This window comes from Corylus avellana, chromosome 2 (assembly GCF_965113065.1).
Source record: "Corylus avellana chromosome 2, dhCorAvel1.hap1.2, whole genome shotgun sequence".
NCBI lineage: Eukaryota > Viridiplantae > Streptophyta > Magnoliopsida > Fagales > Betulaceae > Corylus > Corylus avellana.
The window spans coordinates 33,944,801-34,014,458 of NC_142491.1; the positions used below are offsets into that span (position 1 = coordinate 33,944,801).

At 36.5% G+C, this 69,658-nt stretch overlaps 7 protein-coding genes across 14 annotated transcripts; 4 read left to right on the plus strand and 3 right to left on the minus strand.

The window, feature by feature from the left end:
* Positions 1-5,721: 5,721 nt before the first annotated feature.
* On the plus strand, positions 5,722-11,088 carry IQD13 (IQ-domain 13). Of its 2 annotated transcripts, XM_059596445.2 has the most exons (7): positions 5,722-6,028; positions 6,115-6,189; positions 7,295-7,392; positions 7,710-8,111; positions 8,764-8,997; positions 9,419-9,550; positions 10,142-11,088. In XM_059596445.2, the coding sequence occupies exons 3-7, from the start codon at positions 7,318-7,320 to the stop codon at positions 10,898-10,900; spliced, it is 1,602 nt and encodes a 533-aa protein (XP_059452428.2). In that variant the 5' UTR covers positions 5,722-6,028; positions 6,115-6,189; positions 7,295-7,317; the 3' UTR covers positions 10,901-11,088. The 2 variants fall into 2 exon arrangements, with proteins under 2 accessions (XP_059452428.2, XP_059452436.2); XM_059596453.2 differs by lacking the exon at positions 6,115-6,189.
* Positions 11,089-11,483: 395 nt separating this feature from the next.
* On the minus strand, positions 11,484-18,717 carry LOC132166965 (Haloacid dehalogenase-like hydrolase (HAD) superfamily protein). Of its 5 annotated transcripts, XM_059577834.2 has the most exons (9): positions 18,581-18,717; positions 17,991-18,060; positions 17,826-17,867; positions 17,708-17,750; positions 16,284-16,365; positions 15,165-15,381; positions 13,733-13,797; positions 12,501-12,751; positions 11,484-11,978 (listed from the first exon to the last, which is right to left on the minus strand). In XM_059577834.2, the coding sequence occupies exons 1-9, from the start codon at positions 18,671-18,673 to the stop codon at positions 11,876-11,878; spliced, it is 966 nt and encodes a 321-aa protein (XP_059433817.2). In that variant the 5' UTR covers positions 18,674-18,717; the 3' UTR covers positions 11,484-11,875. The 5 variants fall into 5 exon arrangements, with proteins under 5 accessions (XP_059433817.2, XP_059433816.2, XP_059433820.2 ...); XM_059577833.2 differs by having other exon boundaries at positions 17,708-17,867; XM_059577837.2 differs by lacking the exon at positions 18,581-18,717 and having other exon boundaries at positions 17,826-17,864; positions 17,991-18,027.
* A 1,657-nt stretch (positions 18,718-20,374) lies between these two features.
* On the minus strand, positions 20,375-21,312 carry LOC132167237 (uncharacterized). Its single transcript, XM_059578146.2, has 2 exons — positions 20,964-21,312; positions 20,375-20,781 (listed from the first exon to the last, which is right to left on the minus strand). The coding sequence occupies exons 1-2, from the start codon at positions 21,122-21,124 to the stop codon at positions 20,550-20,552; spliced, it is 393 nt and encodes a 130-aa protein (XP_059434129.1). The 5' UTR covers positions 21,125-21,312; the 3' UTR covers positions 20,375-20,549.
* A 3,221-nt stretch (positions 21,313-24,533) lies between these two features.
* Positions 24,534-28,007, minus strand: LOC132167007 (large ribosomal subunit protein uL18). The gene is made up of 9 exons (XM_059577895.2): positions 27,916-28,007; positions 26,648-26,717; positions 26,468-26,559; positions 25,951-26,077; positions 25,757-25,836; positions 25,523-25,639; positions 25,289-25,423; positions 25,020-25,189; positions 24,534-24,806 (listed from the first exon to the last, which is right to left on the minus strand). Exons 1-9 carry the CDS (start codon positions 27,916-27,918, stop codon positions 24,698-24,700), a joined length of 903 nt encoding a protein of 300 aa, XP_059433878.1. The 5' UTR covers positions 27,919-28,007; the 3' UTR covers positions 24,534-24,697.
* A 4,493-nt stretch (positions 28,008-32,500) lies between these two features.
* LOC132168122 (Chaperone DnaJ-domain superfamily protein) lies at positions 32,501-42,857 on the plus strand. The gene is made up of 10 exons (XM_088513285.1): positions 32,501-32,880; positions 34,148-35,067; positions 36,665-36,794; positions 36,881-37,335; positions 37,599-37,679; positions 37,779-37,877; positions 40,855-41,013; positions 41,203-41,289; positions 41,500-41,571; positions 42,312-42,857. Exons 2-10 carry the CDS (start codon positions 34,249-34,251, stop codon positions 42,633-42,635), a joined length of 2,226 nt encoding a protein of 741 aa, XP_088369411.1. The 5' UTR covers positions 32,501-32,880; positions 34,148-34,248; the 3' UTR covers positions 42,636-42,857.
* A 1,781-nt stretch (positions 42,858-44,638) lies between these two features.
* Positions 44,639-48,381, plus strand: LOC132187063 (Translation elongation factor EF1B/ribosomal protein S6 family protein). Of its 3 annotated transcripts, none has more exons than XM_059601219.2 (5): positions 44,639-44,979; positions 46,098-46,149; positions 46,256-46,312; positions 46,682-46,759; positions 47,764-48,381. In XM_059601219.2, the coding sequence occupies exons 1-5, from the start codon at positions 44,677-44,679 to the stop codon at positions 48,252-48,254; spliced, it is 981 nt and encodes a 326-aa protein (XP_059457202.2). In that variant the 5' UTR covers positions 44,639-44,676; the 3' UTR covers positions 48,255-48,381. The 3 variants fall into 3 exon arrangements, with proteins under 3 accessions (XP_059457202.2, XP_059457210.2, XP_059457220.2); XM_059601227.2 differs by having other exon boundaries at positions 46,101-46,149; XM_059601237.2 differs by lacking the exon at positions 46,682-46,759.
* Positions 48,382-49,420: 1,039 nt separating this feature from the next.
* Positions 49,421-51,161, plus strand: LOC132191478 (desiccation-related protein PCC13-62). The gene is made up of 3 exons (XM_059606550.2): positions 49,421-49,758; positions 49,863-50,088; positions 50,714-51,161. The coding sequence occupies exons 1-3, from the start codon at positions 49,421-49,423 to the stop codon at positions 51,089-51,091; spliced, it is 942 nt and encodes a 313-aa protein (XP_059462533.2). The 3' UTR covers positions 51,092-51,161.
* Positions 51,162-69,658: the final 18,497 nt, after the last annotated feature.

The following is a 69,658-nucleotide window of genomic DNA, read 5'->3' on the forward strand; positions in this document are numbered from 1 at the left end:
AGTCTCTAAAACCAACCAAGAGTCCAAGACGGTGACTCTGATAGTTTTATCAATGAGTATTTTATGTATGAAGTATTTTGTCAAGAAAATGAAAATTATTTAGTGTTAAATGTTATATATATTATCTTTTGGTGTTTCAAGTTAAGGTGTTGCTTCTTATTAGAGTGTACAAAATACCAAGTTTACATTACGACCTAATGGAAGTTATTCTGATTTTTTTTGTTTTTTTTTTTTTTTTTTTTGTCCTAGAAAAATGTTGAAAAATTTAGGAAATGGCCGGGCTGGGGCCAAAATGACCTCAGGAACACATAATGGTTGCAAAGAAAAAAGATTTTTATTATTTTTGGTTGAACCTCCGAAAAAAAAAAAACATAGGTTAACAGCCCCAGCTAACCTACTAGTATTTTTGCTTGTAAGCCACTCAAAAACAAATATAAAGAACTTGAAAAGCAAGGATGGTGGTGGTTATCTTATCTGCATCACCCCCGCAATGTTAGGTTGTTTTCTGACTCTTAAGATCGATCACCTCCATAGGAATAAACTTTCCTTCTCTTTTGATTTTATTCAACTACCATCTTTTCTGCTTCATTATTTTTATTTCTTCTTTAATTAATTAATCATTTCTATTCATGTTCTATAAATAAGAAGTATTACCTTGTATTGTATTTATATATTTAATTGGTCTAGCTTCTTTGTTTATTTTCCCTGGAACAAATAGTTAAATACAAAGATTATTGTTTATTTAAACAAAAAGACAAAAAAGAAAGAAAGAAATCTTGAATTATAGCCACCTGTGAGAGGTCATGAACAATATATTTGGTTGACCTACTAAAAACTTCCAAAGAGATCGAGGGGACAGTTTGTCAAAAATGTCAAGATGGATTAACTACTACATATTGAGCCATGCATGCCACTCGATGGAAATAAAATGAAATTCTCCTTTTGTTGGAAAATATTTTTCAAAAATCATAAAATTCTTTTCGTTTCGGCATTTGGTTCTTACGAAAAATGAGCAACAACGAAAAAGGCAGGCGACTTCCAGCGAAGGTCGATGGAGGTCCGGTAATTGTCTGATGGCTTGAAAATAAAAAACTCAAACTCAAAAAATAGTCTACAAAATTTAAAAATAAAAACTATTTTTCGTAACTAAAAAATGTTTGTTTTGGTCATTTCGATTTGACGAAACAAACAAAACCTTAGCATTTAAACCACATACAATTTTTTATGCTTTTTTATTTTTGAGTTTGAAGTAGAGCCTCATTTTAGGTAGGTGAAGTAGAGAGCATCGTGATAAGTGTTCTTGTATTCTGCCACAACAATTAAAAAGACAGCTTTTTAATGATGTAATGGGAATCTTTTGTCATCAACAACAACAAATAGTAGAGATTACCATCTTCATACAAATGATGAAATGGACACTTTACCCTATTTGTGTTCATTTTATTTTTAATGCTAGAAGGTCCACTAATGTGGCTGAGATCAAAGGGCATGACTCATGGTGTGTTTAAATACAATTCTATATGGATGAGAGGCTGCTACCCACATGTGATTTATTACTATATCTTCTGAAAGGGACTGTTTAAGCTCATGTGTCTACAAGACATGCCACTTTAAACTCAATAAAACCTCTTCATAATTAAACATTAATTAATATATTTGTTAGAGATATGTAAGTCGATGTTTAATTAAGGTGACTTCAGCTGAATAAATACAACAAAATCCACACTTTTTTTTTTTTGTTAATTTGGTGTAGGCCAACGGCTGTCGTTGCTGCATACCATTTGATGATGCAACATTAAAAATTAGTCTTTTTGATTTTTTTTTTCTTACTAATACTGATCTTATAAAGGCTAATTTTCACTATCACCTGATACTGAATTTAGATGGAAAAACCTCATCTCCTTTCCATATTTCGATCTTTTTGGTACCCATATAGAAATTCATATATCGAATTACTTGTTGATTTTTCTTTTTCTTCTCAATATATATTTAAGGAGTAAAGCTAAAAGCCTATCTTGTGTCACTTCAAGAATAATGTAGCTATTAAAATTACCTTTAGACTTGTGATTGATTACTATTGAATTTTGATCAAATTGTGATTTTAAAAGTCACATCATTTTTTTATGAACATAAGAGTAATACAAAAAATACTTCTACAATTACTCAGTATACCTCGTTAATTTGCTAAGGATTTGAAAACACTTTTTTTAAAAAAAAAAATACAAATAATTTTTAAAACATGAATCCATAAAAGAACACTTCATGCCTTTTCTATGGCATTAAAATATTTTAAAAAAAAAAGACTTTAAAACTGTTTTTTTTTTTTTTTTTTGTTAAATACCAAATACCCCATGGGGTTTGGTAACTTTATTTTTACCCTCTTGGAGTTTCATTTTTATCACAGAACCCCCATAGGGTTTTGATAAAGGACCAAGTTAGTCCATCCGTTAATTAACCGTTAGGACTGACACATGGACCAATCAAATGTCGACACGTGGCACCTATTTAATTTTTTTTAAATTGGCCACCCCCATTCGGCCAGATGGCCACCCCCATGGCCAAAGGGGGTGGCCGAGCCACCCCCAAATGGCCAAGGGGTGGCTCGGGCCCTCGGCCACCCCCAATTTTTTTTCTTTTCTTTTTTTTTAAATATTTTTTTTTAATTTAAAAAAAAAATTAAAAAAATTACATATGTGCCACGTGTCAACATCTGACTGGTCCACGTGTCAGTCCTAACGGTCAACTAACGGATGGACTAAGTTGGTCCTTTATCAAAACCCCAAGGGAGTCCTATGATAAAAATAAAACTTCAGGGAATAAAAATAAAGTTACTAAACTCTAAGTAGGTATTTGGTATTTAACCTTTTTTTTTTTTTTTTTTTCATTTGATGTCTTAAAATTAAAGTCTAAAACCTGGGCAGGGGCAGACAAAGAAGACAACATTGTCTGTGTCCAACCCTATTTACTTGACGTATATTCCATCACGCCTCACGTGCGTGGACAGCGAGTGTAATTATTGTACACAAACACCATCACGATTCACGTATAGCGACGTTTCCAAACACCATCATACGGCTCCAGAGTTTCTTCAACTTTTCAGATTTATTCTGATCCAACGCTTCCTATCACATGCCTAGCTTTTGATTGTCTAGAGCCCACATCCCTCATCTGTGTGGTCCTGCACCACTATCTCTCTTCGTCATACCATGATACTCACCAGTCACGGGTTTTAGCCCCCGCCTCAATCTGAGCTTCACGCTCCAATTACCCGAAGCGCGTTTTCGGCCATGAACGAGAAGATATTTTAGAATTTTTATAGTATTTTTTTTTTTTGTCAAATACAATTTTTTTATTGTTAATTACTGTTTATTAGATTAAATATGATAGAACCAGATCTTGCAAAACAAAAAGAAAATTATCGAAATTGCCAAAAAACCTATAACGATCAAGTTAATATTTTTTATTAGGTTACGTGAAATTTGATATGTATAGTTTGTATCCGACCTGATTTGACATTGGAATCGCTACAATTTAAATTACTTTTTTTGTTTACCCATTTTGGTGTTCTGACCTAGTTGGAGGTCGTATTTAGGCCTAGGCAAATTCACCGCCTACCAACTTTTAACCGCTTACCAATCAATAGCCGACTGACTTCTATTGACATTGATTAACTAATGGGCAGTCGGCGAAACACTTTTCTTTTTTTTTTCTTTTTTTTTTTTCTTTCGACAAATTCAGTTTGGTAAGCGAAATAAAATTTGTTAACCAAACCGATTTTACTGACCGACTTTGCCAATAATTTTCAATTTTTTTCACATATCGTTGGTAAGACCGATAGCCGACCGACTTCTACCGACATCAATTAACCAATGGGTGGTAAGCGAAACTTTTTTTTTTTTTTCTTTCGATAAATTCGGTTTGGTAAGCAAAATAAAATTTGTTAACCGAACTGACTTTACCAATCAACTTCACCGATAATTTTCAATTTTTTCACAGAGGACTTTACCAAATCGACTTTACCAACATCCTATCTATGTCAAGACAAAAATTTAGCGAAATAAGTAGATAAAATTTTTGACTTTACCGACATTTTGATTAAACAAAAATTTTTCTACCAACACCAACCAATGCTCAATCCTAGTCATATTAAATATTATCTTCTGACTTTAAGGTTTTGTATATATGTAATTGACGTCTTTTGTATTATTTTTCAAGAAATAGTGAAATTTTGTTGAAATTCCGTAAACATAGCTCTTAGTGGTAAACACATAAATCTATTTGTTTATGATTTTTTTTTTTTTTTTTAAAAAAAAAAAAATCACATTTTAATGATTCTGAAAATAAGATAAATTTTCTAACATTTCTAACACGAGGAGAAAAAATACAATGGAAAAGTGCGTACCAGCTTAGGCTTATTTTCTGTACCCATCAAAATAAATAAATAAATTTATTATATTAATATTTATTTTTAATTAGTAAAAAAACTATAAAACCCTAAAGAAAAATAGAAGATTAAAGACAGTTTTTATTTAAATAAAAATCAGAAAAGATCGAGAATGAGGGGAAAGAAAAAGAGCACGTGCCAAATTAATAAATGTGTGAACAAAGAATCCACAGTGTCTGATCATCAAGTTGTGGGGCCCATCATCCATGGAAGTATGAGGAAAGGAGAGAAAACAGTAAAAAATAGACCCGACTTAATCGGGACCCCGTGGGACTTGACCCGACTTCAATTTTGGGTTAACGTAATATTTTGTCTGCACCCGGAGCCTTGTCTGGAAATCAGAACACGTTTGGGAACATATGGGGACATATATATATTCATTCAATCATTTTAATTTATAAATATCAATATTTATTTACGACATAAAGTAATTAATATAAAACAACTAAAAAATTTATTTGATCTATAATCCGTCGTTTGGCTCATATGTAAAATTGCCAAATTTTTTTATTTTTTATTTTTTATTTTCATTTAATTCAAAGAGCTGCGAGACAATTATATGCCCAAATTACAAGGCAGACAACAAGGCAGACAATTGTGAGAAGACCATTGTAAAGCCCACTTAAACATATGTTCGAACATCTTGAAATTTGTCAAGCAAGCAGGTAGGCGGAGACAGAAGCCCTCTTACAATTGCCTACTGAAAAGTGTGGATAACGGCATAAAATAGTTTACACAGATAAGAAACGTAAATCATTTTACGCTTTGTGAACGTTATTTATTTTGGTTAACGACAGCCAATATTTAACCCCGGAACAAATTTTCAAGATTTGTGTAAACCAATCTGCCTAAAACTTTGCCACGCCATACTTCATTTAGCAAAAAAACATTATTCTTTTCCTTTTAAAGATAATTTCCATGGACAACGAATTACTCAAATAAACAAATGCTGGAGTGCTCTACTCAAATGATGGCACATACGCGCCTACACCCACTTCGAGAGGCGCGTAGGGTAGAGAGTAGAGAGAGAATGTGGTCGGAATTTATACATAAACAAAATATGATGACACTAAGCTACTCTAAGGTAAAAAAATAATGATGATAATGACGATGATAATTATTATTATTAGAAAATAAAAAATAAAAATAGGAAAGAAAAAGAAAAAACAGTGCACCAAACCTAACCGTTAATCAAGTGGGGGATAGTTGATGTCCAGATAGTCTTCCCATTGAAGTAAAGTTAGTTGAAGTTGGGGGCACATTGAGTGAGAAAGTGGCCAACTCTTCTCTCTTTCTCTTTCCTTCTAATCATCATCATCATGAACCCAAAACAAAATATATTATAAATCCCACAAAAGGTTAAAGGTGGCAAAAGGAGGAAAAGTAATTTCATACAACCAAAGAACCCGATTCAAAGTTCTACCGAGAGAAACTGCTCAACAAACACCGAAAGCTTTCTGGGAAAGAAGCATGTGGTGTAGCAAGGGAGAGGGAGGCTAGAAAGAGAGAGAGACACATAGGATCTCTTCTCTGCTTCTTCTGCTTGCTCTTCTTCCTTTTGCTTCAAAAACTGCTTTTTTTAAGGTACGTGTGCTCTCAGTTTTCTTAATTGACCATGTTTAGTTCTGTAGGCTTTTGGGTTGTGTTTAATTGTTTATGATCTGGTGCAGAAATTAACTGTTGTTGAATTTTGGGAGTTGGGTAGTTTCTGTTGCAGAGTTTGGAAGCCATATGTTAGTTTTAAGGTATTTTTCTTGTTCAACTCCTTGTTTCTTTGGATCCCTTTTGCCCTCTGTCTGTCAGATGTTGTTTTCTTCGAGAATTGTTGTCTGAAAATTGTTAAAAATCAGTCTTCTTTACAAGAATTGCTGCTTTTACACCTTAAGATATGCTCTCTCTCTCTCTCGAAGTACTCATGTTTTTAATAATACTTAAATTGTTCAGAGAAATTTTCCTTATACAGAGAAAGTGAATCAACCCTGTCGAAGATTTCTTCTTTTAATTAAGAGAATAGAAAAAAGTTTCTTCTTTGTCTCAGAGGATAATTGTGCTTGGCAGTTTGTGTTTGTTTGTATATTCATATTGCTAATATTTATATTATTTTTGTCATATCTCAAAAAAAAAATAAGTATGGAGGTTGTCTCTGTTACATCGTACGAGGCTTTGAACCTAATCTGCCATTTCCCCTGTTTCCTTCCTGTCTCCATCTGTATAAGAACTTTTTTCTTTCATCATTTTTTTGGGGGTTACCGGATGTTTAATCAAAGGTTTCTGTTTTGTTTCTTCTATACCCCTTTGATAGTTAAAACCTGAGCTGTAACTGCAGTAGGTGACCTCCTTCTTCCTGATCCGTTTAACATTTTCAGCCTATATTTTATATCCGTTAAATCACTATTTATCATAAAAGTTTAAGCCGATAGGAAGGGATGAATTTAATAATTTAATTTTTTTCTTTTCATGTTGATTAGACTAAACTGATCCTAAGCACCTCAGAATAATAGCTTTAAGCCATTAAGAGAGAAAGATGAGAAGGAACCAATCATTTATGGATTGTATAAATATTGGATAGTTCTTGAATAGCTTTACTCTGAATTTCCAATTTGATTGTGTCAATCTGCAATCATTAGATTGACAAAAGGTACAAATTTCATGTGTTCTAGATGTTATCCTAAAGCTAATTTTCTTTTGCTCGATTCAGCCACACAAAGATTTTATTTCTACATACTGTATTGTGTAATTTTAAGAAGATGCATGCATACATAAACAAGTACGTACAAAAATCATATAGATGCATGCAAATGTCTTTGCACTTGCATATACTGAATTTTTTGGTTTTATCTTGCTTTACAGGGAGAAACAGTAATGCTAGGAGCATGGGAAAGAAAGGCAGTTGGTTTTCTGCAATCAAGAGGGTGTTTAGTCCCCATTCTAAGGAGAAGGTAGCCAATGTAAGTTGACATCTCAACTACGGTGGATACCCAGAAGCAACTGAAAATGCTTCATTTTTATTGTAATAAACAACAGCGTTATAAAAGATCATTATAAAAAAGAAGAAAGAAAGCTGCTGGTGATGCACAGTTGTCAAGCCACAATTCAGAAAAAGTGGTCCAAATTGTTGAATTACTATTTGTGCTTCATTTTGAGTTGCTTCCATTGTATATTCAGCCACTGAGTTCTACATATCTCTTTTATCTGAAAATAAATAGCAAATACTTCTGAATTGCAAACTGAATGGTACCTTAACTTCTTACTTTATAAATTGCAGGACTCAGAGAAGAAAAGCACAAAAGAAAAGAAGAAGAAGGGGTTAGGAAAACTAAGGCATGCGGAGAGCAATTCATTCATTCCCCTATTCAGAGAGCCGAGCAGCATTGAGAAAATATTTGGGGATTTTGAAAGGGAGCAACAAATAGTAACTTTTAGGCCTCCCACGCCTCCTGAGCAACCAAGAACACCCCCGTTTGTGCCTCCTAGAGTTTCTTCTCCAAGGGCTCCTTCTCCCAGGGTTGCCTCTCCTAGGGTTGCTTCTCCAAGGGTTGCTTCCCCTAGAGCTGTGTCTCCTCGGATTGTTCATCACCAGAAGGAGATTAGCCGCAGACCAGAACCAACTCTAAGAAACCACCATGCTTCAGCTACTAAGATCCAAGCAGCCTATAGAGGTTATATGGTAAGTGTCCATCTTCTCTTGTTAAATTGGATAATTTTAGAGACAGTTTTCAAGGGCTTGTGGTGTCACAGCACATCTAATAAGTAAATATGGCAATATGAAGGTAAGGTTCAATACAGATAGGTGTTTTTTATTTGTCAAGTAAGCTCGTTCTTTGGTCACATGTGACCATTCAGATGAATTTCCTATTATTTAATTGCGTATTTTCAGGTTATGAAGGGCATTTGATGTTAAAGGTAATTGTTTGCAATATGTCTGAAAGCAAAGCTGTCATTAAGTCTCTCTAGAATCATGAACTTCATGTTCGGACTGTATTTCGGCCAGAATTGTTGGTCCAGTTTTCTCACAAAGAATCTAGTTTAATGCACACAATATTTTCAGATGGCAAAACTGAAACTTTGAGGCCCAAGTTCACTTTCATAGTGACCTTGATTTGAGCATAGGATTCTCAAACATCCCCTGATACTCTGTTGAGGTTATCTTGAGGAATCAATTGATAGAAGTTCATCTGAGTCAACTCTAGAGCTCCTACCAGGAGGGAAAAAATAAATTAAAAAATAAGAAAGGATTCCCCTAAACCACTTTGGCTGAGCATGTTCTACATCAGCATCAGACCAAAACCCAACTCACGTTACTGTTACTTGTCATACAGGCAAGGAGAAGCTTTAGAGCATTAAAGGGTCTGGTGAGGCTACAAGGAGTGGTGAGAGGACAGAATGTGAAGCGCCAGACGGCAAATGCGATGAAGTACATGCAACTCTTGGTGCGTGTGCAATCGCAGATTCAGTCACGGAGGATCCAGATGTTAGAAAACCAAGCTCGGCGCCAAGCTCAATTGAGGAATGATAAAGAAGTGGAGAGTACCTTTGGCAAATGGAGCCAGGCAGTAAGTTTTCCTATGCTTAATATGATATTGAGTCTGAGCTAAGTAGCTATAACTTTTGTCAACCACTAATGCTCCCCATTTTGGCCCATCGTTGGCGCATTTGAGATTTGACCAATTTGTTCAACAGTGCTAATCTGGGTTACAAAAATTAATTCATTCTGCCGTGTCCATTTTAAAAAGCATGGCTTTGGGTCTGTGCAATTACCTGGGATTGACTCTGTGATGCATCTTATCCTTATCTCTTGATCTTCATTTTGGTATTTTAATGAAGAACTAGTCTTTTGGAATCTCACCAATAGACCCAATGATCATTTGATTGTATAAAGTGAATAAGAACATACACTTGGTGCTGTGTCTGTTGTTTAAATTTCTATTATTTCTTTTACAAGAAGTAACATTCACAATTGAAGCACTGGTGTAGTCTGAGGCAGGTAACAATGATGACTGGGATGATAGCTTGCTAACAAAGGAGGAAAGAGAGACAAGATTGCAGAAAAAGGTTGAAGCAGTCATCAAGAGAGAAAGAGCGATGGCCTATGCCTATTCACACCAGGTACTCTCTATTTACACAATTGACCATTCAATCAAATCATGAATGGCCACCGAGAAGTGCACTTTTTTTGTCATAGTTTTCATGTGTTCTCATATATGGTCTAGATCCCAGCGCATGTATCGTTTCAGTAATTAATAGTCAAGAGCTTTTAGTTAGGAATTGGGGCCTGTAGATCCATATTGTGTTAAGAAAAGTGCTTCTACTTTCTGAAGGGCCATCATAGTAGAGTTAACCCAAAGTACAGTGGCAGAATAATGTAGACTCGTTACAAGTTTCTGCGTCTCCGGGAGTTGGGCGTTTGTAAATGCGAACATTAATTCTTGTTCAGAATCATTGAGTTCTAGAAACATTACTACATGTGTGTTCGTTTCTGAATAAACCTAAGTTCTTAATACTGATGTTAAGACTTAGAGCTGAAGTGGATAAGAACATACACTTTGGTGTTGGGCATGAATTTCTTATTTTACTACACCTAATCCATGAACAATTTTTAGAGGGATTTGCTTCCTTCTAAAAACTTGCTCAAGAGAGCCATGTTACAATAAAATGCGTATTATTTTATCTTGATGTTTGTTCTCTCCATGTCAACAGTTGTGGAAAGGCACTCCTAAATCTGGTCAAACACCTCTGATGGATATCCGATCTGGGGGATTTCCATGGTGGTGGAACTGGTTGGAACGTCAGGCGACTCCAGCAAATCCACCAGAAAGCCATGCTGTGAAGAATTTTCAACTTACGCCTCCGCGACCGCAATCCGAGCTGAAGCCGAGCCCGCGGCCAAGCCCGCGGCCGAGCCCGCCGGCCCAGTCAAGCAACTACATGCAGCGTCATTTTGGGTATGATGGTATGGACATCTCCACACCAAAATCCACAAGATCGACTATTCTCCCGGCCTCAAAACCGGCTCGAACCCCTCCTCCAAACAGAACCTCACTTGGCAACAGCGTTGGCTTGTCAAGGTATTCAAGAGCCAGAGGTAGCGGAGCTGATTCCCCTTTTGATCTGCCATTAAAGGATGATGACAGCCTCACAAGCTGCCCACCATTTTCGGCTCCGAGCTATATGGCTCCAACAGTTTCAGCCAAAGCCAAAGCAAGAGCTTATAGTAACCCCAGGGAGAGGTTTCCGGGGACTCCAAGCAGTGAGTCAAAGAGGCGACTTTCATTCCCCTTGACACAAGGCATTGGGTCTTTCAAGTGGAACAAGGGCTCTTTTTTCAGCAAGGATTCAAGCTCTCAAAGGATGTTAGACAAGAACCAGTCACTTCAATCCGTAAGCAATATGAGTGTGGATTCAACCGTTTCTTTACCTGCTGGGGTTGGAAGGAAGCCATTTAACCGATTTGTGTGATTTCTTTTGGTATATTTTTGACATTTTGTGCCCCCCATTGTGGTGTTTATTTTCATCGAGTGTATGTTGATAGTTTGATTTATATAATACTCTGATGTAATATAATAAAGAAAACAATAGGAAATTATGGTTTGAGTGTAACAGGATTGGGTTTCTAAAAGGTTCTATGACATTTATTTTTTAGGATTGCTCAAGAAATTTTACTCCTAATCCCAAAAGCAAGTGCTCATGATATGTTCAAGGGCTCACCAAAAACTACAGGTGGAATTGGTCTGCAAGGGCTCACCAAAAACTACAGGTGGAATTGGTCTGCATTCTATATCTCCTTCACTTTCTCAGCATCCAAACAAATTGTTACAACTAAAAATGTTGCGGCCATGCAGAAAGTGCTAAGGGATAGATGTTGCTATATATATATATGGAATGAATAGCATAGGGCTTAGAAAATCAGCTCATTCTTTTAACACATTTTCTACTTCCATCATGATTAACAGAAAAAATAGGATGTGAATTTGATTTTTATTTTTATTTCCCTAAAAAATGATAAGATGCTGATGTTTGCTTTAAAAAGTATAAGATGCTCCAAATAAACTCACAATTCATATGGCATCTTCAGCCCATTCTAGTAAACCCCAAAGGAAAAACTACATACAAAAAGCTCACCCATCCATAATTTCAACAGTAATAACCACGTTCTTTCCATGCTCATGTGGCCTTGTGATTTGATACACAAAACTTTCAAGCATGAATAAATCCAGAAATTCAACAGTAATAGAGAGTGGCTTCAAACCATTGTACATCAGTGGCGGTTTTGAAGCACAATATAATATGAACCCTAACTTAAATACCCCGTAAAAAAAAAAAGAAAGATATCTTCGAACTCAGGAATCAATCAAGGCAACTGAAACCTGAAATTTAAATCAGGATATCGCCATCACAAGCAAAAAAATCATGACCGGTCAAAGGTGCTACACATCATGCAGTCATTAGTCCAGTCATGCTCTTGAGTGTGTAGTAAGTTGAATTTGATTCCACATAATTTCTTATGACTGAGAAAGAAACTTCTTTATTGGAAACCCTGTAAACCAAGCAACAAGGAAAAGGGTAAAACATTTAAATAATGACTTGGTCCATTCTGGACTGGCATGAACATACAATCAAAGATACAATTATTGATGAAAACATTTTCTTTGATCACTTGTGGGAGTAAAGAATAACTTCTTCAGAATAACATCAATAATGCAACAGAACTAAAAAGGGAAATTGAAGCGAGAAAATAGTGTGACTTTCAACCCCACCAAAATGGTCCTGCCACAAAAAGTAAAAATGACCTGCCCCCTTCAAAAACTAATTTGAGAAGATAATTGATTGATCTTTATAAACTAAAGCAAGAGCAAGAGAAAAAGTAAATGTCCTAAAATGAAACATGCAAGTTAGAATTTGCTATCAATATCAGGAAACTTGTCACTTAAGATGCTTCTGGCACATTGTAATTTTTCTGCATCAAAGAATTTGCACTTCAATGGACAATTCCTCAATATCTTAATCTGCCTATAAATGTTAGCAGAAATTCAGAGTGCTTACCTAGATGAAATTTTACCATATAAAAGCAGGTAACACATATGAGGGATAAGCATCATATTTAGATGCAAGAACTTGCACAGAAGATAAATCTGCAGCTTCTCCAAAATTAGCAACTCCAAGTTCTGTTGCATGAATTCCACCAGTGGTAAAAGCTGATTGGATTCCAGCCTCATTTGCACCCTTGATGTCATGGTGGAGAGAATCACCCACAGCAATAGAATCAGAAGAATCCACACCAGCCATTGCCATAGCTGCTTTGTAGATTATCTGATACAATTGTCAAAATGTATGATATTAGAGTCAGGGGAGCATACAAAAAGGATGTGTGTGTAACAGAAGAAAATACAATGCCGAACACTACGATAATAAGGAAAAACACTTTAATCAAGAGAAAAACACAGAACAGAAATCATATCCCTCCTTTCAGAATTTACAACTCCTACATCAAAGTTTAAATATCACAAAAGCATGCAATCACAAAAACCAACTAATAACATCATGTGGGACTATTAGAACGAAATAGAACAGATAGTTCGATCAAGTTAAACCCTGATTAAATATCACCTCTCTAAAAACTGATTGGCCATTGCCATCCATGTGTGTCCAAAAGCGAATTGTAGCGATAAATTAAGGGCAAAAGAAGTTTAAGGGAATTATTTGACATGTGCTAGGTAAGAATCTGTGAAATAACATGGAAACCACTTCAACCAAAGTTCGGGTGAGAAGTTTAAAGAAACAATTAGCACTGACTGAAAATACAATGTGAGGAGAATTCAGATCAGGTTTAATGCTATTTATAATCTCAACTGTTGTATTGGCTTCGAGGTTATAAGACAAAAAATAGCTGATTGTTTGTAATAAGCAGTGCAATTTATTAATTCATCTATACAAGTCAAAATTGCATTACAAATTTTTTCTATAACAACATCTAAGAACAATTTTCTCTAACTCGAAACTCGAAATTTCTAGAGTTAAGAAATTTTCTTGTTTAATTATTTGAAAGGGTATTCTGGCTTACATAATTATTATAAGCTAAGGGAGAGACACTACGAAATGGCCCTGCCTTGGAAGGGTTCCCTGTCATCCAAAAAAAACAGCTAGGGGAGAGATACTGAGCACCTGTGTCTATTTGCACTGCAATCTAAAACAAGGATGTGAATGCCTGGAGAGCAAATGAAAATGCAATGTGTATTGTGAATGATGATGACAATGATGAAGATCAAAACAAGAACAGTGTGACTCCATCACCTTATCAGGCTTGCCCATCCATTTCACTTCACCCCCAAGCTTCTCATATTTGGCTGCTAGAGTACCTATGACATTAAAGTATTTACATCACCAAAAGGTAAAGCCAAAAAAAAAAATTCAAAACTAGAAGAAATTACAGATATGCCATATTATGTGCAACTGACTAGCATTTTTAAAGAAGTTAATAACAAAACCATGCAATCCAAGATGACTTCTGTTTAGATACAATTCACAAAGAGTAATTTCTTACGGGGATTCTAAGGGGCACTAACAGCATCAAGGATGTCTCCAGGAGCATAATAAATTATGAAAGGCATGATACGCATCACTTGTAATAGTCTACAAATATCGAGGCCGATTTGAGATATTTACAATTCAGATATCTCAAAGATGAGATGACTTTGTGATTTTGATGCATCACAAACTAACGACATTACGATTGATAAAACTAATAAAGAGCTTCATGCAACATTAAAATTTTAAAAATGATTTATGAACTTGGAACTCTGAAGTTCTTACTTTTGAAACCAACAAGAAAATTTATATGCCCTTTCTGCCTCCTGAATGCAGTTAAAGAGAGACCAGGGAATATGTGGATAGAGTAACAGTGTAGTTCCAAATACTAATATGACTGGCACATAAAACATAATGACAAAAAAGGAATAAACAAATTCTGTTGTGCATATTATCAGGCAACCAAACAAGAAATTACAAATTCAGAAGCTTGAGCACAACAGAGTGAGAAAATTTATTTCATTGAACAAAATAAAGAGTACTCTAGAAACCAAGGAATTATCTATGTGGACATTAAAAAAGAAAGCTTACAATCAAGATTGGCATATTTATATCTGTAAAAGAAACTAAATTAACTTATTTGAAAACAAGCTTAGAAAGCAACAAAGAACATAAAGTCATATAGCAATATGAACACATGCTAAGACTATAGACTCGGCATTTCACATGCCAAAATAGAGAACTACTACTACTCTACTCCTATGGAGCTCTCTCTCTCTCCTGTTTCTTTTCATTTAGGTGATTAGATCCTCTCCATATAGTGAGACTTCCTCCACGTAGCCATAACATTTAGTAGGTTTCAAGTATATTGTTGACTACGTTGTACTGATGCTTCAACCTGCCACCTCTATTAACTTTGAAAAAAATGAGAGACCATCCACCAAAAAGAATTTTTGTGCTCTAAATGAGACATCAACCCACAATAAATTCAGAGGGCATCATCTTAAGTCTAACACGTTGATTTTATATATATATATATATGATTTTAACCTAAGACTTGCTCCAACCCTAGCCCAGCCTTTACTGCCCCAAGGCTAAGAACTTGAATTATATATCCCAATCTTAATGATGTATTTTATCATAATTTTGTAGATGCTGTGCTTAAAAGGAATTAAAAGACTAAATTAAACATTTTTACCAGGCATTACACTCAAAGCCCTTGCCTCAACAGTCACGTAATCAGGATTTGCTACCACCATGGGAATTCTTTTGGTAGCACAGTGCTCTAATATTTTCTCAAGGTCCTCAAGTTTCGTGGGAACTGCAGCACCAGAAGGATGACCCAAGGCTTCAGTTCCATGGGCCAAAATAAACTCAGCTTCTTCAACATTCTCTACAACTTGTAAGCCTAGACCCTACAACAAAGAATTTGTAAACCAGATCATTTTACAAAATATTCCACAGCTATCATGAACAATTTACATTCCTCCCTCCATCCCATCTTGTTAGTCCCATATTCCTAGTCGAATGTCCCAAAATGTTTGTCAAGTAGCTAAAAACAGTACAATATTTTCTGGTTTTCCAATATTTCCCTCACTTGAGATAAAAACCATATAGAAATGAAAAACAGTGGGTAATTTGGGAAATGCTTTGTCAAAAAAATTCAGAATTACGGAGATGAACCAAGAAATTGGGACACGGATTATTATTTATTTAGCTCAATGATTCTTCAGACAAATCAATTTCCCAGGTTTTGTTTGTCACCCAAATGAAACCCATCACAACATTTTATTTTTGTGTAGTTATAAAATAAGAAGACAATATCGTAGGATCTTATGAAGATGAGCGTTATTTAATTCCATAAATTCCACTGAATGCCTACATTTAGTGACACACTGTCGGTGGATCAGACGAGATTATTCATCATAACCAGGCTGCTACATTCAGCTTTCACCAACAGGAATCTAGTAATACTTTAGTTTCTCAAAGTGCATAGCACTGTAAAAGCAGGTTTTCCCTTTAAAATCAGTGAATTGGGACTAGTGAGTTTCATCAGCCTCGATAAAAGAAGGTTGCTTTACATTACCATAAAGTGGAGGGTTTAGCAAAAATGAGTGGATGGTTAGAAAAAGCCAAACTACGCAAAGGTGATCATTTGCCTTTTGGGGTGACGTATGCCGGGAATCTTCGTTATGTTTATAAAAGAAATTAAAAGGGAGAGAGAGAGTACCAAAATACTCCAAAAATGGTAGGGCTTCAATAAAGGAAAAGGATAGAAGAAAAATGATCACCACTAATACTTGCACCTTTACCATACCTCGAGAGATATAGCACCCCGGTCACTCCAAGTCATATGGATGCAAGATCTTCCAAGTGCTGCAAACCACGCATCATCTTTCCTATTTAAAGCAAATCCGCAAAGAGATGAGCAGAACCACTCTAGTATAATAGAGTTTTTAGAAAAAGCAAAATTTGCAACACAGTTAGCCACTATATAATGTGGATAAGTATGCCAAATGTGCCCAGACAATCAAAATCATAGATCACATCGCCTTCATACATTATTAAATAAGTTATGGGAAAGACTAGTACAAAAAATATAAAGGAAGAAGTTAATGCATTAGCAGCTACAGATACAATCTATTACAGATAAATTGAGAACAAGTTGCCTAAGATGATTCACCGTGGGCAAAAAAGACCTTAAAAATGCACGAATAAGGAGTGGCTTGATTCAAGTTGAAGATATTACAAGAAAATAGGAAGAGAGAGAAAAAAAAAATAGAAGATTTAGGAATGAGAAAAAATAAAATAAAAAAACATAATGGCTTCTGATTTAACAAAGGACATGGCCCTGGATGTAGCTGACAATCAAAGGATTCATGCATCAATCCCCAAGAACTAGGGTTTTATGATTATATTGAGTTAAATTGTCTTTCACTTCCATAAACAGAGATATCAGAATCAGAATTTATATATGAAGCAATATTTGCTAATCATGCTACTGCAGTAACTCCAGTTAGAGCAGCATATTATATAATGCAAACAAATCTGACTCAAGGAAAAAATATTAAAAGAAATTTCTGTCTTATATAGATCTAAGAAAGCATATTCTGGCCAGCATCAATATTTTCATCTCCAGTAGTCAACATCTTCATTTTAAAAAGAAAAAAAAAATGTGATTGCTCCAACAGAAGTTGCATGGAATGTCAAGCATGTTCGAGGCACTACCAGGGCCCTTCATCAACCAAGCACCTAGGCAAGTGCTAGGATTGCCTTGATGGCTGAAATAGGCACTACAAGAACTTTGACACAAAATGATGTTTAGCCTTGTTAAAGAAAGAATCATGTCCTCGTATTAACTGGTCAGGCCAACAGTTAATATACATTAGCATAACATGCCAAAGAAATTAAGAAACAACAGTTTCTTCCCAATACAATTGAATACAAAAAATAGATCAGAATCTAAGGAGAAGTTCTAAATCCATAAATAAAATGAACTTCAAACAAAGCATAAAGTAAATAAGTCAATCCACATGGTAAGGCTGCATAACAATCCATTGTGTATTGTGATATTATAAGTTTCTGTGTTCCGAATGACTACGAGTACCATATCGGATCAGAAACAAATAGAAATTAATGTAGCATATCTATATTACTAGAGAAAAGGGAACATGTGAGAGGTACTAACGTGTCCATTGTGAAAAAGGGCAAGTATATTGAATGCCAATCTTAAATGTAAACCTTTGCAAGTATTGATGTGTCAATTCTCCGCTAGTGATGGCTCCTACAAAAAGAGAGGTATCAAATCCAAGGCTCTTCAACTTGTCAATGGTGGTTGACGCACGTCTTGAGGAATTACTTATAATCACCATCTTGCTACCAGTCCTTGCTAGCTTTTCTACTATTATAAAACAATGAAATTATTGCCTGCTCTCTTGCGATTAAACAAGAAGGAAATTATACACCCATTAACATTATCAAATGCCCAAACCGAGAATACAAATGGTAACAGATGAAAACATACATGTCAAAATTGCTCCCGGATAAGGTTGTTTTCCATCATGAAGGACTCCAAATTGATCTAAAAACCATGCCTGCAAAAACGTCACAAAACTGCTAGTAACTGATATTTCTTCATAGAACATGAACATGAACATATGTACATACGTACAAGCATACATAAAGATACATGAATTAACCAATGCATATGTGTACACACACACAGACACATATTTTTGCATGCATATATTGCAACATGAATGAATATTGCTAGTCTGGATAGCTTCAACTGGCCTTGATTTCAACGGTTAGTCACCAAGTAAGAATCACAACAAATGGTAAAGATGATCATGATAATATAGCATATTCAACAAATGAATATCTCAAAATTCACAAATATATCATAAACTAATCAAATGGGGTACCTCCTACAACTTGACTTTTAACTGTTTCAACAAAAAGATCATCCTTCAGCAGAATAACCCAATAAAGTAACAAAATTCACACCCAAAGGCTCTGTTTTGCTGGAAAACAATTCCATTGGAACTTTTCACCCATGAAAAAAAAAAAAAAAAAAAAAATTAATGAGGGGCCTAAAAATAATCAAATGGGTACCTTGAAACGACGCGTTTCGGCGAGTTGTTGAAGTCCATTCAAACTCTGAAAGACCTGAACCTCTTTGGATGGAACAGAGCATCTGGGCATCATTATTCTTCTTCTTCTTCTTCTTCTTCTTCTTTGGCTGAGTTTTTTTTTTTTTAAATCTCCTTTTTGAGTCTTATTTAATTTTAACCTGTCACTACATCTAACTTTCTATGCAGAAACGGCAAGTGGGTCGATTCAAATGGGCTAACCCGCTTTAGCAAAATATCCATTTTACGTTTATTTTTCGGAGCAGTGAGCAATACCCATCTAAAGTAAGGTTTTCCTTTTATTGCATTTTTGAATTTTAACATTTTTTCATTTTTTAAAAAAAAAAAATTAACAAAAGTATTTGTTTATGCGTATATTTTTATAGAAGTTAAGTTAATTTATTGAAAATAAAGTTTGGTTTTACCCCACACCTGTCGTTTTGCTGAATTTGTGAAAATACAATTTTTTTTTTTTTTTTTTTGAATTGAGTTGGCCAAATTTCAGCCATTGAATAAAGCAGAGTTTTACAAAATAGAATATATTTGGCTCCTCTTTTCAAAATTCACATTTTCTTTCAAGTTATTCAACCAGGTTGACAAATTTTGGCACTCCTTATTGTTGTCCGACCATTTTTAGGCCATCTTAGCGGGTTAGAAAATGGCTTAATTGGTCTTGAGAGAACGTCTGAGATTTTTACCGTCTATGTCACTCATGAACAGTTCTCAAGAAGTAGGTACTACCATAATCAGGCTTCGAGTGAAATAGCTATAGTTGGTCGCCCTCTCTTGCCTTTTTATCAATTAGGAGGGAGAAACATTGTGATTGAGATAGGTATTTTATGCTCAAACGATTTCTAATTGACCAATTAATTATTCTCCTGAAAATACTTCACTAGTTTAAGTATCGAAGTTATCCCCGCTGACACACCCAATAAAGTTCTAATTTAATCTCACGTGTTTTGTAAGTGCTTATTCCAAAATCGTGCTTGATTGACTAACACATATCAACACACATGATAGTTCCAATTTTTCTAAAAGTAATTGAGTAATTCTTGCTTTTCAAATATAACATTATGAGCCTCATATAATCTTTTAGGAAAGACGATCTTATTATTAGTTAATAATAATAATAATAATAATAATAATATTATTATTGATTTCATACTTTTTGCATATCTTCAAGATCTAAAATAAATGTATTAAAGGTTTGAAAATTTTTATTCATACATTTATATGTTACTAGATAGCGTTACTAAAGACAAATTATTTAATTGCTTTTGATTAGTGTAATAAAAGTTATTAAGTTTTCCCTTGTAATTATCATTTTTCTCAACAATGTAATTATCACCCCCACCCAATCATGTTTGGCCCTTATAAGTAGGATCGGCGATTTTTGATATGATCCGTGAACTTGATACAAATTCAACATGAAATTAACGAGTTAATATTGAAAGGCTTGACTTATTTAATTAAATGTATCGAGTTATAATTAACCTATATAATACATGTCTCAATACGACCTAAACCTGACATTCGATATTTAGCGTTGAAAATATTTGACACAATTCGCGAACCTGACACGAACTCAACTTGAAGTTAATAGGTTAGAGTTAAAGGTTATGACCTGTTTAATTAAATGGGTCGAGTGATTAACCTATATAGTTTTATACTCATACTTCTACACAATTAAAACCCAACATGCGAATACAAATTGATACCTTACTTCAATAAATACACACGAGTGAAAACAGAAGATGAAGGAAGGAAAGAAAAGCAATGAGTTGGATGACCAAATTGGCTGATCTCAAGAATTACCAAACATTTGCTTTTACCTACATACAAAAATCTTTGTTGAAAATGAACGAAAATTGTGTCTCATACTTGTTCTTAAATACATATCTTCTGAGGAAAGACACCAACAACGTCAAAGGTGGTCTGCGGTTATTGAGAAATCATTCAGTTGGTCCGTTAACGGGCTTCCCTCTCTCTTTTAGTTTGGCCATCGATTGTTTCATGGCCTCCTTCCTTTTTTTGCTGGCCAGAACTTTTGCCTGAACACCACTCACATTGGGGTCCTTCTTCTCCCCCGGTGCAGGTGGCGGAGGCCTTCTCGCCGCCGCACTTGCACTCCTATCACCGACATTCAAGCCCAGCATTGCACCCGCTAGGCCCCACGTCACCGCCCTGGAACATGAACCCACGACACAATTTGTAAGCATATGCCTTTGTCCATACACCCAAGAAACACAAATATTTGATTGAAATAGACTTAAGACTTCTACTTTGATGCAATAAACAGACCACACAGCAGGTGTTTGATAGAAAGCCTCAACAAAGACAAACACCTAAACAGAACGTATACAAACCTGCGATGGACGAGTTTATTGTCTAGTTCTTCTCCATCACCACCTTGATGGGAAGCCCAAACTCTTTGAAACCCCAGAGATGGAAAATGGGTAGTCTTCTTTGTTAACCTTGTGGAAAAGGGTGTTGCTGGAGCTGGTGCTGGGGTTAGTGAATGTGCCATGAATCTATGTCGATTGAGATTGTCTCTTTTTTATTTTTTTTGAATTCAAAAGAAGGGGACTTGTATTTTCAGTAGTCAATAATTATGACAATGTGGGAAAAACATATGAAGTAGATAGATAGTGTTCGTTGGTAGCTCAGGGTGTAAATGAGAAGAGAAATCCATTGGCTGGTACCAGATAAGGTTCCATATTTGTGGACCCTTTTGTGGTTGATTTACTAGCTTTCATATCTTTCTTATCACCATCTTCTTTTCTTTTCTTTTCTTTATACTTAAAGAATAACCAACAAATTGACTGTACCATATTTGTGTTCAATTATTAATGTATCAAAACAATTTATAATTTAAATGTTTTACTCTTCAGAGTAACAATTAAAGGGAATGGGCTTCCTCTTTCTTTTGGCCTCAAATAAGAAATGAAAACCCAAAAAAAAAAAGATAGAATCTATTTCGAGACAAAGAGCATATCCCATTTCTCACAATTCTTGATGCCATACTGAAGAAGTTGAAGAACTGTCTGGACATCACAATTGACCATACAAAATATTGGATATTTGTTTGCATACAAAATGCTTAACAGAGGGTAAAAAATCTTACAACCCAAAAGATTTTTTTACCAATACCCAAAAGCCCAAGACGTGGCGGGGGATCGAGGCTATAAGGCAATTCGAGCCTCACCTACTCAGATAGGGGCTCAAACAATTTGAGATCTACCGAGCAAGTAGGTATAGCTTAGACAGCCCCTCACATGAAATTGCCCTAATTACATGAGATCCACAATATCAATATTGGGGTTGCATTGTGATGATAAAAAAATCTACTTTCTTACATTTGACAATTTTTTTACTGTCTTCAAATATTGATTTTTTTTTGTAGAAGTCGTTATTTCGAGCCTCTCATTTTCCTCTTCTTATATATATATATTCCTCTCATTTTCATCTTATGGCTTTGATACCAAAGGGGATGAAAATAAAGATTAATTGAAATTAATTGAAAATAAAGATGAAAATAAAGCAGTAGAACCATCCATGTAGGTGGTAATTGTAAGAAAAAATAAGCATGATGCAAAAGTTTTCAGAGTAAGCGCGAAATTGGAGCGTATAAAAGAGAAATGGAAAATATTGATAATGAAAAGGTATCAAAAGATCTGATTAACAAGAGTACTTACAGATTCAAACATAGTTTAAAAGCAGCGAAAGTACACAAGAGCAGAATATATTACAAATAGTAGGCAGGGTAGTTGCAGAATAAATTCAAAGTTTAGGTTGAAAGCTTCTGCTTTACAATGAGAGTGATTCATCCTTTTTATAGACAAAATTCAATGGGTAAATAAAAATTACATTGAGAAAGTTAACAGTAAAAGTAAAGAACTGTAGTGTCGGCAGAAACTGTAGCAGAATTGTAGTGTCGGTATAAACTGTAGCAGAAACTATAATATCGGTAGACGCTGTAGCAGAAGCTAGTGGGCAAATGTAACGGTGCCTTTGTAAAAGGCAAGCGATTGGTGCTACTGCAAGTGAAAGGTGCCACTATGAAGGGCAAATGAACGGTGAAGGGAAAATGATTATAAAACTTCAATTCCGGAGTAATAATTATTGGGGCTATCACCAGGGAATATATATATATACACACTAATCTTTAACTAACCAATTATGAGTAATCAACAAAATGTTGAATAAATAGTTGAATGATTGGGTGTTGCTTTTCTCCTACATTGATAGAATTTGTACCACTGTTGATACATGCAACATCATTTCCACTCTGTGCTTGCAGCATTATTTCCATCAAAGTGTTTTTGTATTGAACCCTGCACGACACTTTGCAACAACAAACAAGAAAACATAAATAGACCTCATTAAAATCATCCTGCTTGATCCACTAAGCCCGTGAAACCATAAACACAACAAAACTAATATATAACTACCAACTACCTGCAACCACCTTTGTTTCATTTGTTTTTTCTTCAACTGTCCCAGAGATAAAGCTCAACTTCGATCAGTAGTTGTTTACTATCAGAATCTTAAAGCATTTGGATCAGTAACATTTGGAAGTATTAGAATCCTTAAGGAGGAAGGAGGAAGACGAAGAGAACTAGAAATGTGAGAAGAAGAAATAAAAATGACTCTATGTACGACTTAAAAGGTGTCAGCCCAACGGCATCTTATTTCAAAAGTAACCTCCACCCATATTCTTCCACGTGTTCTAGTATGAAGGGATGTGCAATGTGTGGGTCCTTGTGTCGATTGAATGTCCCTTGCATTTAAGATTATGTCTCCAAATCCTAATACAGAGCTGCTATAACTAAAATGTTCAATACCTTATAGTCGGTCGAGGACTTTGGTCGAACGTAGGAATGGAGGGCAATTGATATACCGAGATTTTACCTCCCTAGGTTTGGGCCATACAGGCCCCTGGGAGGGCTTACTAGCCTAGACCTAAATTGGTCAAATTGTATTATTTATGGGGTTGCGGGAAAACCGAACTAGACTGCAAAACACCCAATTATTCTTTTCACTTAAACTAGATCATAATCTTGATATTGTTAGCAATTTCTCTGGAAGACCGATACTGAAAGCAATAAGCGAGCACCACGCTCTTTTCACGGTAATTGCTCCGCAATAGAGGAAGAATTATCAACGACACGTGGCAAATTCGTACAAGAGATAAATGTCTTTCGACGGAAGGTATGACCAGAGTGAAAGGCAAGTCATCCATCTCATTCATTTTGATGAATTCACTCTAATGCTAAAAACTCCTCCTTAGAGGACTTTGATCTTATGCATCGGAGGTATCAACCCCCGCCCTCGACTGGTCTTTCAATTTAGTGATTTTTAAGATTTCAAACACCATCAACCCTAAAACCCGATACCATTCAGCAACATCACATGTACACACCCACGAGATTTCCCCCACAATTTGGCCCCTAAAAATAGAACAAGAGAGCACCGTGAGAAAGAGAAGATGGGGGGGGGGGGCAAAGCCGCTGATCAAAATTCCAGAGGGCGAAATAGAGCAAAACAGCACCGAGAGCAATAGAACAAAACATCGTCGCTTAAAGCATCGATGCAATAAAATTCCTATGCGACCAAGCTTCTCCCAAGTCCCATGGGCAGATCTGGTCTTCTGCTTCTCCATATGTTGTTAAATGGCAAACGACAGCATTCTATGTCTTTTTTAATTGACATGTACCTTTTCTAATTGGTTACGTTATTTAGTCACCCAAGAATTTCACTGTTTTGAATAGTGTTTGGACGGCAGGAACCAGTTTGATCAATTTGAGAAGTCCAAATTTAAAATCTCTTTGTAGCACTAGCAGGCATCGCTGCAAATTACGAACTCAACGGCACAGAAAATAGTTGTTGGGAAATAAGAGTTTCTTTTCAGGGGGAATTGGAGAAAACTTTTTAAATAACATGAAAGTCAAAACTTTGATATAATTCATGCCAAATAAAATATCCATATAATCTAATTACCATCTAGAAGATGCAAAAAAACAATCCAAGCTTCAAAAATTGTCAAAAATAAAGAAGAAAGCATAAGTTCTTCAACAGTTAAACTTGGGAAAATAAACTTCTACTCCTCGTCATCTTCATCATCAGCTTCGGCAGCTGAGTTGAAGGTATTCAATCTCTCGATCAACTTCGCCTTCCTTTCCTCATAGGTGAGCTTCTTCAAATTAAACCTGTTAAGAACCACAAATAGGAACTATCAAAACCATTTCTGCTTAAAACGAGTAAAAGAAACCACGAGAAAAAACAAAAAATTCCAGGGAATTTTAGAACTTGAGCACAACCAAATAGTGAAATAATAAATGGCACTCATTTGATGACAACAATAACAGTAATATATACAAACACACCCAAAAGCAACAAAATAAATCAATAAATTAACGTGCCTCTTATGTTCCTTGGGAGGCTGCTTCTCAGATTTCTTCACAGTAGGATCAGCACGGATAGCTGCATGAACCTTTTTGTACATCTCCTCAATGCTCTCAGCCTCAATTCCTTTTTTGATGTATTCACTGAAGTGAGACTGATACTTCTCAGGTTCCTCGTCCATTAAGACCTGGTACCAGTGAACAATTATAAGTTAAATCAGATTACACGCCACTTTACAAAAAGCAATGATAGGCTAACAGTCATGAAATAGAATCTGAATCCATACCTTCATGTAATCAGCAACATGGACACCATAAATATATTTGCGGTGAACATCTGCATCAAACTGCTTATTTTCTTTGTTGTAACCAGCGAACCTTTTCTCACTGTGTGGGATATCAAGACCACCATCCAATGCTCCCTATGATTATTTAACAAAACAATTCATGCAACTACTAAAGAACCAAATAAAGAACCAAGAAGGTTATGAAAGACACAGCTTTCATTGAGCAACAATTACCTTGAGGGCACCAAAAACACGGTTTCCGGTTGTTGTCCTTAAAAGACCAACATCAAGGAGGGCACGGAATGGTCTCCTGCTGTCTGCAGGTTCAACTGAGTAATCCTCACCAGTTGCCTAACAATACACATACTCATTTTCAAAATAAACTTACATAAAACCCCAGCAAATGGGATGTCATTCAAGGTGGAAGAGGGGCAGGGGAGAGATAATAGTACGCATATGCCAATATACCTCAACATTGCCTTCATACTCTTTGTCCATTTCAAGCAAGTTCAAGACACGACGGGCCAAAAGAAGGCCAGTACAGTAAGCTGAATGCATTATCAACAAGTATTACACAAGATTGGAACACAGGCATCAGAAAGAGGTAAATAGAAAGGAGGAAGAAGAGGGAAAGAGCTATGGAAAAGCTACAAGTTAAATACCCGCTGCATAGTTAGTAAGGCCAACTTCCAGACCATAACGTGGCAGCTCATGGGAATAAGCAGCAGCAAGAACCAAATCACCAGCAATACTAGCAGAGATCACTTGTGCAGTGATATCCTTGTTGGTCTAAAACACGGTTAAGGTTTGAAACACAGAAGATGCAACAGATACCATAATCTCAAAAGACATCCTTACAACTTGAACAGACGAACTAACTGATTTTTTAATAAGTTACTGAAGACCAAACGTATCCATCACGATCAACAAAACACAATACTAAGATATCATGAGAAAAGGAAATACTATTACATCTAAAGACTTCATTCAGTTCACCTAGTCACAGTTCAAAAAAATTTTAATAATTAATTTAATAAAAAATCAGTAATTATTCAAATGAAAGCAGAAAACTGAACAATAACAAGGTTCTACAAGAAAGATGATCACCTAGACAATAACTAAAAAAGTAAATTAAAGATAATGGCACAAGAAAATCAATATATACCCATTTTAGGATACAAATCGCACAACAAAACGATACTTGGGAGTATTGTACTTGTTCTTATCCTGATTAATTAAACGGATCCTGGCACGGTAGTCCGTCTTCCCCTCTGCAAACAATCAGGAAATCATAACCAGATGGAAAAATAACATCAACCCAAAGAGAATAACAGTGACCAATTAAAATCAATACAATACCTCGCCTTCTCTTAAACTTGACCTGAAACCGCTTGAAATAGGCCTTGGATTTCTGAGCTTTGACAAAGGCCTATAATAAACAACAGAATTATTAGACGCCCATTTGAAAACATAATAAAGACACTATGAACATTAGTTGCAACAAGAAGCGGCTAAACCGTAGCAGAAGGTAAATTATAGGGTCCACATTGTCAATGAAACAAGTGGTGTCAAAATCAAATCCATATCACTACATCCTTGCTTGCATGATACAAAAGCATATGACATGCAAAACAATGAAGAGGCATGCCCATAACAACCATAAATAACATTGAGATAATCACTACAAACAACCTATGATCTACAGTAACAATGCATAGAAATGTAGAAATATAGCTGGAGAGTAGGTTAAGAGCCAACAGTACTGGTTATTCAACGCAGAAAATGTACACACATTCAGAATTGACACTTGCAACATCACAATATAAAAATCCATAATACAGATTTGTAACACAATATTGAGATCCGATTTGCTGCTTCTACCATATAAGAAATTCCATGTTTAAAAAAAATCTAAATATCCTCTCTTTGGCCAAACCAATTCTTCAGCAAACAGTAAGGCCTAAAAACCCAAAATGTCCTTTCGATTTTTCAAGAGAAGTCAGCAAATTAATGATACTGAAACCTCCGAGAACTATAGAATTTGGATCTCAAAGGTCACCCATACTATATAATTTCCCTACAAGGCTTGCTAACTATCAGATTCAAAATCGTACTTTTCTTTCTTTTCAGATACTTTCTCTCACCACCAACAGAAAAACCGGACACACAGTCTATTTAAAAGGACAACCCAACATCGATGTAGAAGAGACTCTACCTATCTCATACACCAAATAACAGATTAAAACGTAGAGCATGAGATTCAATAAAACCCAGAACACAATCTCTACACCAAATTATATTTTCAAACGTAGATCACAATATTCCAAATAATTCTCATTTCTTCTACACTATCAACCCAGGAACCAAACAGAACCCGAAACACTATCCATACTAACCCAACAACCCCAGATTCCGAGACAAGCAAAAACTTTTCAAGCAAACAAAACCCAACACATAATAACTGTCCACTTCTCTTTCTTACACTTTCCCAGCAACCAAACAACGCAACAACAAAAAAAACGGCAACGGAACCGAATACTCAATCAATCACTAAGTATTCACATAGCTGAAACCAAATATTCAGGAACGACAACAAGAAAATGCAGAGCGTAGATTGAGACTCTCACCATTGCTGAAGCTCGATCTGACTCTACGAAGGAGAGGGGGCGAGAGAGACGGCTAAAGCTTTGTGAGAGGGGGTGTAAATAAAGGATGAGAGTGTTATAAACCCTAGAGAGCTAATGGGGCAGAAATATAAACGGTCGCGATTGATTAGGCAGGAACCAACGACTGAGATTGATTTGGAGGATATCGCTAGGGTTTTGTGGTTTTAGTATTAGTGGCTTACTGGTCATTTCACGGCCAATAGGTGGGTTTGTGATTTCGTGTGGTCGAGCACATTGATGTGTTAAAAAGAGGGAATCAGATTCTGCCACGTTTCATTCTCAATGGAGTTGGGTTCTAATTCTCAAATTATTAATTAAGAGAACTTTAAAAGGAAAAAACATATATTTCATTTGAAATCCCTGGCAATTCTTTTGGTATTTATCCATTATAATTATTTAACCTTATTTCCACAAGAGACTACCTGTCCTAGAATTTAATTGGGTACATAAAAGCAAAAAATAAATAAATAAATAAATAGAAAATATGTGTTTGGCAAAGCATTCCCATTTCTTTTAAAATAATAATAATTTATTGATGTGATATAAATGTGAAAAAAGTTTTGAATTTTTTGTGGTTTTGTAAAATAGAAGTAAATAATTTTTTTTTGGTAATGTAAAGAAATAAGTTGATTTTTTTTAAAAAAAAATAATAATAATAATTGATTGATGTGATGGAAATGTGAAATGAGTTGTGAAATTTTTGCGAGAGAAAAGTAAATAAAAATCTTTGAAATTTTTTTGGAGAAATAAAAAAATAAAAAGTGAATTGCCAAATGAGCACTATTTTATTGAATATCAGACAAATCCGTCAAAATTCCCAACATGCTCGTTCAAAGAAATAATATATAAATGATTGTATAAGATATATTTTTTTTATTTTGCAAACTAATATGTATTTTTTTAAAAAAAAAATTTCTAATACCTGAAAACTGTTGATAATTATTTTAATTGCCCTTATTCTATCATAATATGAGAAAATAACACTTTATAATATAACATTTATATTTGCTTTAGTGGAGCTTTTTGATAACCCTCTAGGTATGAGTTTTCAAAATGTATGGAGGTGATGTTCATCATTTTGATGTGGCATATTCCACATGGAAGAATTATTCTGACAAGAGGCCTATAGTAAGAGGCCCGATTTCACCTTATTTATTTATTATGTGTGTTGAAGTGCTAAGTGCGATATTATATAAGGCAGAATCAGATGAGGAACTCACATGATTGCCAATTGCTATAGGAAGGGTGAAATTAAAATCATTTTTTTTTTATTATTTCATGATAGACTCTTATTTTATGCGAATGTTGTGGAGTGGTGTCAATTACAACAAGTGCTCGATACATACGAGCATGTGACGTAGCATAAGTTGAATAAGGAGGAAACGTCTATCTTCTTCAACAAAAATACCAGTCAAAACGGCAAAGGATAACTGCAATATTAGAAGTTCAACTTACCCAATGTTTTGACAAATACTTTGGCATGTCAGTGATGGTTAGCAAATTATGGATGCACACATTCAATAATGTTAAAGACATAATTTGGATTCAAATAAGCAATTGGAAGGTAAAATTGTTGTCTCGAGCAAGGAAGAAGATATTGCTTAAAGCGGTTGTACATGCCACCTCTACTTAAACAACGAATCTATTTAAGCTTCCAAAAGAACTATGCAAATAAATTAATTCAATGATGCAAAAATTATAGTAAGAACAACAATGTAAATATTTATTGTGTGAGCTTGGCTTAAATGGGGTCATCAAAAGGGTAAGAGGGGCTGAGATTTTGTGACTTGAAAATTTTTAGCAAAGCGTTGTTGCAAAGTAGTGCTGAAAGTGTTTATAGAATCATGAATAAGTGGCAGCAAAAATATTAAAGGTAAAATATTTGTCCTTATATTGATGTTCTTGAACTAAAGTTGGCACCGGGAAACATACTCTCTTATGTGTAGAGATTGGAGAAGCATACGGTCAGTAAGTGATTTATTGAAAGAGGGACTTATTTTGAGAGATGTGTGGAGAAGCATGTGGCCAATAAGGGATTTATTGAAAGGGGAACTTATTTTGAGAGATGTAAAGGGAGAAAAAACATTTTTTTTTAAGGATATATGGATCACAAATGAAATAGTTTGTGTTGTTTAAACACCTATAGGGGGCTTAATAAAAGTGCATTAGTGGCTAACACCATAAATAATGATACTAAATGGTGGAGTATCTCTTTGAGTAAAGAGGTGTTCATGGAGGGAAAAAAACAATTTTATTTGGTCAAAATCTACATTAGTTCCTTTAATGGAATAGAATAACAAATTTGGAGGTGCACATAAAAGTGAGGAGTTTGCTATAAAAAGTGTCTATTACCTAGCAAATACATGTGCAACGTATGATAGATGGGAGCGTTCTTATATGAGAAGATACACATATACGTAAAAGAATATGGAAGATAGAGGCTCCTAATGTCGTCGAAGTTTTTGTGTGGAGGGCTTGCAATAATGCGATGCCTACAAAAGCTATCTTGTTCAAAAGGAAAATTGTGACAGATTCATTTTGCCCAAAATGTGGGTTATAGAACAAAACAATAGGGTATATAATTTGAAGTTGCCGGTTGACAAGAGATGCATGGAGTATGTGTCGTTAGAAGCTTCAAAAGAGTTGTGTGGAGAATGCAAAGTTTATCCATATTGTGGATACCCTTAAGAGCGGATTGGATAAGGATGACTTTGAATCTATGGCTATGGTAATGAGAAACTTGTGGGTTATGAGAAATTCCTTAATCAATTGAAACATTTTTGCCACCTGAATCAACTTGTACGAAAATTTTATTAGGTGGCAAGGGTGTAAATTCAGTCATATTTGATGATTTGGCAATTAGGACACGTGTTGAAATATAATTGATCCCTATGTCAGTGACATGGATTTTTGTTAAGTCTACTAACGATAGATAGATAGAAAGACCATCTCGATCTTTAGGCAAACTACAAAGATCTCCTGTGATCAAAAGTAAACTTTAGGGGTCAAAAAATAAAGTTGTGAAACTCTATGGGTGAATAAGATATTTAACCCTTTTTATTTATTATGATTTGGTTTTTAGAGACTACATTTGTGTACGAACATATTCAGACGCTAAAAAAGAAAAAAAGAAAAAAGAAAAAGCTTAATCCATTTTCATATTATTGATACTCATTGTCACATATATTTTGCCTGGAAATAAAAAATAATTATAGTTTCTACAACATTTGGTATTATTGAAAAATATGTGATATATTTTTGATGGGCTTTCTTCATAATTCCTGAATACTCAGCCTGGTCAAATCTTTGGGGTGCATTACTTTAGTCAAATTTGAGCATTCATGATTCAGGAAACCCTAGAAATAGGGGAAAGGGAAAAGCTTCAAAGTTTGACTTTTTTTATTATTAATTAAAAGTAAATTTGCCAAATAAATTGATTACCAACCTCAATCGTACTGCTTGAGTGCGGGCAGTTGGGCAAATTTAGGCATCAATTGGAATACAGTTATTCCACCTGCACACTTTATTGTACTTTATCAAGTGGACAACTTCGAACGGGTGAAGATTGTATCGATAATTTCAAAGGAAATTATCGTGATATTAAATTAATTTAGATGTACGTAATTAATTAGACAAAAATTACACAAAATATCGGTGCAAGCACCTATTTATTATTTTTGTGTACCACAAAAAGTTCTCTGAATATTGTTATATCACATAGAGCTTATTGCAAATCCTTATAGGCATAAAGACTAATTTTCCTTTATTTATTTATTAAATTAAAAAATTACAAGCTTTATTTTTATTTTTTACATGTTCGCGCAAGAGGGGGAGAGAGAATTCAAACTAGTAATCTCCGCTTCATTAGGCGTGATACTAACCGATTAAACTACCTTTTGGGGACAAATTACGTGCTTCTTACATGTTCAACGAACGCATGATAATAATGACCCTAAGAATATGAACTCGAAAAACAACATTTTATGAAGTAGTGGTCACTAATTCGATTTTCATTCTCTTTTCTCCATCATTTGCAGTCATATATAAATAAAAAGAAAGCACATGATAATAACCTAAGAGCATCCCCATCAAGCTTTTTATATTTAACATTTATCTAAATTTTTAACAAAATTCACAAAAAAAAAAAATCATTTGTCAAATTCTTTATCCAAAGTTAAATTTAACAATATTTTTTTAACTCATCTCCAAATATAAAGTCACCAAATGCCAAAACCATTTATTTTTTAATATTATTTTGGTTGTCGGGGTAGTATTTTGATAAATCTTCTCGCATGGAATTAAAGTGAGTGAGTTTCACGACAGTTATATTTATTTATAAAAAATAATATTTAGTTAAAGTATAAAAATATTTAGAAAGTTTGATATTTAGTAGTTTTGAAAAGTGGCTAATTAAATAAAAAAAAAATACATTTTTTAAAGTTAAATTTAGAAAATTAAAGAGTTAGTGAAAATATCTGTCCCAAAAAAACATGTGAAAAGAAAAATGAAAGACATTAGAAACATCGACCCAAGTGTATTTTACCCAAAACGAAAAGCCATGCTTTGTATCACCTAACCCTTTCAGGCGCAAGATGGCCTCAATCCATGGCTGGTATATGGCCTCACAGTCAACCAAACAGATCAATGTTCAAACCTCACGGATGAGTCAAGAGAGGAACTCCTTGGCTTAAGAAGCTGCGTGAGCGTCTTCTCAGTCCCAAATTTCTGACATAGATATATCGTACATATATTCTATATGCCTTTTTCCTTCTCTTACATCCACTTAGAACAAAGATTGTAACAGCCAATAGCAGTACACAGGGGATGATGAAGAAGATGACCGTTTAGGGTTTTTAGAATACTCTGAAATAGCCACTGCTTTTATTTTCACTCTGGGACGCGCCTCAGCTGTGGCCATGGCTCAAGGTACCTCTTTTTTTGTTAAAATATTTGTCTATGCTGGATTTTGTCATCTGGGTATTGTTAAAATTCTTTATTTATATATTTGCCAGCGTTATTTTCCATGTTCTTTATCATTTTCTTTCATAACTGAAATGTTTGGGGGGTTTTTTTTTTTTCTTTGAAATAAATTTGGGGTTTGATTATCAAATGTTTCCCTTTTCCTTTCTTTTTTTTTTTTTTTTTTTTTTTTTGCATGAACAAAATTGGGGGTGGAAATGACTATGTGAAGCTCAAGTTAGAAGCTTGGAGATATATGAATAATTATGTAAAAATGTGTGAAATTTCGTGGAGAAATGACTAAGTACACCTCGATGAACTTATACAGCATCATTTCCTTAACATGAATTTTCAAGTTTTGCTGGCGTGAAATTATCAGGTATGGGTAGTTCCGAATTAGCTGGGTTTGTTGCTTTTTATTCATCAGGATTCTATTACCATTCAATGTTGATCCCCTTTTCCAACTGACTAAAATTATCTTTCCTTATGTAGAATATATATAGGCATTAGAGAAATTAGCCCTTTTGTAGTAGGGGGCTTGCCATCAATCATGGGCTGGTGTTAAGATGCAAAATGGTGGCCCTCATATCATGAGGGTTTCATGCTGCTAGTACCACTTATTCTGTGAATTACGAGGTTGGGTCTTCTTACACTTGATATGGAGGTAACACCTTATCCTCAAGACTTTTGCTTTTTTGGGGGAGGAAGGTTTTGTAATGGGGAAGGTCATGTGGTGTGGAGGGTGGTGCCTGCTTGTTTGATGGGGAACATTTGGAGGAGTAGAGATGAGGAAACACCTTGTGCTGCATTCAAATTGGGTTTTTGTAGTCTATTTGATGCTTCACTTATATATATATATATATATATATATATATATATATATATATATATATATATATATAAATAAAAGGTTTTTTGATATAGTGATATAAAAATGAATCATTTTTGACATGACAGTGTAGTTTTGGATGCTGAGGACTATTCTTTCTATGTGGATTTATGGACTAGATTTACTTGATGAGCCTAAAAATTATGGGGTTCTTAATTTTTACATGCCCTCTGGGTGTATGGAGCATTACTATTAGATTTATCTCTAGATGTATAGAAAATATTTGCACTAGTGTTACTTTCATTGTTCTCAACCTGATTCATTATGCATATATGATTTGTTTCTTTCTTTTTTTGCAGTCTGATTTTGCATATTTGCTAACCTCTTCGCATTCTTTGTTGACAGGTTATGCTTCTCACCCTAGCTAGCCTATGGCTCTTTTTGTGGAATCAGATAATACTTAATTTGACCTTTCCTTAAAGGAATACAACAAGATTTATTACTTCATGGCTCGGAAAGGTAATCAACAGAAGAATGGGTTGGATCACCATACATTAAACCACAAAAGAAGAGGTTCAGCTTCAGGGGGTAATCCAACAAATACGAAAGGGCGAGGAAAAGCATGTGAAGTGAAGGTTTTTCCAGGAGAAGAACTCCCAAACAGTAACCAGCCAAGCAAGTTTGGAGAGACTGTGAGTAAAACCAATTATGCATTAGATGAGAACCAAAGTGAAAAAAAATCTGAGAACCTTTCAGGGACAGAGAAGCAAGGGATGGATGCAATGCGAGGTCCAGAGCAACCAATGTCTTCTGGGAGTGATTTAGGGGATTGCATTGGAAATATGGAAACTTCAACTGAACAAGAAAATGGGATGCGACATGGGACTAACCAAGGTGGAAAACATACAAAAAGTAGCCTGCCATTCTCGCTTAATGGTTTGAATATTAGAAATGTGATAGAAAATGTTGAGTTTTCAGATAATTTGGTGGTTAGAAGTGTGAGAGCATCAGCGTTATCAGTCTTAAAGGCAGCTAGTGAATGGCTAGATAGGCAAAGACCGTTGTTTGTAACTCTAACAACCAAAATACTGAATGCGCGTGACTATGCTAGAATGAAGGTTGAGCAGGCATATCCCATTGTTTTGAAATGGCTCATGCATTTTGGGAGCATAATGCTTCTTATATCAATGGTTTGGTTAGACTGTACTCTTAGAGGCATTGATTCCTTCTTGCGCATGGGGACAACATCCTTCTTCTCAGTTATATGGTTCAGCATATTCTCTGTAATTGCTATGGTTGGGATGCTCAAGTTTCTTATTGTCTTGGTAAGTCCTGTTTATGTTTGAGACAACAGCAAAGTCTCGGCACTTCATTTGTCGATAGTTATTCTGATTGGACTCAGTTCTTAAACTAATTCTTTGAAGATAATATACTTTTGCTTTTCAGTCCTTTTCCCCCCCAACTTTACACTTTATTTGTTAATGAATTTTTGAGGCCTGACCAAAAGAAGGAAAAAATGGGAAGAAAAAAGGATTAATGATTCTCTTGAGAATCCTGTTTTCTGCATTTATAAGGCAAGGGCCCTTTTTATATCCCTTGGTAAAATGAATCACGTCATTGTTTTTCTCTTTCAGACTACTTACCAGTTATGTCTGCCATATTGAATGTGATCTTTTCAAAATGGAAAACCAGTATCCCAGAAAATGCCAAATAATTTAAATAAGAATAGAACTTATTGTAGAGATTCCTGAAATCAGTTCTGTACCATCAAATCTGCCATGGCTCTCGTTTTTGTCTTGTGGGTATATTTTGAGTCTGGATGACAGTTATCTGTGTTTTTTCTATTTGAAAAACAATAGATCCATTGAATTTCCATGAGTCATTTCAATCCTCACCTATTTTATTGAAGGATGCTGGAGCGAAAAGCTTGATGCACTGAATTGTTTTCATGTAAGCAAGCAATTTATTTGGGACTTTGATTTCAAATGATTTCTTACTTTAGGAGTGAGATGGATGTTATCTTAATAAAAAAAGGGAGTGAGATGGGTATAATGAACATGAAATTATGGAAAGTAGTTTTTTTGGTTAGAAGCTCTCAAGAAACTACTAATCAAGTTGATCACTAATGAGTTCTTAAGTAGGAAGGTATTGTAAGTATACAGGTGATAATAGTCCGCATTTTTTTTAGTTTTCTGGCTTTTTGGACTTTTGTTCTTCTTTCTTTTTCCCTATTAGCGGGTCTCTTGTATACTTTTTATATACTAGGGTTGTGCCTTCTGCGCTTTCTAATGAGATTGAGTTACTGATCAAAAAGAATATGGGTGATAACAGAGTTTCAGTCCATGGTTATGCAATCCTTTTATGCCTCTTGGGCCATATCTATGCTCCTTTGGTTACTGGAGATGAACTTCACGGATGCCAATGTAACTCTTCATTTGTTTTGACCAATCTTGAACATGGATATACCCTAATGTAGCTTTTCAACAATCCAGATTAAAGCCCAGGGTACATAAAGTCTGGCAAAAAATAAAGCAATATATGCAAGTTTTTGCAATTTAGCTATCATGTTGCGAATTGATGACATGTAAGATTAAAGATTTAAGCATGTAATCATATGGGTTTAGGGCTCAGTTGGGAGCTAGTCTTGACACTTGGGTGATAGCATGATGGGGATGTCGTGTGTAAAATGTTACACATGTCGTTAGAATGAAATAGTGAGAAAGTGATTGTAGATACGATGCTTTGTATATTTGTATATAATGTTTTTCAGAATTGTTGGCATCATTATGTGCTTTTTCTTTTAGCTGTAACTTGTGAGGATTTTGCATCAAGTGTTTTGCTGGTTGTAGCTTCATTTTTTTAGCCTAGTTATTGTACCGTTCATATTATTTTGTTCTCATTATGGATTTCCTGATTAATCAGGCCCTAGCTGTTCTTATCGGAGTTTTTGTTGGGTTCACTCTTGCAATTTTGTTTGTTGCCATTTCTGGAGCTGTTCTCTTGTGGTTTTTTGGAAGCTTTTGGACAACAGTGCTTGTCATCTTCCTTGGAGGTAAGCCTCTTACCTTACTGTTCCAGTGGATCATCTTTTCTATTACTTTGTTAGTTTGCTGGGGTTTGACATTATTCAAAATTCAGGGTTGGCATTCATGTTGAGCCACGAACGCGTTGCACTGTTAATCACCACCATGTATTCCGTATATTGTGCTTGGACATATGTTGGGTGGCTTGGTTTGCTTATCGGTTTGAATTTCTCTTTTATTTCGAGTGATGTTCTGATATACTTCCTAAAGAATAATATAAATCAGCATAGAAGACCCAATAGTAGGTTCCCAGAACAAACAGCTGGAATGCAAGGTCAAACAGGTTTCTTTAATGGTGACACGGAGCATGCTTCGACCTCTGAAACTGGCCCAGGGTTATCAGCTGATCGTGGTCCAGGAGTTCCCTCAACCAGTGGGTCTGATTCTGAGCTAACTTCTGAAGATGAAGTGGTTCGCTTGTTAAACTGCATTGATCACTACTCGGCACTGGGCTTGTCTCGGTATGAAGATATTGATGTTTCTGTACTCAAACGGGAATATAGGAAAAAGGTAAGCATTCTCTGTTTGCTATAATTGGCATGATTATGTTTTATAATTATCCTTACAATTGTTTTCGGTGTTATTCCCTTGGAAGTTTCGTAGCTTTATCGATCAAAATGGCTTGAGTTTGCTTCAATGATATTTGAACATGTATCTTGTGGCTTTCAAGAGATGGTTTACTTCTGTATTGTTTCTTAATAACCTCCCACTGTCTCTAAAGAAGATAAGAGAGTATTTAGTTTTAATTGACTGAGTATTTTAATTGGATCCAGGCAATGCTGGTCCATCCTGATAAGAACATGGGTAATGAAAAGGCTGCAGAAGCTTTTAAGAAACTTCAAAACGCATACGAGGTAAATCTTTTGGTTTCAGTAGCAAAGATATTTTTTCTATCTTCTTTTTTGTTTTTTCTGTCTGACTGTAATGTTGAATTTATGTTCATGTTTTTCTAGGTTCTACTAGATACTCTGAAGCGAAAAGCATATGATGATGAATTAAGAAGGGAGGAGCTGCTGAACTTATTCCGTAGGTTCCAAAGTACTTCTCAAAAGGTATGTATATATATCTTGCCCCCATTCTTTTCAGCTGTCTGTTTCGTCAGTATCGGGTGTGGGGGACCTGTATCCCATTCCCTTCCTGCTTCATATCTATTTTTTGGAACACATTTTTCATGGGAATCGTTGTGAGAATCAATGGCAGTTTGAGAGATTTGTCCACTTAATGTGGGAATCTCAAACACAAGAAGGTGGTGGATTTTTTTTTTTTTGATAAGTAATAATAAGTTTTATTAAAGAAAAAAGAGCCATAAATATACAAGAACTAGAACTATATAAGGGAAGCCAAAGCTCACCCACAAAAGAAACCCAACAAACCCACCCAAAATCCCTCAAAATCAAACACCCAAATAAGCCAAGCTAACCCACAAAACCCCCCACAGAATCACTCAACAGCCCTTAAAACCCACACGGAATGCTACAACACAATAGTCTTGCCCTTCCTTCTCCGAGAAGGCCCGCTAGCAATACCGTAGTTAATGAAGCTTTCAAAATTTAACAGCTCTCTCTTGCCCTTAGTCCTAGGCTGCACGACCTTTATAGCCCATAAAAAATTCTCTTTCACCTCATATAGCAACGCCAACTTCCGATCCTCCTCCTCATCGCCATCCAACACTTGATCCGGGGATCGGGGGACAGCTCCCCATCGTGTGCTACCTTATTTGCCCGACGATAATCCTCTTCCATGTCCTTCAAGATCGCCATATGCAGCTCATCGTCCTTTACACCTTCCCTCAACCACTCAACCAGCCACTTCTGGGATTTGGTCAGACCATTTTCCATAGTTATGGTGTTAGAGGTGCAAACCTCCAAAGACAGCCCAGTTCCTCTATTAGACCCGAGAACAGCCTATTCAGACCCCTGCGAACAAGAACCCGTAACAAACCCATCCAACCCAGCTTCGACAGGAGGCGTGATTGTCGGTGAAACTGCCGGTACCAGCATCACCTTCGGTGAGACATCCCCGCACCCACCCAAAGAGGATGGGAGAGAACCTGAGGGATGGGAGAGAACCGGGAGACGAAGGAGGTGTCCACGAAGATGGATTTAGAGAAGGTGGAAGCCGCAGTGATTTATGTATCTTTGGCGGTGGAAGAAGCTTCCGGTAAGGCTGATCAGAAACATGCTTCGGCGAATGAGGCGTCCTCGTCGATCCAGTAGCCTCCGGTGACTAGAATGTGACGTGGAGATTAACCACCATCGGAATTAGAACCGGAGGAAGAAGAAGACCGTGATCCGAACCGATACCCAATGAACCCGGATCTGATGAATCCTTCTTCAACATGGGCTTCGGCCTAGCCCGGCTGCCACCCATTTCCAACCTGGCCCCAAAGGACAATTTGGGCTTCAAGCGCAGCCTAATATGTCTAGATCTGGAAGTAGAGACCCGATCCAAAGCAGCCCTAATCCACTCTAGAAGTTTCCTCCACAGGCCAAAATACCCTAGCTTCTGCTTCCTCCTTACCTCGTCGCCGCCATGGGTCCAGCCAAACTTCATCTTCTTCTTCGTCGGTCCAGTCGACTACGCCTCCAAATCGAAGCAATTCACCGCCATTCTCCCAACTTCCACTTCTCTACACGACTCCATTGGAATCAGATCCAACCCACGCACCTCCCCATGATGGACAAACACATCGCGCACCACCTCCGTGGAGGGCGTGGTGCACCCAAGTATAGAACCGGAAGAAGGAAGCTCTTTCATGGCTTCAAAGAAAGCCATAAATTTGCTCAGTTCCCTAGCAAATCTACCCCATCCCTGCCCTTCTCGGCCTTCAGGTACCACTATAATGTTCCTCCGGCCACCTACATCTTGAGTCGAAACCACCAAAATCCGGCCATCCCTATTGCCACCCCTCCTGACAGTGAGAACCTTCGAGGCCTTCCGATTGGAATTGATGAGATCTTCTGTTCCATCGGTCCGCATCACCTCTTCCATTGTCACTATCAACCAAGCAACACTCTGAGGACCCAAAGAGACGGACCCAAAAAAACCTTTTCTCCTTTCCTCAACGCTGAGCTCTGATTTGCCTTCCTCTACCAAGAAAAAGAAAGCTTTGGCCTCCATGAAGAGGCGAGACTCCATCGTGGAGGCCAAGTGCTTGGAATGGATGAGCCGGGACTAACCCCTAGCGGTACGCGTTAACACGCGCCTTCGCTAGTGGAGAGCGAAAGCTAAACGAAGATGTGTAAGATGAGAGAGAACGGAGGAAAATGAGATACGATTAATATTGACTTCTGTGCATTCCTTTTAAGGTGGTGGATTTTGATTCTCATGTTCTGTAATAAATCAAAATCACATGATGAGCATGCCCCTCTTAACTGTGAATGGAATAAAGACTTTTTTTTCCACCATTTTAATAGTTCTAAGTGACTTGACTGACAAATATGTAGGGAAAAGAGCAGTGATGGGTACATCTCAATGGCAAGATCAATATACTTGACCTAGTTATGTGAACCAAATCTTTGTAATGGGAATTCCTTAGACATTTGATATCCATCCCCTGAGTCATGGGAATGATTGCCCATTTCTGGTCAGCCATTTTTGCCTACCAAATTTCATAGTGCTTGTAATTAATTTCGAACTCCTCAATAATTTTTTTTTGTTGCAATACCACTATACATGTGTATCAAAAGAAAAGGGTGATTTGATGCAACAAACTAGATAATGTTAAACTTAGCAACCATGCTGCCACATATATTGAATCCTTTTGTCATTCATTCGGCATATATGTGTGTCTAGTTGAATGTCTTTGGATTTTGCATTGAACTTGTCTTCTTCTCAGATTACTTGGAGTATTAAGTTGTGTTATTTTGGTGGTCCTATATTTGTTACTTCGTAAGAAAGAGATTGATGCTTACGTTGATTCTTACACAACTTCTTTTGACAAATTTGCGCCCGGTTTGGGACACTTAGTAGTCTCTTGTTCTAATTTAATCCTTTCATCTTAAACTTTTAATGCAATTGTTTGCCCAGAATGGAGGGCATGGTATCTTTGCCTCTGGACTTGCACACGCAGAGGCTGGTGGTGAGGATCCCTTTGTAGATTCAAGGCGAATAGCCTGCAAAAAGTGTGGTGACTTTCATGTCTGGTTGCAGACAAAGAAATCAAAATCTCGAGCAAGATGGTGCCAGGTAGTTCCTTTCCCTCTATCTCTATGCATGCTCTTCAATTAGCATGCATTTGTGAAAGTTGGCACCAAGCGTACTACCACATCACATGACATGGTCCAACTTTTTACAAAATGGTGCTTCTTTTCCCTATAGTGAAGGAATTCTATCCCTGGTGTTGATAATTCTCCTCTGGGAATTTCTCTTTTGAAGGATTGCAAAGATTTTCATCAAGCAAAAGATGGAGATGGATGGGTTGAACAGTCTTCTCAGCCCTTCTTTTTTGGACTTCTGCAGAAGGTATGCACCATAATACATTTTGGCGAAAGCTTGTTTTCAAATTTTACTATATCTATACTTCTCCCTTCCCCTAGTTTGGAAAGGAAAAAAATGTGGTTATACTCTTGAAGGGCTTCTATATTGTACATATACCGGTGATCATGTCTTGAATGGAGTATAATATGAAATTGGAATATAATTCTCCTTTTTAACATGATGTTATATAAGCAGGTGGATGCTCCCTTTGCATATGTTTGCGCAGATAGCAGGATATATGATGCTACCGAATGGTATATTTGTCAGGTATATTTTTATTATTTGACCTGATTTCTCTGAACATGCATGCATTTCCTGATGAATAAACTGAGAGTACGATAATTTTATGACAAAAATATACATATGTTAATTTCACAACCTAATGCTGCAAGTTACAGGTGACTACGAGTGAAAGGAAAAATGTAGCTCTCACTGGGAGAGTATCAACTGTCATGGGCTTTTGGATGCCTTTTGAAATGGAAGCTCTAAGTCCCATGTGTTCTAGGCTTCCACATGTTACTTAAAAAATGAGTTCATTATGTATTTTAACGCCACATTAATGTGTCTGACTTAGCATCATATGCTTATCTATATTCTGCGTCATAATATTGATATGATTGATTGATTTGCTTTTGCATTCATATCACAAAATGCAACATGGTGACGATTTTCTGCCTTAGAATGAATACCTGCTTTGTTTTGTACTTCGGCATCAAAGACAGATGATATAAGTTCCATATTGGTGTCGAAGTGCTTACTTATCCATTTTCAGCTAAGAAACAAATCTTATTTCTACAAACTAAAGCAACCATAAATTAAACTTTTAATGTGGCTTGGTGGAAGAATCTGGTAGATTTCATATAATAGGTAATTTGGATATCTAGAAGTTAGAGATGCCGTCTCTTTGCATGAACCACCCACATGCTGACCCTTGTGCCCATTCTATACCTCCATGTTGAAAGTAGAAGCGCATAATACTGATTTTTTTTTTCTTCGTTTTGGTGCAGGGGATGAGATGTCCAGCCAACACCCACAAACCAACTTTTCATGTCAACACTAGTGTAACCTCGAAGCCGAACAGCGGAAAGGGAACAAGTTCAGGGCAAAGAGGTGGTCGTATGCCAGCATCTAATATGGAGGAAAGTATGACAGAGGAAGAATTCTTTGAGTGGTTGCAGAATGCAATGCATGCAGGCATGTTTGACAATGTCAGTGGCAGCACGTCGACTGAGAGCCCATCTGGCAGAAGTGGAAATGGCACTAAGAGCAGCAGCAGCAATGGTGGCGGCAGTGCCAACAAGAGGAAGAAAAAGGGAAAGAAGCAATGGTGATCACTCATGATTTTCGCAGCACGACATTTGTAAGCATTTGTGAGCCTAACACAGAAGGTTTATTGACTTATAGAGTGGGTCTTTCTTAACGAAAATTAAGGCCCAAGGAAAGTTTGAATGCATTAATACATGCCAGCATGAGTAAAATGTCTCTTAGAACCTCTGTGATTCCAAAATTGTATATTATTTTGTTTTCCTTCTCCGTTATAGTCGTTTTTCTTAGCTTTGGCCCTCTCTCTCTCTCTCTTATGGGAAGCTAAATTCTAGTATTTCTTTTTTGTTTGTTTTTCTTTGGAAGTTAGCTGTGAACCAAGAAAGCAAAAAGGTTTTTTTCATGGTGAGATGAGAATCTTGCCATGCACAATGCGAAATTCTTCCCTAATAAAACGCAATGCCAAATCCTTCCTCTGCCATTGGTGTTCAATGGAACCTAATAACTGGTGTACATTTGGATGGATTTTCTTTTTCACCGATATTGTCAAACTATAATTGATTGTATTGGAATTTCTAGAAAAATTGAGGATTTGGAGGTGATTTGGAGGTATATCATTATGATGGATATCACTGGTGGTTTGGTTGAATATTCACATCAGGCTTGATTGTATGATGACAGAAACCATTAGCAGAAAAAGAGTAGCTTCCAAAAATACTCTCCTTTGTTTCTTGTTTTGGTGACTGAAATCAGCCCATTTTTATTCTCAAGAGCAATGTCAAAGGTCACATACTGATCTTGTTAAAATTAAAATATATGAATAGCAAAGAGCAAGAATTTGTTTTTTTTTTTTTTTGTGGCAAGTATTTATAATATTAAACAGTTTAATTAAATTTAGATTATATGATATATTTTATTTCCTCAATAGATGATGATTTTGAAAAAATGGCAGTAGTAGTGAGAAATCTGTGGTTTAGGAGGAACTCCCTGATCCATGGGGGAAATTTTTGCCATTCAAACCAAATTGTTTATAAAGCAATGGAGGGGGCCTTTAATGATTTCAAAAGAGGCCAAGCAAGACCGAATGGAAATGGTGATGGGGTAGAGTGGTGAACCATAAATGGAAAGCCCCTTTAAGTGGGTTTGTGAAAGTAAATTGCGAAACCGAGGCGGATAAGATAAATAGAGAAATAGGCATTGGCGTGATCGTGAGGGACAATATGTGGGGAGGTATTGGCAACATTGAAAGCTCTCAAATCTAATTTTACAAATCCAATCATTGCAAAATTCATAGCGGCTTCAAGGACTGTAGTTTTCATCAGAGTACTGGGACTTGTAGTGCAAGCACTACAAAAGATAGACAAAAATTGGTGTTGACATGGCTAATTAATTGACGGTGTCAAGATAGTGCTGAACTGTTTACGATAGTGGAGAGTGTCTCGTGTCAGAAAGGAAGCAAATGAAGATGCTTATAGGCTAACAAAAGAAGCACTTTCTTTTATAGATGAAATTGTCTATATGGAGGAAGCCCCTTAGTGTATTAATGAAATTGTATTAGCTAAAAGCCTAAACACATTATTCTAGTTTTTTTTTCTCATCAATGAAATGATTGCTAGACTAAATTCAAAAAAAAAATAAAAGTATGTTCATAATATAAATCCTTTCAATAATTGAAACAGGCTCTGTAACTCTACTTTTATTTTGAATAAATCATTTACTTGTTCACCCAACATTTTTAATTTTTGTTCCAAGTGAGCTTCGAAAATTTTTAACTTATAACAAAACAATAAAATTGTTAAATTATATGATTGTCACATGCATTCTTAAAAATGAATGTGAAATTAAAAAAGAAAAATACATGTAAAATATATATATGTTCTGAAGATATATATCAATTTAATAAACTAGGTTTTAAAAAAAAATTTCCAAGAAAAATTTTGTCCTAAATTTCTTTCACTTGTTTCTCAAAAAAAAAAAAAAAAAAACAAAACAAAACAAAAACAAAAACATATATTGTCAAACGCAAAGACACTGGAAATTACCAAACCACCCACAGCTCTATATGATATAACACAATTTGCAATTATCTTTCACTCTCACAGAACTCCCATGGAGGCACTCCTGAACACTTCCTCTGCAGCTTATCTTACACCCAAAGCTCCAAAATTTGTTATCACCAATTGTTGTTCTTCTCTAAAGTTCCAAAACCCATGCATGAAATTCGCAAATGGGTACTCTCCCTTCACTTTTTCCGGTCAATTTACTACCCAGAAGCTCCCTATTGGTCTTAGAGGCTCAGTGATAGTGGGGGCAAATAAGAACCACAAGAGCAAGAAGGAAGACACTCACAGCTTCGTGCCCAAGCAAGACGAGGCCACTGGGTTTTTCCCTGAAGCTGTGCTCCTTAAAGAGGTTGCTTTGTACACAAACCCCAGTGTTCTTGATTTTCGTGTTTTTCGGTTGTTGCATAATCCTTAACAATGTTTCTGATATTTATATTTGAATGTTATATTTGTTGTTTTTAATTCCCCAAATATTTATGAGGAAAAAAGAGTAGTTTTGTTATAGTTATGAGTATTTGAGAGTTGGGTTCTTTTATTTGAACGTACAAAAAACGTGTATTAGAATTGATAGTTTTTGATTTATCTATTACATTCTACTTTGCTGAAATCTTAACCGCTGAACATGTAATAGACAAATCCAAAACCCGTCTTAATAGCTTTTATAATTATCTAAATTGCTGTCGTCAAAATCTTGTCTTCTGACGACCTTATAAGACGCAATGTTTCTCTCGTTAATTGGCGCTGTATGTATAAAAATAGTAGTGAATCCATTTATCATCAGTTGCTTCATTGCTTCGAGGGAATTTTGGTCCTTTGTGTTTAACATTTTTGGGGTTCAATGAATGATGCCAAAGAAGGTGATGGATGTATACTCTAGCTGTAAGGATTGTTTGGACACCATAAAAATTTGGGTTAATCGCCCGCAAACTCTGATTTGATGCAGTTCTATTGGCACCCTCTCGGTTTTTATAAGTAACCGTTAGAGGAATGACTAGAAAAAAAAATTAGAAACATAGGGGATGTCAATAAACTTGCATTCATCCACAAGGGGTGCAGGTGCGTTTTGCCCTAAAAATTGTCCCATTGGAAAACAACTCCACTTTGCCTAATGTGGACTATTTGGAAAAAGAAACAATTGTACTTTTGATGCTATATTGGGAGGCCTTCTTTTGAAATGAATCCAGTCTTATTGTGATCTTTGTATGAGTGGTCTACTTTTATTGATGGGGCTTTTCTTTTTTTCTTGATTTTTTAAATCTTATAAATCTTCGTTTATAATTCACTAGGGGATTCTCGTGTATACTCTGCACTTGTGTTTGTTCTCTTTTTAATAAAATTATCCCTACTTCTTAAAAAAGATTTTTGGTGGCTTACATTGTATCTATTTGACTGAAGAATGTGATAGTATTTTTTTATTAATTAAATTATTTGGTTGATTTGAGGTGGGAATTTTATTTTGATTTTCAGAAGAAAGTTCAGGATGGTCAACTTTTGCCTGAGTTTGCCGATGCTGAAGAACGTAAGTTGTTATCATAACTCATATTAATTCTAGTTTTTGTTTTTTTTTTTTTTTTTTTTCCGATTATGCAGAGGTTTAAGTTACTGAATTGTTTGTTGATCTGCAGAAAGTCTCTATGAAACTCTGATGCTAGACCTGGAAAGCGAAACGGTTCTGGAACAAAGTAAGTTTGACTTCAACTCAGTTAGCCAGTCCTTCTTACTAGTTCGATAATTGTCCTTTGGTCACTGAGATTGCAGATGAAAGAAAATAGGTATATGTTACATCTATATTTAATTCAAATAAAAATGAAGGGAAATTATGTTTCTGCAAAGCTGTGTTATTTGCAGGATGCAATTTGGCATAATCTAATCTAGACTTATTATGGCAACATGTCTTTTCATAATTTGTAGAACTTGTTTGAATTACTTTCATCTATTGACCTCGCTCTGTTTGTTGAATCCATTGATGAGATTAGGGAGAACATGTATTATTATAAGAGAGAATAGCTACTTATACATCTTGTCAATTATTCTTTCCCTTGTTTCTACAGTGCGCCACTATGAAGTGGTTTATTTAATTCATGAGAAGCATGAGGAAGAGGTTGAGAGTGTTAACGAGAAAGTTCAAGGTGATCTTTGCATTTCCATCCTTCTGTTACTTCTATATCTCTGCTGAAGTCATATATGATCATGAAAATTGATTTATTCATAGTTCACAGTAGTTTGAGTTTCACCTTGTATGCTTCTTGGTTCTGCTTTACTGTCTTCTATGTTATCAATGTATTAAAACCTGGCAAAAAGGGAGATTTTTGAGGACTAGGATTCTCTCCATTTTGAATGAAATTGATAGTATCTATTTAATGGTTAGGATTTAAAATTAGTGTATCTAACTATATATAAGAAGCCGATGTTGTCATGTTTTAAAAAAAAATTAAATTATAAGGAATCATGTACACTGTTAGATGCATAAACTTTAAATCCTGACTATCCATTTCATTTGAAATAGAGAGGATCCTTGTCCGATTTTAGATGGGTAGTAAAATATTCTGAACTCTGGATGGTTTCAAATGGTATAACTCTCTTGAATTTTCTTGGGTGCTGAGTTTAGCTTGCTGTTGGTCATACCACAACTAGTTTGGATATCTATGACCATGAGCACCATTTACAATTTCGATTTGTACTGCTTCGTCAGCCCCCTATCATTATATCTCTTTTGACATTTGTTTCTTCACAACCAACAGCAGTAAAATATTTGCTATAGGAAAAACAGGCAATGGAAATCTACTTGCAAGAATGACTTTTATGGCCGTTGAAATGATTGTTAGTAGTTTATAAAAAGTGTCGTATCCGAATATTCAAAATAGTGGTAAAAATTTTGGTTATTCAAATGGAAAAATGCTTTCTTTCAATATCTGTAGCGCATATTTCAACTTCAGAAAGAAAAGCAGCTATTATTGTTTCCTTGCAGAATCACCTCTGCATGCGCTTTGTTTGATGTTGCTAAAGTAGGTCATCCAGGAACTCTGGGATTTGATGTATATACATGTCAGAGTTCAAGTAGAGTTAATTTTTCATCATAAGTTTAATTCAAAATCTGCGTAAGTTTCTGATATTTGTGAAATTCTTGTCGCAGATTTTTTAAGGGAGAAGAAAGGCAAGATATGGAGAGTGAATGATTGGGGTATGAGAAGATTAGCATACAAGATAAAGAAAGCCAAGAATGCCCACTACTTCTTAATGAACTTTGAGTTAGAGGCAACATGGATTAATGATTTTAAGAGCATGCTAGACAAAGATGAAAGGGTCATTCGGCATCTCGTGATGAAGAGAGATGAGGCAGAAACAGAGGATTGCCCTCCGCCTCCCGAGTTCCACACCCTGCGTGCAGGTATGGATGATAATGATGAAGAGGATGATGTTGATTATGATGATGACTATGACAATGAAGAAGATGGAGAGGATTGGGATGATGAGGGTGAGATGGATGGTTATGATGATGAAACTGAAGATGGGATTATTGTTGTCAAGGATGATGCTGGTGACAAAGATCATACAAATGATATATCGGCTATCATAAGAAATCAGGGAAGAAAAAATCTGAGAGCTGAGAAAGTAGGCAGGTAGTCCTTTTTATAGACTTTTATTATGGGTTCTGGTTTTGGGAGATCTCAAAGCAGTCTTATGTATTCCTTTATTTATGTATAAATTTGACAGCATTTAAGTAAAATGTACTTTGATGAAGGGTATGAAATTGTGCAGTCTATTGAATTTAACCCTTGTGGATCTGTATACTGCAGCTTTAAAATGTACTTTGATGAAGGGTATGAAATTGTGCAGTCTATTGAATTTAACCCTTGTGGATCTGTATTCTTGCAGCTTCCTCAACTGGTCTACTGAGAGAGAGAGTTATCACATACTCAAAGACACAAGACATATTTAAAAGATAGGCCAACCCAATTTGTAGGAAATTTATGTCTTTTCATTAACGGGAGTGAGCCAAATCTCATGAGAATAACCTAGATTGTTTCAGACTAATGCTATTTAATAGACTGTTAAACAATTGTCATACAATTTAGTGATGTGACAATGCGTTTCTCCCTATGAATAGTTACGATGTTATTTTAGGAATGGATTCGCTGGCGAAGCATTCCACGATTATTGATTGCGCTCGTAAGCAAGTTACGCTTAGGTCATGAGGAGAAGGAGAAGTCACGTTCATTGGATTGCAAGTAAGATCCTTATTTCTCACCATTTCGGCCATTCGGGCCAAGAAGCTCATTTTGGGAGGAGGCAAGGCGTTTTTGGCATTTGTCATCACCACGGCAAAGGAAGAAGAGAAGAAAATGCAAGACATCCCTATGGCACTAGACTTTTCAAATGTCTTCTCGATGAACTATGTTGGATTGCCACTCCAGAGGGAAGTTGAGTTTGTGATCGAATGTGTATCGGACACTAATCCTATATTGAAAGCACCGTTCTTCGATCCTCACTTTTTTTTTTTTTTTAAATAATAATAATCTTGTTCCTTCATCATCAATGCATGCACATGGCATGGGTCATGGGGTGTTTGTTTTATTCCCCAAATAAAACGGAATTAGTTTTAGCTTTTCAATCACGCTTCCATTCAACACCCACCTAACCATGCATTCATACATGCACGCACGAAGACAACCTCCATTAATCACACAATCCTCCTCCTCAATCAACAACTGTTAAGATCAAGTGCCACGTGTCATTTCAAACTTTATATATAAATATGACATGCAATATTATAACCATCCTTCTTCTTCATGGCTCTATCTGCTTCCTTCACTCCCACACCTCTCACCATCACCACTTTCCTCCTCCTCCTCCTCTTTCCCACCTCATATTGTTATGAGGTGAATATATATTGGGACAGCTCGTCGGTGCCGGAATCCGACGTGAATCTTTTGGAATTCCCACTGAACTTAGAGTTTCTGGAGGCGGAATTCTTCTTGTATGGCTCTTTCGGGTATGGCTTGGATAAATTTGCCCCCAATCTAAGCAGAGGAGGCCCACCACCTATTGGTGCCAGACGGGCAAAACTGGACACTTTTATCCGCGATGTTATCAAGCAATTTGCTTTGCAAGAAGTTGGCCATTTGAGGTTATATATATATATTCTCTTTATTCTCTTTTAAATCATTATTATTTTCTTTTCATTATATATATGAAAATTTAAGCTCTTTTTTTTGTTTTTTTGTTTTGCAGAGCGATTCAAAGGGCAGTAAAAGGATTCCCGAGGCCATTGTTAGATTTAAGCGCAGCGTCGTTTGCAAAAGTGGTGGATAGTGCATTTGGGAGACCATTAAAGCCACCATTTGACCCTTACGCCACCTCCCTCAACTTCCTCCTCGCATCCTACCTTATTCCTTATGTTGGCCTCACTGGCTATGTCGGAGCAAATCCTAAACTTCAAGGTGATTCTTCCAAAAGGGTAAGCATAAAATATTCTTTTAAATAAAAAAAATAGTCAAATCGAAAATATTTCTGTTTGACAAAAAATAGTTTTTGTTTTAAAATTTTTTGAACTATTTCTTAAATTTGAGTTTTTCATTCTTAAACCGTCAGACAACTGTCAAACCACCGTTGGAAATTACCAAAAGTTGTAGGTTGTTTTCCGCCATTGCTAATGTTTCGTAAGAGCCAAACACTGAAAAAATTTTCTAGAACGTTGAAAATATTTTTTGTCGAAACAAACCGAGCTTAATCTAACTTTGATTCCTAGTTTTAGTTTATACAAGGTAAAACTTTTAGGACAAATAGTGATTTAAGACGCTATTTCACCTTTTTGGACAAGTAATGGCTTGTTTGGGAAGACAATTCTTCCCGATTCTTCTCAACTTTTTTATCTTTTTTTTAGTTGATATGATACCATTAACATTCAACTAAAAAAATTTCAACTTTATCAAAATTTTATATTCTTCAAAGAACCCAATAATCTCAACTCCTTTTTTTTTCCTTCATATTCTCAATATATATATATATTGGGAAGTCATGAAATAATACATCTAACTTTTAATTTGTGCATGCATATTGCATATGCACATGGAAAAGTGCAGCTTGTTGCAGGCCTTTTAGGCGTGGAAGCAGGGCAAGATGCGGTAATTCGAGCATTACTATACGAGCGTGCGGCGGTGAAGGTGCAGCCGTATGGAATAACGGTGGCGGAGTTTACAAATCGATTATCAGAGCTAAGGAATAAGCTTGGGCGTGCTGGGTTCAAAGATGAAGGCCTTGTGGTTCCTCCGGTGAAGGGTGCCGAGGGACGGATTGTGGGCAACGTCCTCGCCGGAGACAGAGACTCAATCTCGTACGGCAGGACGCCGGAGGAGATTCTGAGGATCGTGTACGGGGGAGGTGACGAGCATGTACCCGGGGGTTTCTATCCAAAAGGTGCCAACGGTCGTATTGCCAGTTCTCACTTGAATGCTGCTTGAAGCTTTGGTGGGACTTTTTAGTTGTGTGTGTTTAACCCTGTACGTACGTGTGCATGCCCTCTGCAATATTTGGCAGCAAATAATTGTGAAGGTTTTCTTTACGCTTTTGTGAAAAAAAAAAAACAAAAACAAAAATTTTGTTTTGTGTTTAGGCCTTGTTTGGTTGTGTGATTGAGGGGCTTAAAAGTGCGTTTAATCATCAAAAAGTCTGTTTGAAGAAAAAAAATACATATTTGGTAAAAAAAATTGAAAGCGCTTTTAGGGGTCTAAAAAGCTTAAAAATGATCAAAACACACTTTTGGTTAAAAGCCTGTTTGTGATTACGTTTGACAAATAGAGTTTTTAAGCCAAAAGGAGCATTTGGGCAAAAACTTCATTTTTAAGCTTCTGGAAAAATACTTTTTTAGGCATTCTGAACTATTGGAAGCGCTTTTAATTTTTTTACTAAATGAGTATTTGTTTTTTTTCTTAAAACAAACTTTTTGAGTATTAAAAGTACTTTTAGGCTCTTGAAATCCAAACAGGCCCTAAGCTTCATTTAAAACTTTTGCCAAAAGTGTATTTTGGCCTTAAGAATATTTTTACGCTTCATCTTCTAGAGTTCTCACTTGATTTTCACGTTATTTTTTTTTTATTTTTATATTTTTAATTTCTAAAATTCCTTAAAGAATTTATTAAAAATATAGTATTATAGCATTCAATTCATAGCATTGAACCATTAAAAATCAATATTAATAATAGGGAAAAATGCAAATTTAGACCACGTGTACTTGTTACAAAACTAAAGAAACCTCTTCTATTTCCAGTAATGCCTATTCATTTTTTTAATGAAATACTCATTCCGCAAATATACAGTCAAATTTCATTCACTAATTTAACAAATTTTGTGTGATATGAACTTACGTATAACAAGTATCACAATTTTATTGGCTATAACGTTTCACCCTATCAGAATTTGTTAAGTCAGTAAATGTAATTTGACTGTAGGGAAGAAATTATTTTTTGGTATACATCAGGGACTTTTGAGTTCATTTTGATACCACATGGATCTAATTGTAAATAAGATAAACCACAATGACTAATTTTGCATTTCCCCCTTAATATTAGGCTATCTCCATATTTTTTCCAACCTTATAGTTCAAAATGGGAAAAAAAAACAAATTAATAAATGATCGGAAGAAAGTATCATTTGAAAATTCTCCTCTTATCCAATTTCATGATTTTTCAACTCATCGTTCAAGTTCTTAAAATCATTTCATAAAAGATCAGTTATAAAAAGGTTAATAAATTCTAATTACCCAAAACTCACTTAGTCACTTGCATTATTATTTTTTCATTTGAATATGTTATGAATTATTAGATTTTCATATATGAAGAGTATACCTAATTATTCACCTAGCATACACGTTAGATTGATATAACTAATTCTATTTAGATAATATTATTTTTTTTAAAAAAAATCCCATTTAAAATTGCCGACTTAGGCCTCTAAATTTATTGAGTTAGCCCTGACTAACATATTAGGGAAAATTATACTTTACCCCCTAAAGTTTGGGACGGTTTTCGATTCGACTTTTAATTATTGTTTTAATTTTTGCAATGCACCACCCAAACTTTCAAATTTTTGCAATTCGACCAATCCATCAGTCAAAGCCGTTTTGACTGAAGGAACAGTGATCACGCACGTGATCACTATTGGCATTTTGTTCCCCAAAATGCCCCCCCCTAAAACCCTCTCTCTCTCTACTCAACCTATGTTTGGTTGCTGAGAAAGGAAAGGAAAATAAAAGAAAACCGAATTCTCGAGCATTTTTGGAAAGTTGAAGTCGAAGCAACAAGTTTGTTATTAAGGGAAAATTCACTTTACTCTCTGAAATTTCAAGAGTTTTTCAATTCGAACCCTAATGTTTAAAAATTGGCAATGAACCCCCTAATGTTTCAAAAATTTTCAATTCAAACCTTCCGTTATTAATTTTCGTTTAATTGGACGAAAATCATCCCACGTGTGTCTCACATGAGATTTTGATGCCCTCTATTTCAATTTTGCTCTCATTAAAACTTGTGAAATTACGTAATTACCCTCATTAAAACCTATGAAATTGAGGGTAATTACGTAATTTTATAAGTTTTAATGATGGCAAAATTGGAATAAAGGGCATCAAAATCTCACGTGAGACACACGTGAGATGATTTCCGTACAATTAGACTGAAATTAGTAATGGAGGGTCTGAATTGAAATTTTTTGAAACATTAAGGACTCACATTGCCAGTTTTTAAATATTGGGGTTCAAATTGCAAAATTCTTGAAACTTCAGGGGGTAAAGTGAATTTAACCCTTGTTATTATATCGTTGGAAAGGTTGTTGTTTATTGTTTTGTTAGAGTTTCTCCTTTGGATAAAGCTTCTATTTGGTTGCTGAGAAAAAAGAAAAAAAAAAATGGGAAACTTCATTGAAAACCCCTGAACTTCTACCCGTTTTGAACTACCCCATAAACTTCAAAATCTCTCAATTTAGTCCTCTGAATATTCAATTGCTCTCAATTTGGACTCCTCCTTCTAAATTAATCGTTTACCTCAAACGAAAAACGAAAAAGTGACCTGCACATGACTTTTTTTGCCTGAATTACCCATTATACCATCATACTCCCTCACCCTTACTAACTACACCGTTTTGGACTCCACGACTATAACACCCACCCAACCCAAAACAACGTCGTTTTGAGCATTATTTATTTATTTATTTTTTGGGAAAACTTTATTAAGGACCCCCAAACTTCCACCCGTTTTGAAATACTCCTCATGAACTTCAAAATCTCTCAATTTAGTCCCCTGAACTTTCAATTGCTCTCAATTTGGACCCCTCTGTCAGATTTGAAACGTCACATGACGTTTATACCCCTGACTTTTGTATAAAATTCTAACTTCTAAAACGTTTTTTTATTTTTAAAAAAACAAAAATCAAGGATATTTTGGTCTTTTTTTGAATTTTTAACGGCTAAAATTAACGGAAGGGTCTAAATTGAGAGCAATTGAAAGTTCATGGGACTAAATTGAGAGATTTTGGAGTTCAGGGAGGTATTTCAAAATGGGTGGAAGTTTGGGGGTCCTTAGTGAAGTTTCTCCTTATTTTTTTTAAAAGAAAGGGAAAAGAAAAAGAAAAATATTAAAAAAAAAAAGAAAGAAAGAAAAAAGAAAATCGGGTGGCTCTAGCCACCCCATGGCCGGTCTCGGGTGGAGGAACCACCCCCATGGCCAAGGACCACCCCCAAAAGGCCAAAAAAATTTGCAAATGGAGAATGGGTTTGGGCTTTTGGGGGAGGCCGGACCACCTCCAAGGGCCTGGGGGTGGTTTCGGCCACCCCCTACTGGCCTTATAGGGTGGTCGAAGTCACCCCCTACCGGCCTTATGGGGTGGCCGAAACCACGTCCAGGCCCTTGGGGGTGGTTCGGCCACCCCAAAAAGCCAAAACCCTTTTTTTTTTTTCTTCTTTTTGGGGGTGGCTAGATTACCCCTTTGGCCATGGGGGTGGTTCCTCCACCCCCAGACCAGCCATGGGAGCCACCCCCTTGGCCAAAAATGGGGTGGTCTGGCCACCCCGATTTTCTTCTTCTTCTTCTTCTTCTCTTTTTATTTTATTTTATTTTATTTTTATTTTATTTTATTTTTAATTTTTTAATTTTTAAAATATTTTGCTTTTGCTTTTTCTTTTTTCTTTTTTAATAAAAAAAAGAGAAAAAATTAATGCCCAAAATGACATCGTTTTGAGCTGGGTGGGTGTTGTAGGTTTGGAAGAGGGTAGTCTGGACATTTAACTTAGTATGAGGGTATAATAGGTAATTCAGGCGAAAAAAGTCATGTGCAGGTCACGTTTTTCGTTTTTCGTTTGAGGTTAACTATTGAGGGGTCCAAATTGAGAGAAATTGAAAGTTCATGGGACTAAATTGAGACATTTCAAAGTTTAGGGAATTATTTCAAAATGGATGAAAGTTTAGGGGTCTTTAGTTAAGTTTCCAAAAAAAAAAAAAAAAAAAAAAAAAAAAAAGGAGAAAGAAATTTCGTTGTCGAGTTTCGCTCTGTGTTTGTTTATTTTTGGAAATAGTGGAGTTTTGAGTCAAAGTTTTGTAACTGGAAATGCAAATGAGGTATATGGAAAGATCAAACAGGCTAGCGGGGGAGAATCGAGGTTTGGATTCAACTTCAGCTGAAGAGTGAGGAAATCTAGCGGATCATGACCCGTGGAAGAGATTGAGGAGAGAGAGAGAGAGGTTTTTTTTTTTTGGGGGGGGGGGGTGGGGGGGCATTTTGGGGCAACCAATGATCACGTGAGTTCCATCCGTCAAAACAGTTTTAACTCACTGATTAGTGGAATTGCAAAAATTTAAAAGTTTGGGAGGTGCATTGCAAAAATTGAAATATTAAAAGTCGGATTAAAAATTGCTCCAAACTTTAAGAGGGTAAAATGTAATTTAACTAATTATAGCATTTATACGAACATATTAATATTATTATTTTTAACATATTGATTTTTTTTTTTAAGGACTTTGTGGCTTTCATTAATAAATCATAATGGAATTTGTAGTATAAATAATATATATATATATTTTGAAAGGGAAAAAATAATATTATTAAACTAAGGAAAATGTTAATTTATTTACATTTGGTGGTGTAAGGTAAGTTGTCTTTTTTTTTTTTGGGGGGGGGGGGGGGGGGGGGGAATAGTTGTGTTCTTATATATACATAAAAGTATTAGTTTTATTTTTTAGACGGTCTGATATTTATGTTCTATTATTATTATTATTATTTTTTTTTTTATCGGACAGTTAGCTGTTGGACACACGAACACATCCTAGCTATTGGATTTATTTGGACACATCCTAATCGTCCATTTCTTATCATCTGCATTAAATGCATTCAATTACCCCACTTAATTTAAAGTTGATCAAACGACTCTGAATATAAGAGACCATACACATCTCACTATCTTGACCGTTCAATCCTATTAACGCTAGAGAGCATTACAGAGCCTTGCACTTTCTTTCCGGCGCCGTTTCATATTTTTGGTTACTTTCATTTTAGGGGTAACTTCACTTTAAAATCCTAAATTACCACGCGATTTGACAAGCCCCCAAATATCGAAACCTCTCAATTTGAAACTCTGAACTTTCAATTGTAGTCAATTTAAATCCGTCCGTCAGATTTAGCCATTAACTTTTAACAGAAATACCTAAAAATATCAAAATATCCCTAATTTTTTTTTTCTTAAAGCAAAAAAGAAAAAGAAAAAGAAAAAAAAAGACCCGTGGGTTAGGCCAGACCCACGCGGGTCTGCTGACTGAGACCCAGTGTGGGTCACGGCCATACTCGTGTGGGTCTGGCCTGACCCACGGGTCACAAGGCCAGAGAACTTTTTTTTTTTTTTTTTTTTTTTTTTTTTTTTTAAATGAAATTAAGTGTAAATTTAGAATTTTATAAAAAAGTCCGGGGTATAAACGTCATTGTCTCACTTTTAACGTTTAAAATCCGATGGAGGGGTTCAAATTAACTGCAATTGAAAGTTCAGGGGTTCAAATTGAGAGATTTTGAAGTTTGAAGGAGCTTGTCAAATTGTAGGGATGTCAACCTGGTCCTGGTTCCCGGTTATTGGCCAAAACCGGGAATCGGAATCGGTGTACCCCGGTTATTGATTTTGGGAAACTGAAACCGAGTAACTGGTTCACGGTTCCTGGTTAACCAGTTATACAATAACCGGTAGGTTCCCCAGTTTCTTGACCAGTTTTTTTAAAAAAGGGAAACTTTACTTACCCCATGAACTTACACGTCTTTTGCAAACACTCATCCATTGTTCAAAATCTCTTACTTTGGTGTATCCAACTTTGATTTCCTTCCACTTTCTCTATTCTATTAGGATTTTCTGTGAAATCCTAACGGAGGGGTATAAAATACCTAAAATGCCCTTATTTTTAATTAAAAATTAATTTTTGTTTTTAAAAAATTCTTGACCCGTGGGTTCACCGGTGGATCTAATTCACCCGTATTGTGACTCATGGGTCATATTATTATTATTATATATTTATAAAATAAAAAAAAAATTTAAAAAGGAAAAAAAAAAAAAAAAAAAGACAAGTGACCCACGGGGGGTCACTTGTGACCCTCGGAGGGTCAATAGCTGGGGAATTGCCCATCCCACTTGAATCACCAAGATGACCCACGATGGGTCACCAAAAAGTGACCCTTGGCGGGTCACCAAGGTGACTCGCTGGGGGTCACTCGGTGGGTCACTTTCTTCTTCTTCTTCTTCTCTTTTTTATATTTATTTATTTATTTATTTTTTTTTTATAATATAATATAATATATATTTTTATTTATAAATAAGGATAAATTTGAAATTTTTTAAAATTTTAAGGATATAACGGTTTTTTATTCATTTTACCATTTTATTTAAAGTTAGATACATCAAAGTGAGAGATTTTGAACAATAAAAAAATGTTTGCAAAAGACGCGTTAGTTGGTGGGGATAAGTGAAGTTTTCCCTTAAAAAATTTGGACTTTGGGCGTATTCTGCATGACCCAACTCAAAACAACTCATTGCCCTCAATCAGCTGGCTTCGATATCCTTTCCTTTTATAGAAAAGCAAGGTTCGGTTTTTTTTTTTTTTAAAGCAATGTGAGACTGAACCTTCCTCATCCAAGCGCTTTAAAGTTGGACAAAATTAGCTTTGTTTTTTGGCTATCTCAGTATTATTGGCCTTCCATCTTGAAAATAAAATCTCATGGGAATCAAGATCGTCACTGTTAGAATGTCCAAGCAGCCGTGAACCTCAGGTTTATATTGTCAGTTGGAATTAATGGAACCAACACATTCAACTCCACAAATCCTCCCAAGGCAAAGTCCATATTCTCTAGAAGGCAAGTGTGTGACTTGCAAGAACACAATCCTTCCAAGGAATCTCAAGTAACGGCTACATCCAAAATAAGGCAAATGAAATCCTACAATTATGGCAAACCCAATCAACCCAACGGCTAGTACAAGAAAGGAAAACCAAGCAACTGTCATTCGTTTTGTACAATACTTTCCTTTGTAAATCTCTCAAAGAATGTATATAAATTCATCATGTATCAATGAAAATGCAAGCAAGCAATTACACAGAAAATATCAAACTCTATATGGTATCAGAGCTTTGAACGAGCGACTTACGTCGTCATTTTTTTTTTCTTCTCGCCTTTGAAGCATTTCTTCAAACACCTGCTGCTCTTCTCCAATGGCCTCTGCCTCCACTGAAATTGCCTCCACCGAAACCACCCCAAACATCACTCCCATCAATACCCAGCAAGCCCTTCCCGTAGCTCCTCTCTCCAGTTTTGCCCAATCTATCACCAAGCTCAACAAAACAAATTACATGACATGGCGTGGCCTTGTGGAACCATTCCTCCGAGGTCATGATCTCTATGGGTACATTGACGGCACAAATACCCCCAGCCCGCCCATCTCCAACTCCCCTGGCGGCACCTCCACCATCTCCACCGATCCTGACACCCTTTGATGCCTCCGCTAGGATCAATTGGTCCTTAACATGCTCATGGCCTCCATCTCCGATGTATTGCTGCCTCAGGTCTTTGGTTGCAAAACTGCCCAGGAGCTATGGAAGACACTTGATAAATCTTTCACTGTAGAATCTCAAGCCCGTGTATTAACCCTCCGTCTTCAACTTACCACTGCCAAGAAAGGAAATCTGAGTATCTCAGATTATTATCATCAAATCAAGCACACCACCACCACTCTTGCTGCTGCCGGACACCAAATCAGTGACGCAGAATTCACCTCCTATCTCCTCGGCGGTTTGGGTTCCGAATATGACCCATTTGTAACCTCCGTAACCACTCGTGTGGAGCCTCTCTCCACTGACACGCTGTTTGGGCATCTCCTCGCCCACGAATCTCGGCTTGCAAAACACCATCAAGAAGACTCCTCCTTTCCGACAGCCAACGTCGCAGCTCGGAGCCCCAACTTCCACCGTGGCCATGACAGTCATCGAGCCTTCCAGCGCTCCTCCGACCAAGGACAATGATCACGGGGGCGTCCTCATCAGCTTCACTCTTCTGCGTCCAGAAGTCAGGGAGGACCTTCGGGTCCCTCTCCCTTTCCATATAACCCACATCATCAATTGGGTTCCTCACGGCTCAGCCCTCATATGGGCTCCTCAAGGTCCAGACCCACATGTCAAGTCTGTGGAAAATTGGGCCATTCGGCCTTCACTTGTTACAACAGGTTTAATCAAGCTTATCAAGCCCCTGGCCCAAGTCTGACAGCTTACAATGCAATGGCCACGTCATCTCGGGATCTCAACTGGTATCCCGACACTGGTGCTTCTCACCACGTCACCTCTGATTCCAATCAATTGAATATTCACTCGAAAGAGTACGATGGCCCTGATCAAATTCAAGTGGGCAATGGTACCCGCTTAGCCATAAAAAATATTGGCACTTCTTTATTCTCTTGACCTAATTTTATTTTACGTAATGTTTTGCATGTTCCAAAAATTACAAAAAATTTATTATCTGTGCAAAAATTTACTTTAGATAATAATGCTTTCATGGAATTTAACCCTTCTTGTTTTTTTGTTAAGGATCGCATCTTCGAGAAGATTCTACACAAAGGCCCGAGTAGGAATGGACTTTATCAATGGTCCCCCTCTACATCAGCCGCACCACCTAGTGTTTTTTCCAGTGAACGTGCCTCTCATCACGATTGGCATGCACGTCTCGGTCATCCTGCTGATCGAATACTTCGTCAAGTTGTGTCTCAATTTCACCTACCCGTCACGTCTAATAAGAAGCTACCACTTTGCCCCGCCTGTCGCCGTGGCAAAAGTCACCAGCTTCCTTTTTCTATGTCTGATCACCCATCACATGTTCCTCTAGAATTAATTTTTTCTGATGTTTGGGGACCTTCCCCTGTTTTATCAAATAATGGTGCTCGTTATTATGTTATTTTTGTTGATCATTTTAGCAAATTTTCTTGGTTATATCCCATTAAATGCAAATATGATGTTTTCACCATATTTCCTAAGTTTCAGGCTTATGTCGAAAGGCTTTTTGACCGTAAAATTAAATCCATTCAAACCGATGGCAGTGGCGAATTTCAAAAACTCCGACCTCTTTTTACATCACATGGCATCCATCATCGTTTAGCATGCCCTCACACTCACGAATAAAATGGGTCTGTAGAACGCAAACACAGGCACATAGTAGAAATGGGCCTCACTTTACTAGCCCATTCTTCCACTCCTTTAACCTATTGGGCTGAAGCTTTCCAAACAGCGTCCTATCTCATCAATAGATTGCCCTCTCCAGTCCTAAATCACCTTTCCCCCTTTCAAACACTTTTTAACCTTCGCCCAAACTACACGTTTCTACGCGTTTTCGGATGTGCGTCTTGGCCACACCTACGCCCTTATAACCGACACAAACTGGATTAACGATCCGCCGAATGTGTCTTTCTCGGATATAGTCCCTCCCATCGCGGCTAGAAATGTCTTCATCTTCCCTCTGGCCGCCTCTATATTTCCCGACATGTCATTTTCGATGAATCTTCTTTCCCATTTTCTCGCCCTTCCCCTTCCACTTTGAACCCACCCTCTCAACACACTCTCTTCTATTCTCTCCCTCCTTCCCCTAACCCACCCTCCCACGCTCCTCAACGCCTCCATAACCCACGGAGTCACCCCCCAACTCCACCACCACCTTCTACTTTCGCTGAGGTCACCTCCCCCACTTCATTAGCACCTACTACTACTAACACTATCTCTCCTTCTTGTACACAGGTTGCACCTGCAGAAACTGCTCCGCCAGCTCCTCCTCCCCGACAACATGGCATGCAAACTCGCTCCAGGAACAACATTTTTAAGCCAAAGACCCTTCCAGAGGGACTCATTCGGTATCCTCTCCCAAAAGCACTCACTGCCACCACTTGCTCCGATGATGTCGAACCGACCAGCTACTCCTCTGCTGCTCCACACCCTACCTGGCGCGCCGCCATGAACACTGAATTTGATGTGTTACTCACCAATGGTACTTGGACCCTGGTCTCTCCACCCCCCAATACCAACATTGTTGGATGCAAATGGGTTTTTCGTCTTAAACGCAAAGCCGACGGCACCATTGATCGCTACAAAGCCCGACTTGTCGCCAAGGGTTTTCATCAACAACCTGGCATTGACTACGGCGAGACCTACAGTCCGGTGGTCAAGCCCACCACCATTCGCTTAGTTCTCTCTTTGGCAATCTCATCTGGATGGTCTATTCGCCAGATTGATGTACAAAATGCCTTCCTTCACGGATGGCTTTTCGAAGACGTCTACATGGATCAACCTCCTGGTTTTATTCATCCCCAATACCCCAATCATGTTTGCAAGCTACACAAGGTACCGTACGGTTTAAAGCAAGCTCCCCGCGCTTGGTTTTCTCGTCTCAGTGATCCCCTTCTTGAGCTTGGTTTTGTGGGATCTCGCTCTGACTCCTCTCTATTCACTCGGTGTACCCCTCAACATACCACATACATCCTCATCTACGTTGACGACATACTTATCACCAGTTCCACTCCTCACGAGACCACCTCCCTTCTGCAATCCCTCCGAGTTGACTTTGCAATCAAAGACCTTGGCCCCCTTCACTTCTTCCTTGGCATGGAAGCCATTTCTACACCTGATGGTCTCATTCTCTCTCAACAACGCTATATCTTGGATCTCCTTCGCAAAAGCAACATGACTAATGCTAAACCGGTCAAATCTCCCATGTCCACTGCACATACCCTATCTCTACTCTCCGGGGACCCACTTAATGACCCATCCTCTTACCGCAGCCTTGTTGGCGGTCTCCAATATCTTTCCCTCACCTGCCCCGATATCTCCTTTGCCGTCAACAAAGTTTCTCAATTCATGCACCTCCCCACCTCTATCCATCTCCAAGCCGTCAAACGCATCATTCGCTATCTCAAATTCACCATCTCCTACGGACTACTCTTCCGTCGGTCCCCCTCTCACACCCTCCAAGCCTTCTCTGATATTGATTGGGTCGGCTGCCCTGATGACCGAAAATCCACCGGTGGCTTTTGCGTCTTCCTTGGCCCCAACCTCATCTCATGGTCCTCTCGCAAACATCGCACTGTTGCCCGCTCAAGCACTGAATCTGAATATCGCACCCTCGCCATCACTGCTGCCGAACTCATTTGGCTCCAATCCTTTCTCCGTGACCTTGGCATTTTTCTTCCCCATCCCCCTACACTTTGGTGTGACAATATTGGCGCCACCTACTTATTCGCCAACCCTACCTTCCATGCCCGTACAAAACACATTGAAATCGACTTCCACTTTGTCCGCGATAAAGTCGCCTCCAACACCGTTGTTGTGCGTTTTATCTCTAGCAAAGACAACCTCGCTGACATCTTCACTAAACCCACCGCTTTCTCTCATTTCTCTCTCATGCGAACCAAGCTCAACGTCATGTGCCACGTGTCTCGCTTGCGGGGGCGTAATGGAACCAACACATTCAACTCCACAAATCTTCCCAAGGCAACGTCCATATTCTCTAGAAGGCAAGTGTGTGACCTGCAAGAACACAATCCTCCCAAGGAATCTCAAGCAACGGCTACATCCAAAATTAGGCAAATGAAATCCTACAATTATGGCAAACCCAATCAACCCAACGGCTAGTACAAGAAAGGAAAACCAAACAACTGTCATTTATTTTGTACAATACTTTCCTTCGTAAATCTCTCAAAGAATGTATATAAATTCATCATGTATCAATGAAAATGCAAACAAGCAATTACATAGAAAATATCAAACTCTATAGGAATAACCATGGAAAATTTCGTCTAGCTCAAAGCAATGGAGCAGTTCGTCTCTCTCTCTCTCTATGAATTTGAAAATGGTTCACACCTCGTTCTAATGTATTCGTATGCTTGAATTGAATGGTTTTTTAGGTTTTTATTTTATGTGCTTTGCTCGATTTTTTATATTATTCAGCTGTTCTACGATACAAATGTGGGGGAGCTTCTGAGCTTCATGGGATTCGTATGATAAAGTTAGATGTTGGATTACTTAAGAATGTAATTGATCCAAGTTTCATTCTCATTTTCATTTATGCGATTGCTTAATTGGTTGCTTGTTGAAGGCTGTCAAGTTTTTGTTTTGGGTCAGTTTACAATCAAACTTAAGGTTTTTCTTAAGTCAATTATTGTTGAATTCATGGATTCTTAATTTAAATATTTTATTATCACAATTTAGATTTTGATGCCTATGCCCATATTAAGAATCTATTGAAGAATTAGTCATATATTTTTTAAGTTTTTTTTCATAAATCTTAAAATTTTGAAAATGTTGCTATCTTATGTGCAGTGCACCACCTGCAACATTTCGTTGTGCTGATGGAAAAGTCAAAAGGGTCACTCTTCCCGAGGACACTTATATAAAAAAAGTTCTACCAGAAACATCCGGACTCAAAACACAAAGATGCCATAAAGTATTGCTTTGTTTCTATATCTCTAGTTTCTCTTTGTGACATGCCCATCTTGTTATGAATTTGGTTTTCTAAAGGTGCTAACAGTATGTTGATGAATAAAAATTGATGGCCCAAACTTAATCTGTGAACAGAAAAAGGAACAAAATGTTCTGAGTATGTTTTGCATTCTAGTTCTATCCGTTGGCAACCTTGAATATTTGCTAACATTTTAATACAGGTTGAATAGGCTACCTCTGTGCTTGAAATTGATCCTGCATGTTGCTGACGTGACTTTGCTTTGGGTGTTCAAGGGTTTTGTTATTCCATGTGTGCACAAATACTTATCTTGGAACACATAAGTAAACTAGTTGCTTGATTCTGGAAAAATGGCAAAATCTTTTGATGAATAAAGAGACTATTTCTCAGGATAGGACTGTTGTTCTTGATTTTTTTGGGTCAACTCATATGAGTCATTTAGAAACTGAATGTACTATAAATACCAAGCTACTTGACATAATTGGTCAAAAAGTTAAATTGGTTTTGCTTATGCTTTCGGTTGATGCTCAAGTTTTCCTTTACTTGCTTACTGGGGAATTGATGGCTGTGGTGTGATTTTTTTTTTTTTTGAGCTGCAAGTCACGTTACTTGTGTTTTTACTTCTTTTTAGTGTTTTTGTGGTGTTTTTCTTTCATATTGGATTTCAATTCGCTTCCATCTTCTTTGAATTCTAACATTTGCTAAATTTTCAGAATGAATCTTAATGATTAGTGGGCGTCTATCCAATTTAAATTTCTGACTACGAAAGAAATATGCATAAAACTCGTAATTTTGGGTCATGGACTTTTTAATTGTACAATTCACATAAGGTTTATGTATGGTCTTATCATGACCTTTTAAGCAGCATGGAATTTGTTTTGTGCATTCAAAGGCATTATAACTCACTTAAGGCTTCATGTTTGTACATGATCTGTGGTTTTGAGCCCCCTGCTGCTCGAGTTTTTGGTTTTCGGGTGCTTGACCTGAACGAGCAGGGTATTGTATATTCTTGAATTTAGCCCTTTCCCTGACCATATGCTCTTTGTCTAGCCCAAAAAAAAAGAAAGAAAGTAAATTTAACTGCTTTTATTTGTTGATGCCTAGATGGAATATCGGGCAGAGAAAAAAACAAAGAAGGCGGCAAATAAACGAATGAAGCAGATTGCACGTCTTCAAGGGAGGAAACCTCCTCCTAACCCATATCCTAGTGCTGTCAAAGAGATTCAAGCTGAGGAGAGGAAGTATGTTCATGACCGTTTCTTGACATACTCAAAATCGTGGAGAAGTTGAAAGAGGAGAAGTCGGCTGAGGCACGTGACAAATACGGCCGGAGGAGGTGGCTTCTAACCTTAAAGTGCCATGTTTTGCTTTTGGATCCCGAGTTGTGGTAATAACGTTGGCTTTGAGGTTTAGGTCACATATGAGCTGAAATTATTAGACCAAGTACATTAAAAAGGATTTCTTTTTCATTTTTAAATCTCAAGATTTTTGTTTTTAAGTGAAAAACTACAAATTCTGTTATTGATTGAAGCTCTGAGCAAATATGCATTAAAATCATGTTTGCATTCTTATATATTAATTAACCGTTTTCCTGAGTACCATTATATATATTAATCTTGCAAGCTAGGTCACATCACGGCTACGGGGTTCTTGATATGGAAAGAGACAACAAATTGACACAGTGGATTCTCTACAAGCCTGAAAATCAGACAGCCCCTGATCCAGCTTGTCGTCGACTCATGTCAATGCAGCCTTGTTTTCATGCTCCCCCATTTTATGATTGCAAGGCAAAGACAGGAATTGATACAGGTGCACTTGTTCCTCATGTGAGACATTGTGAGGATATGAGTTATAGCTACCTTACTAATGATTCTCGTGCTTTACTTGACCAATTTTGCATACATATTTATATGTAAAGTAGACTCATTTGTGTAGATAGAAGTGCTCATAGACTCCTGCTCTGCCATTGGCTAGTCATAAGAAAAAATATTGAATATATACTTTTTTTTTTTTGCTGCAGATATACATTTTCTTCTTTAACTTTACTCCAATGTAAAGCTAATTAACCTAAAGAGGATAATTTGAGTAATATTTTTGTGATTCAACTTGTACATAAATGTAATATGCCACTGTTTGATCAAAACTTGGACCCTGCTGTGGACTGATGTGTGGCAACATGAAGGTATATGCTTTTGCCCGATCCAAGGTGTTCAACTTCTTTTAGATGTGACTAATGGTAGATGACCAATTTAAAAAGGTTATGAAACAAATTGTCCAATTTTTTTTTTTTTTTTTTTTAATCTGACAAGAAAAGGGTTACAAATTATTAAAATACCAAAAAATGGGTGAGCTTCCCAACAATATACTCAAAACGAATAACAGTACAAAAAAACAATAGAATAATAAAAAAAATGCTTAATCCTAGAAAGGAAGATTTATGTCTTCTTTGTGTTGTTCTAAAATTAATGTGGCTTTTAAAATTATTATTGGATCAAAATTCAATAATCATCTATCACAAATTTAATGATGATTCTAAAAACCATATTAATTTTAAAAGGGCACAAACAAAAACATAGATCTACCTTTTAGCATTACTGGGCCAAACAAATAGTGTATGTTGGTGTGTAGTTCAACTACATGGAGACAACTAGGGGTGAAAAAACGGTTAGTAAAATTCACTAATCGCCTAGGAGCTGCTAACCGCTTTTTAAAAGAATTTTTTTTTTTTTTTAAAAAAAAAGCCAAAACGACGTCATTTCTATGGTAATACGATAATACCTTATACTACACATACAACATCATTTCTATATATATATATAGGCTGCCGACAGTTTTTTCAAAACCTAAAACTGCTAATTGTAACCGCCTAAGCGGTTAGCGTTTTTCCTAACCACCTTTAAAAGTGATTAGTGCGGTTAGCGGGTTAATAACTGCCCACCTTTTTACCCCTAGACACAACTGAATGCCACATTGCTTTTATGCTCATCAAGGAAGTCGTATATTGGTTTCTTTCATTTTGATTAACCCACATTGCTTGTAGTGTGTGCTTTTGGTCTTGCACATTCTATTAAGATGCGTAAAATTTTTTTCTACGGCTTTCAATGGAAATTTGATATATCGGATAAAAACACTAAATACAATGGAGATGAAAATATCATATTTTTAATTCAAATAAATCCCATGAACTTTTCTATTAATTCTAACCCAACGCCCACCACTCACCACTGAACCCCCACCCACCTACGAGTTCTCAACACCAAAGTCTCTAAAACCAACCAAGACGGTAGATTCTGTGGTTTTATCAATGAGTATTTTGTCTAGGGCTGGCAAAACGGGTCGACCCGCTGACTCGTAATGGCCCGCGACCCATTTAGGGTAAACCCAAATACGACCCGTTTAGCTAATGGGTCGGCTCCACCAAACTCGGACATGACACTACAATTTCACGGGTCACCCGACACGACCTGCTTAACCCATTTAAAATAATGGGTCGTGTCGGGTCGGACCCCCATTTAACCCGTTTAGCTTAGAAAGGGAATTTTTTTTTTTTTGGAAAATGAATGTGATAATATCATTGGCATTCACAAATCATAATAGTTTTAGTTTAATTGTCTATTCAAATAGCAATTAATCTCTTGAAATTAAACTCCAAACGCCAAATCAATTAATAGGCTTAATTGTCTAATCAAGTAGCAACTCCATCTCTTTGGAATTTAACCCAAAATCACTTATCAAATATCAAGTAAGCTAAAAGCCTAAAACCATATTAAGAAAAAGATAGTAAAAAAGATCTACCAAAATCATAGTAAATTTAGTAATAACAAAAAAAAGTAACAAAACTACATCATCATTACAAATACAAATTGGGTTCCCATTTTTGCCCCGTATTGTCCACTCTTGAACTATCCACAAATATGCTCTAGATGAACTTATAGAGACAACGAGTGAAGTCGGCTTCTTAGATTCAATTGGTATTTGTGATGCTTTCTCTGTCACTTTCCATGTTCCTACACTGAAGACAGATGATGCAAAGAAGGTAAATTATTTTCAAGCAATTTTGCTCTTGTTTTGGATATATAGTGGTTGTGGTGTTCTTATTTGGCTTTCTGTTGCTGGATAGCATCAAATTTCCATCAATGCTAGTAAATTAAACAATGGGAGAGCATTATAAAGAAAGGAGGTGGCGTGACACTCTGATGAGAGGAGAGGAAAGAAAATGATGTTTTAGGTTTATGAGTTTTTTTTTTTCTTAAAAAAAAAATAAAAATAAAAATAAACGTGTCTTGCGGGTCACCCGGTTGAACTGCAAGAGAAAAATAAACGGGTCATAAAGGGGTTACTCGTCTATGACTAGGGGTGGGCACGGGTCGGTTCGGGGCGGATTTCTGCAGTTTTCCTACTCGAACCCGCACCCTGCGGGTTGGAAAATTTCAACCCAGGTGCCTGGCACAAGGAACAAAATTCCCGCGGGTCGGGGTAGATCGGGGCGGGTTGGGCGGGTTGTGCGGGTTTCTTTCTTCTCCTCCATTTTCATTTCTTTTGCAGATTTATCATCGATTTTCCTTCTAAACAAACAACCCAACAATCAGAAATTGCTAAATCCCAAGATTAACCCAACATCTTCAGATTAAGATAATGAAAGAAGAGATCTCTTGGATCCTCATTCATGAAAGAGGTCTAGAGAGAGAAAAAAACCTGGATCGGCGGAGGTTGAGCAGTGGCACAGATGAAAGAAGAGTCATATGAGAGAGAGGAAGAGAGACGAGAGAGAGGGAGAGAGGCGAGACAGCAAAGAGAGAGGCGAGACTGAGAGAAGAGAGGAGAAGGAAAAAAAAAAAAAAAAAGAGGTGAGGGGGAGGTGGCTGGAGAAAAGTAGGGTTTTTCTTTTATTTGATTAATGTGGGGCGGGGCGGGGCGGGTCGGGTATCCGGGGAAAAAATTTGCTATAACCAGTAACCCGCCCCGCCCCGCCCGGGTTTGGGAAAAAACCACCCGTACCCGCGAAAAATAACTTAAAATCTGGCTTTTGCGGGGCGGGGTGGTTTTGCGGGTTTGGCGGGTTTTTGCTCACCCCTATCTATGACCCAAACCCATTAAGGGTAAACCCAAACCCAGTAATTTCGTGTCGTGTTCATGTTGAGTCTGCGGGTCATGTCAAAATTACCAGCCATAATTTTGTCTATGAGGTATTTTGTCAAAAGAAAATGAAATTATTTGGTATGAAAGATTATATTATTTTTTAGTGTTTCAAGCTGAGATGTCTGTAGAGGGTGCAAAACTTTTTGTTTAGCATTTTCTCTCCTCAATTTTAGCTATGTGTTATGCCGCGCCTCACCTCGCCTCTCACGGTATGTCTTGCCTCTCGGTGAAGCTCTCAAGCTCTCTTTAGTTTTTTTTTTTTTTTTATGTTTTTTTGTTTTTGTTTTTGTTTTTTTTTTTTTTTTTTTCAGTCATGCCTAAAACTTGTGCATTTTTAGTGAATTTCTATTACCTATATCTGATATTTGAAGTAATCCATAGAATTTATATAATTTATGTCCCAAATTTACAAAATTTTCAATAACTCTAGTTAGATGTAGATCTAATTCTAAAGTTTTAAAATTTACAACTGTTTTTCAAATTTACACATGTGATATATTCTGATTTATTATTCATAGGGAACTGTAAATATATCTCAAAGTGATGCTAATCTCATTCTGGGCAGTGCTAATCTCGTTCTCTGTCTCTGTTTCAGGTTTATTCATGACCTCATATCGTCTTGTCTCTCTTGTTTTCTTGCTGCAAGGCAAGCAAGGTAAGGTACATTTGATTTTGGTTTTATACTTAATTGGGTTGCAATGCTATTGATTTTGATTTTTGGTGTATTATTGCTAATTTTGGTATTCTTATTTATAAATGGATTCTTAGATTGATTTGTTTGGAGCTGTATTAATTGGGTTGCAATTTATACTGCTTGTTATTACTAATCTGCAATCTATACTGCTTGTTAATTTTAGCTAGCCACCTATTAGTATAGTTATGGACTGAAGTCT

Excerpts from the sequence above, each read along its gene's own strand:
- LOC132187063 (XM_059601219.2), top strand. The coding sequence starts at position 44,677 with ATGGAGGCACTCCTGAACACTTCCTCTGCAGCTTATCTTACACCCAAA. Across the intron at positions 46,150-46,255 it reads GTTTGCCGATGCTGAAGAAC|AAAGTCTCTATGAAACTCTG; the intron begins GTAAGTTGTTAT and ends GTTGATCTGCAG. Across the intron at positions 46,760-47,763 it reads TGTTAACGAGAAAGTTCAAG|ATTTTTTAAGGGAGAAGAAA; the intron begins GTGATCTTTGCA and ends TTCTTGTCGCAG.
- LOC132168122 (XM_088513285.1), top strand. The coding sequence starts at position 34,249 with ATGGCTCGGAAAGGTAATCAACAGAAGAATGGGTTGGATCACCATACA. Across the intron at positions 36,795-36,880 it reads GCTTGTCATCTTCCTTGGAG|GGTTGGCATTCATGTTGAGC; the intron begins GTAAGCCTCTTA and ends TTCAAAATTCAG. Across the intron at positions 37,878-40,854 it reads TCCAAAGTACTTCTCAAAAG|AATGGAGGGCATGGTATCTT; the intron begins GTATGTATATAT and ends TTGTTTGCCCAG.
- LOC132167007 (XM_059577895.2), bottom strand. Across the intron at positions 26,560-26,647 it reads CAAGTTTAAGAGAAGGCGAG|AGGGGAAGACGGACTACCGT; the intron begins GTATTGTATTGA and ends GATTGTTTGCAG. Across the intron at positions 26,078-26,467 it reads ATCGTTTTGTTGTGCGATTT|ACCAACAAGGATATCACTGC; the intron begins GTATCCTAAAAT and ends ACCGTGTTTTAG.
- IQD13 (XM_059596445.2), top strand. The coding sequence starts at position 7,318 with ATGGGAAAGAAAGGCAGTTGGTTTTCTGCAATCAAGAGGGTGTTTAGT. Across the intron at positions 8,112-8,763 it reads CAGCCTATAGAGGTTATATG|GCAAGGAGAAGCTTTAGAGC; the intron begins GTAAGTGTCCAT and ends CTTGTCATACAG. Across the intron at positions 9,551-10,141 it reads CCTATGCCTATTCACACCAG|TTGTGGAAAGGCACTCCTAA; the intron begins GTACTCTCTATT and ends CCATGTCAACAG.
- LOC132191478 (XM_059606550.2), top strand. The coding sequence starts at position 49,421 with ATGGCTCTATCTGCTTCCTTCACTCCCACACCTCTCACCATCACCACT. Across the intron at positions 49,759-49,862 it reads CAAGAAGTTGGCCATTTGAG|AGCGATTCAAAGGGCAGTAA; the intron begins GTTATATATATA and ends TTTGTTTTGCAG. Across the intron at positions 50,089-50,713 it reads AAGGTGATTCTTCCAAAAGG|CTTGTTGCAGGCCTTTTAGG; the intron begins GTAAGCATAAAA and ends GGAAAAGTGCAG.
- LOC132166965 (XM_059577833.2), bottom strand. The coding sequence starts at position 18,673 with ATGATGCCCAGATGCTCTGTTCCATCCAAAGAGGTTCAGGTCTTTCAG. Across the intron at positions 15,382-16,283 it reads GGGGTGCTATATCTCTCGAG|GGTCTAGGCTTACAAGTTGT; the intron begins GTATGGTAAAGG and ends TCTTTGTTGTAG. Across the intron at positions 11,979-12,500 it reads GTGTTACCTGCTTTTATATG|GGTTTCCAATAAAGAAGTTT; the intron begins GTAAAATTTCAT and ends CTTGGTTTACAG.
- LOC132167237 (XM_059578146.2), bottom strand. The coding sequence starts at position 21,124 with ATGGCACATTCACTAACCCCAGCACCAGCTCCAGCAACACCCTTTTCC. Across the intron at positions 20,782-20,963 it reads AATAAACTCGTCCATCGCAG|GGCGGTGACGTGGGGCCTAG; the intron begins GTTTGTATACGT and ends TTCATGTTCCAG.